Genomic DNA, 72,089 nt, shown 5'->3' with positions numbered 1-72,089 from the left:
CATTTAACGAGGACGTAGAAGAACTAAAGAGGAACCAAGCAACGATGAAAAACACAACAAATGAAATTAAAAATATTCTAGATGGGATCAATAGCAGAATAACTGAGGCAAAAGAACGGATAAGTGACCTGGAAGATAAAATAGTGGAAATAACTACTGCAGAGCAGGATAAAGAAAAAAGAATGAAAAGAACTGAGCACAGTCTCAGAGACCTCTGGGACAACATTAAACACACCAACATTCGAATTATAGGGGTCCCAGAAGAAGAAGAGAAAAAGAAAGGGACTGAGAAAATATTTGAAGAGATTATAGTTGAAAACTTCCCTAATATGGGAAAGGAAATAGTTAATCAAGTCCTGGAAGCACAGAGAGTCCCATACAGGATAAATCCAAGGAGAAACACGGCAAGACACATATTAATCAAACTATCAAAAATTAAATATAAAGAAAACATATTAAAAGCAGCAAGGGAAAAACAACAAATAACACACAAGGGAATCCCCATAAGGTTAACAGCTGATCTTTCAGCAGAAACTCTGCAAGCCAGAAGGGAGTGGCAGGATATACTTAAAGTCATGAAGGAGAAAAACCTACAATCAAGATTAATCTACCCAGCAAGGATCTCATTCAGATTTGATGGAGAAATTAAAACCTTTACAGACAAGCAAAAGCTGAGAGAGTTCAGCACCACCAAACCAGCTTTACAACAAATGCTAAAGGAACTTCTCTAGGCAAGAAACACAAGAGAAGGAAAACACCTACAATAACAAACCCAAAACATTTAAGAAAATGGGAATAGGGACATACATATCGATAATTACCTTGAATGTAAATGGATTAAATACTCTCACCAAAAGACACAGACTGGCTGAATGGATAGAAAAACAAGACCCATATATATGCTGTCTATAAGAGACCCACTTCAGACCTAGGGACACATACAGACTGAAAGTGAGGGGATGGAAAAAGATATTCCATGCAAATGGAAATCAAAAGAAAGCTGGAGTAGCAATTCTCATATCAGACAAAATAGACTTTAAAACAAAGACTATTACAAGAGACAAAGAAGGACACTATATAATGATCAAGGGATCGATCCAAGAGAAAGGTATAACAATTATAAATATTTATACACCCAACACAGGAGCACCTCAATACATAAGGCAAATACTAACAGCCATAAAAGGGGAAATCGACAGCAACACAATCATAGTAGGGGATTTTAACATCCCACTTTCACCAATGGACAGATCATCCAAAATAAAAATAAATAAGGAAACACAAGCTTTAAATGATACATTAAACAAGATGGACTTAATTGATATTTATAGGACATTCCACCCCAAAACAACAGAATACACATTTTTCTCAAGTGCTCATGGAACATTTTCCAGGATAGATCATATCTTGGGTCACAAATCAAGCCTTGGTAAATTTAAGAAAATTGAAATCGTATCAAGTATCTTTTCCGACCACAACACTATGAGACTAGATATCAATTACAGGAAAAGATCTGTAAAAAATACAAACACATGGAAGCTACACAATACACTACTTAATAACGAAGTGATCACTGAAGAAATCAAAGGGGAAATCAAAACATACCTAGAAACAAATGACAATGGAGACACGACGACCCAAAACCTAAGGGACGCAGCAAAAGCAGTGATAAGAGGGAAGTTTATAGAAATACAAGCCTACCTCAAGAAACAGGAAACATCTCGAATAAACAACCTAACCTTGCACCTAAAGCAATTAGAGAAAGAAGAACAACAAAAAAAAATCCCCAAAGCTAGCAGAAGGAAAGAAATCATAAAGATCAGATCAGAAAAAAATGAAAAAGAAATGAAGGAAACAATAGCAAAAATCAATGAAACTAAGAGCTGGTTCTTTGAGAAGATAAACAAAATTGATAAACCATTAGCCAGACTCATCAAGAGAAAAAGGGAGAAGACTCAAATCAATAGAATTAGAAATGAAAAAGGAGAAGTAACCACTGACACTGCAGAAATACAAACGATCATGAGAGATTACTACAAGCAACTCTATGCCAAAAAAATGGACAACCTGGAAGAAATGGACAGATTCTTAGAAATGCACAACCTGCTGAGACTGAACCAGGAAGAAATAGAAAATATGAACAGACCAATCACAAGCACTGAAATTGAAACTGTGATTAAAAATCTTCCAACAAACAAAAGCCCAGGACCAGATGGCTTCCCAGGCGAATTCTATCAAACATTTAGAGAAGAGCTAACACCTATCCTTCTCAAACTCTTCCAAAATATTGCAGAGGGAGGAACACTCCCCAACTCATTCTACGAGGCCACCATCACCCTGATACCAAAACCAGACAAAGATGTCACAAAGAAAGAAAACTACAGGCCAATATCTCTGATGAACATGGATGCAAAAACCCTGAACAAAATACTAGCAAACAGAATCCAACAGCACATTAAAAGGATCATACACCATGATCAAGTGGGGTTTATCCCAGGAATGCAAGGATTCTTCAATATACGCAAATCAATCAATGTGATACACCATATTAACAAATTGAAGGAGAAAAACCATATGATCATCTCAATAGATGCAGAGAAAGCTTTCGACAAAATTCAACACCCATTTATGATAAAAGCCCTGCAGAAAGTAGGCATAGAGGGAGCTTTCCTCAACATAATAAAGGCCATATATGACAAACCCACAGCCAACATCGTCCTCAATGGTGAAAAACTGAAACCATTTCCACTAAGATCAGGAACAAGACAAGGCTGCCCACTCTCACCACTATTATTCAACATTGTTCTGGAAGTTTTAGCCATAGCAATCAAAGAAGAAAAAGAAATAAAAGGAATCCAAATCGGAAAAGAAGAAGTAAAGCTGTCACTGCTTGCAGATCACATGATACTATACATAGAGAATCCTAAATATGCTACCAGAAAACTAGTAGAGCTAATTAATGAATATGGTAAAGTTGCAGGATACAAAATTAATGCACAGAAATCTCTTGCATTCCTATACACTAATGATGAAAAATCTGAAAGAGAAATTATGGAAACACTCCCATTTACCATTGCAACAAAAAGAATAAAATACCTAGGAATAAATCTACCTAGGGAGACAGAAGACCTGTATGCAGAAAACTATAAGACACTGATGAAAGAAAATAAAGATGATACAAATAGATGGAGAGATATACTGTGTTCTTGGATAGGAAGAATCAACATTGTGAAAATGACTCTACTACCCAAAGCAATCTACAGATTCAATGCAATCCCTATCAAACTACCACTGGCATTTTTCACAAAACTAGAACAAAAAATTTCACAATTTGTATGGAAACACAAAAGACCCCGAATAGCCAAAGCAATCTTGAGAACGAAAAATGGAGCTGGAGGAATCAGGCTCCCTGACTTCAGACTATATTACAAAGCTACAGTAATCAAGACAGTTTGGTACTGGCACAAAAACAGAAATATAGATCAATGGAACAGGATAGAAAGCCCAGAGATAAACCCACGCACATATGGTCACCTTATCTTTGATAAAGGAGGCAAGAATATACAGTGGAGAAAAGACAGCCTCTTCAATCAGTGGTGCTGGGAAAATTGGACAGCTGCATGTAAAAGTATGAAATTAGAACACTCCCTGACACCATACACAAAAATAAACTCAAAATGGATTAAAGACCGAAGTGTAATGCCAGACACTATAAAACTCTTAGAGGAAAACATAGGCAGAACACTCTATGACATAAATCACAGCAAGATTCTTTTTGACCCAGCTCCTAGAGAAGTGGAAATAAAAACACAAATTAACAAATGGGACCTAATGAAACTTAAAAGCTTTTGCACAGCAAAGGAAACCATATACAAGATGAAAAGACAACTCTTAGAATGCGAAAAAATACTTGCAAACAAAGCAACTGACAAAGGATTAATCTCCAAAATATACAAGCAGCTTATGCAGCTCCATATCTAAAAAACAAACAACCCAATCCAAAAATGGGCAGAAGACCTAAACATACCTTTCTCCAAAGAAGATATATAGATTGCCAACAGACACATGAAAGAAAGCTCAACATCATTAATCATTAGAGAAATGCAAATCAAAACTACAATGAGATATCATCTCACACCGGTCAGAATGGCCATCATCAAAAAATCTAGAAACAATAAATGCTGGAGAGGGTGTGGAGGAAAGGGAACACTCTTGCACTGTTGGTGGGAATGTAAATTGATAAAGCCACTATGGAGAACAGTATGGAGGTTCCTTAAAACTACAAATAGAACTACCATACGACCCAGCCATCCCACTACTGGGCATATACCCTGAGAAAACCATAGTTCAAAAAGAGTCATGTACCAAAATGTTCATTGCAGCTCTATTTACAATAGCCAGGACATGGAAGCAACCTAAGTGTCCATCATCGGATGAATGGATAAAGAAGATGTGGCACATATATACAATGGAATATTACTCAGCTATAAAAAGAAATGAAATGGAGGTATTTGTAATGAGGTGGATGGAGTTAGAGTCTGTCATACAGAGTGAAGTAAGTCAGAAAAAGAAAAACAAATACAGTATGCTAACACATATATATGGAATCTAAGGAAAAAAAAAAAAAGGCCATGAAGAACCTAGTGGCAAGATGGGAATAAAGACAGAGAACTACTAGAGAATGGACTTGAGGATATGGGAAGGGGGAGGGGTAAGATGTGATAGGGTGAGAGAGTGCCATGGACATATATACACTACCAAATGTAAAATAGATAGCTAGTGGGAAGCAGCCGCATAGCACAGGGAGATCAGCTCGGTGCTTTTGACTGCCTGGAGGGGTGGGATATGGAGGGTGGGAGGGAGGGAGGGAGATGCAAGAGGGAAGAGATATGGGAACATATGTATATGTATAACTGATTCACTTTTTTATAAAGCAGAAACTAACACACCATTGTAAAGCAATTATACTTCAATAAAGATGTTTAAAAATAAATAAATAAATAAAATTTTAAAAAGTACAGCACACACAAAATTAGGCACAGCAAGTTATACCATATTTGAGATGCATTTTATTCATGCAAAGGTTAGGGCTAATATAAAATGTTTATTACTCATGTAATTTTGGAGGCAGACATGTAAATTTGGAGAAAAAAATGCCTGTTGTCACTTATAAATTTCTTTTGCATATAACCAGCATCAATAATATGGAAATCTAATTTGGTGCTGATAATGTTTCGCACATTTATTCTTTCCTAAATTTACTATAATGGCTTTCTTGCTCTTATAAGTTTTCCATGTAATTGCTTAGATTCTACTTAAAAAGAAAGAGCTCTGAAGGAGAATGTCCTCATTGTCAATATCTGGCCTGTACTTATCCTTGAGTCTGCCTTTATCTAATTCTGCTACCAAAGCCCTCATTTGCTGCCCTCTTTCTGTTGGTATCCCCCTCAGGGCTCTGAATAACTGTTTCTTTTAAAACCATGTCTCATCCGAGGTCTCCCATGCAGAATGAGAGTAAAAAAGTTTACTTAATTTTAAAGGTAACTTGGAAACGTAAGTGTGTGGTAATACCATGTGAGATTTTCTATACTTCCATGAGCTTCCCCATAGCTCAGCCCATGGGAACCTCTGACTGAAGGGAGTCCTAAATACCTGCCTCACCAAATTATCATGGAAGGATGGCAACATTTTCCAAACATATGCATCACCAGACTTTGTTAGGCAGTAACCAGAGAGAGAAGGCAAGAAGATTATACATCATACTGTATATTATCTTAGCATAATTATTTTACCAAGGTTAAAAATCAATATTTGGGAGGATTTTCTTGGTCAATGAATGGAGTAAGAGTAGGCTTTTCCTACGAAATATTCCCTTTTGCCATATGAATGATGCTATATCTAATTTAAAAATTTTAAGTATGCATGTATTATTTTGAATAAGCAACATATAATAACAAAATTCGAAAGGTACAAGAGTACAAGTGAAAAGTAATTTCCCTTCTTCTCTTGTCTCCCAATACCATCCCCTGAGGCAACCACTGTTTATAGAATTTTGTTGATTAGCTGAATTTGAAAACACTGATTTTTTTTTAAAAGACAATTTTTTTAAGAGAAGTTTTTAATTCACAGCAAAATTAAGAGGAAGATACAGAGACTTCCCATATAACACCTACCCCCGCACATGCATAGCCTCCTCCATTATCAACGTCCCCCACCAGAGTGGCGCATTTGTTACAAATGATGTACCTACATGGACACATCATAATCACCCGAAGTCCATAGTTTAAATAAGTTCACTCTTGGTGTTGTACCTTCTATGGGCTTGGACATATGTATAATAATATGTACCAATTATTATGGTATCATATAGAGTATTTTCACTGCCCTAAAAATTTTCCATGCTCTACCTATTCATCCCTCCCTTCCCCCAAGCCCTGACAACCACTGATCTTTGTGTTGTCTCCATAGTTTTACCTTTCCCAGAATATCATGTAGTTGGAATCATACAGTATGGAGCCTTTTGAGATGGGCTTCTTTCACTGAGTAATATGCACTTAAGCTCCTTCCATGTCTTTTCATAGCTTGATATTTCATTTCCTTTTAGTGCTAATATTCCATTCTTTGGACATTTATCCATTCGCCTACTGAATGACATCCTGGTTACTACTAAGTTTGGCAATTATGAATAAAGCTGGTATAAAGTTGTATGAACATGTTTTCAATTCCTTTGTGCAAATATCAAGGAGCACAGTTACTGTACCATATGGTGAATGTGTGTTTAATTTTTTAAGAAACTGCCAAACTGTCCTCCAAAACGGCTGTACCATTTTGCATTCCCACCAGCAGTAAATGAGCATTCATAATGCTCCACCTCCTTGTCAGTATTTGGTGTCATCAGTGTTCCAGATTTTGGCCGATCTAATAGGTATGTAGTGGTATCTCACTGTTGTTTTAATTTGCATTTCCCTGATAACATATGATGTGGAGCATCTTCTCAGGTGGTTATTTGCCATTTGTATATCTTCTCCTTGGGTATATGTTAAAGTCTTTGGCCCGTTTCTTAATTGGATTGTTTCTTTTCTTATTGTTGAGTTTTAAGAGTTCTTTGTGTATTCTGGATAACAGTCTTTTATCAGATGTGTCGTCTGCAAATATATTCTCCTTGTATGGGTTTGTCTTCACATTCTTTTGATACTGTCTATTGCAGAACAGAAGTCAGTAATTTTAATGAAGTCCAGCATACCAATTCTTTCTTTCATGGATTATGCCCTTGGTGTTTTATTTAAAAAGTCATCACCATACCCAAGGTCATCTAGGTTTTGTCCTATTGTAAATGAGCAGGACCTTATGGGGCATTCCTGGAACAGACCCTTCCCCCATATCCTCTTTTTTAGCTCTTTGAAGTACCTAGATAACAGTATTTGATGCACATTTCCTGAGTTGTTTTAGAGATGTGAAAACCCCCACCAAATGGAAGACATTAACTACTTGATGACCATGAGCACATAGCCTCCAGGTCTACTGGAGGATTAGAGGCCTAAATTTAAGACCAGACACTATAAATCTCTTAGAGGAAAACACAGGAAGAACACTCTTTGACATAAAACACAGCAAGATCTTTTTTGATCCACCTCCTAGAGTAATGGAAATAAAAACAAAAATAAACAAATGGGACCTAAGGAAACTTCAAAGCTTTTGCACAGCAAAGGAAACCATAAACAAGATGAAAAGACAACCCTCAGAATGGGAGAAAATATTTGCAAATGTATCAATGGACAAAGGATTAATCTCCAAGATTTACAAGCAGCTCATGCAGCTCAATATTAAAAAAAACAAACAGCCCAATCCAAAAATGGGCAGAAGACCTAAATAGACTTTTCTCCAAAGAAGACATATAGATGGCCAAGAAGTACATGAAAAGCTGCTCAGCTAATTATTAGAGAAATGCAAATCAAAACTTCAATGAGGTATCACCTCACACCAGTTAGAATGGGCATCATCAGAAAATCTACAAACAACAAATGCTGGAGAGGGTGTGGAGAAAAGGGAACCCTCTTGCACTGCTGGTGGGAATGTAAATTGATACAGCCACTATGGATAACAGTATGGAGGTTCCTTAAAAAACTAAAAATAGAATTACCATATGACCCAGCAATTCCACTACTGGGCATATACCCAGAGAAAACCATAATTCAAAAGACACATGCACCCCAATGTTCACTGCAGCACTATTTACAATAGCCAGGTCATGGAAGCAACCTACATGCCCATCTACAGATGAATGGATAAAGAAGATGTGGTACATATATGCAGTGGAGTATTACTCAGCCATAAAAGGAACGAAATTGGGTCATTTGCAGAGACGTGGATGGATCTAGAGACTGTCATACAGAGTGAAGTAAGTCAGAAAAAGAAGAACAAATATCGTATATTAACGCATATATGTGGGACCCAGAAAAATGGTACAGATGAACCGGTTTGCAGGGCAGAAATTGAGACACAGATGTAGAGAACAAACGTATGGACACCAAGGGGAGAAAGCGGGGGTGTGTGTGTGTGTGTGTGATGAATTGGGAGATTGGGATTGACATGTATACACTGATGTTTATAAAATGGATGACTAATAAGAACTTGCTGTATAAAAAAAAATGCCTATATTAAGTAAAAATAAATCTCAAATAAACAGCCTAACTTTACACCTTAAGAAATTAGGAAAAGAAGAAGAAACTAACTGTAGAGTTAGCAGAAGAAACGAAATAACGAATATTAGAGTGGAAGTAAATGAAACAGAGACCAGAAAGACAAATAGAAATGATAAATAAAACTAAGAGCTAGTTTTCTGAAAAGATAAACAAGTTGATGCATCTTTAACTAAACTAAGAAAAAAGAAGACAGAGAAGACTCAAATAAAATGAAATGAAAGAAATGAAAGAGGAGACATTACTACTGACAACCCAAAATACTAAGGATGGTAAGAAACTTCTAAAACAATTACATGCAAAAGAAATAGATAACCTAGAACAAATGAAAATTTCTTAGAAGCATACAACCTATCAATACTGAATCATGAACAAATACAAATTCTGAACCAAGTAAGGAGATTGAATCAGTAATCAAAAAATCTCCCAACAAAGAAAATCCATGTCCAGATTTCTTCACTGGTGAATTCCATCAAACATTGAAAGAATTAATACCAATCCTTCTCAAAGTCTTCCAAGAAACTGAAGAGGAAAAAACACTTCCAATACTAGGCCAGCATTACCCTGATACCAAAGCCAGGTAAGAACACTGCAAGAAAAGAAAATTACAGGCCAATATCCCTGATGTATATAGATGCAAAAATTCTCTACAATATAATAGTAAACCAAATTCAGCACCACAATAAAAGGATCATACACCATGATCAAGTAGGATTCATACATGGGATGCAAGGATGGTTCAACATATGCATAACAATAAATGTGATACATCACATTAACAGAATGAAAGATAAAAATCATATGATCATTTCAATAGATACAAAAAAGTATTTGACAATATTCAACAACGTTTCATAATAAAAACTCAACAAATTAGCTATAGATGGAATGTACCTCAACATAATAAAGGTGATATATGACAAGCCTTGAGCTAACATCATATTCAACAGTGGAAAAGCTGACAGATTTTCCTCTAAGATCAGGAATTAGAGAAGAATATCCATTCATGCCATTTCTATTCAAACAGTACTAGAAGGCCTAGCCAAAGTAATTAGAACAGAAAAAGAAATAAAAGGCATCCAAGTTGAAAAGGAAGAAGTGAAATTGTCTCTGCAGGGGACAGGTTACATATAGAAAACCCAAATGACTCCACCAAAAAACTGTTAGAACTAAGTATGTAATAACTGATGCAGGATTGAAATATTTTTCTCTATTATAACAAAGTTTCTTTACATAGCATATTTGTTCTGCTCCTTCTTGGGATACAAATGAATAAACTTTTTTTGCTAATCAACATGAGAACTTTACGAAATGTTGCCCATGTGGGAAGCCTCTCTTTTGTAAATAAACCTCTGTGATGCTAATAATGTCCCTTGTTCTCACTGTTCAAAGTTAATCAGATTCTGACTGGGGAGTATAGGTAGTTGAAATTACAGGTTGTTCAAAGGAACTAGTAATAACTGAAGAAAAGTAAGGGATGTGTGTGTTTGTGTGTTTACCATCTTTTTCAAATTTGGATATCAGAGAAATACTTGCTGGAAATTCATGAAAACTCAATTCCATCTCTGTGCTCTATAGTAGTTGAAATATTATAGAACATTTCTGTTTCTTAATATTTAAAGAAAATCCTTGGTGAATATCTCTGGACCCAGCATTTATTTTTATGATAATTTGATAACACTTTTTTCTTTATTTTTTCGGGTTATTGTTTGTTAAGGATTTCTAATTTTTAACTTTAATTGTATTTTTGTAAAAAGCAGTCCAGTTTATTTAGAATTTCAAATGAATTAGGGAGAAGAATATATAATATTCTATTATGATTAGGATAATATTCTACTTTGGCTAAAATACTTTACTTCAATTTTTTCTCTTAACTAAGATATGTAGTGTTTTGTCTGTTTCTAGAAAGAATCCCTCTTGACTCTTTCAGTTGAAATTTTTTCCTGTTTTTTTTTTTAGTTTTTAATTTTTTTGTCATTAGGAAAATGTTTTTTCCTATTCCTGCTGTTATATTTTACAAACTCCTTTGTCTTGCTTTTTAGAGATATATAATATTTCCCTGCCTCTTTTTTTGGTTTAACATAGAATTTATTTTAATTTCTCTCAACTAGAAAATACTTACGTTTAAAAATGTTTTACCCTTTAAGTCCACATTATTGTGGGAGCCTATTTCTGAGTACACTCTGATAAAGAGATAAAGGAGAGAATTTTCCAGAAAATAGAACCAAACAATGTGGGCTGGTGCTCTTGAACGCAGTATAGTTCTTTGTTTTAATTTGATAGATGAGTATCACCCATTAAGAGACTGACATAAAACCAAATATGTTTACATTCTGTGATAGAATGCAAAATGCCCTTAAAGTTTAAAGATAAACCTGAGGATCTCAGGGACTACTTGGGAGTGTAGAAGGATGGTTGTATGATGCATACAGAACCCCCAGGGATACTCAATCTAACTTTTCTGCTTTTAGGAGTAATTTCCTGGGAAATCTAAAGACTGGTTTGTCAAAATACACCTCAATTTCAGCAGGATGCTTCAGAGTCTCTACTGACTTTTTAAAAAATTGGTTAATTAGTGGTGAGATTCCCATTAAAGAAGTTATTTATATAGGGAGACTGGACCTCCAACTGGCAGAGATATCACAGCAAGAAATCTAGTAGATTTGCAGTTGAACTCAATGAGATTTAAATTTCTTTCTAATATTCGTGACAATAGGTGGTCATGTTGTTTCTTTGTTTACTTAGAGACTTTGAACTTTTATGTGCATTTTTCATGACTTTTATTGTTTTTTCATTGTTCTCTAATTGGAAGAGTGTTTTTATTTTTCAGCTCAGAATTCCATACTCTTCTTTGAAAATATAGCATGGGTAAACAATCTTTATTGATGTCCCCTTTCTTTTTAAAGGTAAGTTTCATTTGACTTTGACATTTCATGTATATAATTTCTCTTAAGTGTTACCATTTAAAAAACAAAAATTTCTAGATTTCAAAAACAGCAGATTTCTACATTTCCCAGAAACTATAAATTGTTCTATTATTTGTAACATAAGATGCATCATACTAAGAAATTTTTTCCCAGTGTATTTTGTAGGCATAGAGATGGCAGTTATTCTTCTTTTTCTACACATAAATCCTTTCAAACATATTAGAGGGCAGATCAAAGAAAGCTATGTATTTGTAATTATAAAATAAACTGCTAGGCATAACAAGAAATAAAATTGCTAATTCTCAAAGCCACTCGTCACAGTGTATATTAATGTGAATGTGTATCATTTGTACTCTCACCTAAGGCAAATGGCTGAGCATGGTGTGGAGAAAGGCTTGGCTTAAAGGCAAAGTTGTGTACTTTCTGATTGGTTGAAAATCAGTCATCAAAGGCTCAACTGTCATTTAACAAATGTTTAAAAATACGAGAATAAACTGAAAACCTGGGGTAGAAGCAGTAATTGTAATGCTTGCAGAACATAGCCTTCTTAAATGCTAGGTCATTTTTGCTTATTAAATCCTTCCTTGGCTAGCTTTCCTGCTGTGTAAAACTCACTATGAAAAGCAGGTACTTGTAAGGCACAGCTGGAGACCAAGTGTAACAGGATTTCAAAACCCAAAACATTCTAAAATTTCTTATGATCTCCCCACATGCTTACTTAAGAATGCTAAAGCTTCCATTGTTAACCATTTTATATATGTGTGGATTCTGATTAATTATACTACTTGAAATGCTTGAAAAACATAAGTCATAATAATGATATAAAATTTTTTTTTTTCTACAGAGTTTAAAGTGTGGTGGTTGGCTCTTGTTGTAAAGGGAAAATTGGGGGAAATATATCTGTTCATTGTCTACAGGTATGTTACTTGTCACCAGAATTAATTTAATAAATTATTTTCCAGGATAATGTGGATTATACTAAAACATCATTAGGTTCAAGTTTACATATTTGTAAAAGAGGGCAGTTGATTAGGTTATCTTTGAGTCACTTTTCAATCATAAAATTTTATGATTCTAAAAAGAAATATTTAACATTATTCTCAACCATAAATAGCAAACATTGAAATCTCATATCAATGCTTTTTTTAAATCGCTATTTCTCTCTCTTTCTTCGTTCTCTTATTTGTTCTCTCTCTGGTTATAGAAAGTTGCTGGAGGCAAGCACAAAGGCTCTTGTAGGAAATGCGTATTGGTAAAACTTACTGTAAGTCTTTGAACTGATACAGGTACCTTGTACAATACTAAAACTATTGGGAAGCTCATATAAAAGTTTAGTTCTAGTTTCACATCTAACATGTAAAGAGCTTGGAATTCATCATTCCTATCATTACAATTTGAAAAAGCTGGAAAAACTGAAAATCAATGACTTTTCTTGAAACCTAAAGAGAACTGATGTCTAAGAGCAAACCATCACCTGAAAATCTGGAGAAAAAGGCACATACGCAGAGACACAGAAACCAAGATCTGCTTATCTAGAGTAGAAGCTGCTGTAGATACAAATTGGCAAAAACATTTAATGGTAATTTTGATGAATTGCTGGAAGCTGAGAGTGGATTCACATGAGGATGAGAAAATCCTGGAAATCACAGTCTTAAGGGCGTCCCAACTGTTTCCTTCTAGATATCCCACCGAGTTCCACTGTGAGGATGCAAGAATCCAAGGATTCCTTGTGGCTCACAAGGAGGATGAGAAGAAACAGACAAATACACTATTATACTTGAACACTTCACTACTCCTTTATCAGTAATGGGTAGAGCAAGCAGGCAGAAAATCAATAAAGATATACAAGTCCTGAACAGCACTATCATCAACCTAATGTAATTGATATTTATACACTGAATCCAACAGCAGAAGACTCCACATTCTTGTTAAGCTCACAGGGAACATTTACCAAGATAGGCTATATTCTGTACCATGAAACACAGCTTGACAAAATTATAAGACTAAAAATCACAAAAAGTATATTCTCAGATTAAAATGGAATTAAACTAGAAATGAACAATAGAAAGCTGAAAAATCCCCAAATAGTTAGACATCAAACAACATATTTCCATATGACCACGGTTCAAAGAAGTCTTGAAAGAAATTTTAAATATTATGAATTAAATGAATATGAAAATGAACTTATCATTTTTTTTGGCTACAACTAAAGCAAGGTATAGAGGGATATTCATAGCATTAAATTATAGGTTATAAAACAAGGAAGACCTAAAATTACTAACCTAAGCATCCACCTTAGGAAAATATAGAAAGAATAGAAATATAAGCAGTGTAAAAAGAAGAATGAAAAATAACAAAACTAGAGTAGATATCAACAAAGTTGAAAACAAGAAAACAGCTAAGAAAGAGAAAATAAAGTAAACCAAAAGTTGGTTCTCTGAAAAGATAAACAAAATTGATAAAATTTTATCCAGGCTAGTCAAGTAAAAAAAAGAGAATATAGATTAATAATACCAGAAATGAAAGAGGGGTCATCATTACTGATTCCACAGACATTAAAAGGAATAATACAAACAACTCTAAAATTTTGTCTAAATTTTTGATAATTTAGATGAAACAGACAAATTCTTTAAAAGATACAAACTACCAAAACTAATGCAAGAAAAATAGGTAATCTGAACAATCTTATATCTATTAATAAAATTTAATCAATAATTAATAATCTTCTAAACAAGAAAGCTTAGGCCCAGATGGTTCACTGGTAAATTCAACCAAAATTTTAAGAATGAAATAATTATTTTCTACAATGTTTTCCAGATAATAGAAGTAGAGGAAACAATTGTATGAGGCCAACATTAATATGAAAACCACATAAAGACTTTATATGAAAAAAAATTATAGATCAATATCTCTCATGACCATAACTGCAAAAAATACTTAATAAATATTAGCAAATCAATTCAGAATATATACAAGCAAAAATACATGATGATTAATTGGGCTTCATAAAGGAATTCAAGGCCGGTTCAACATTCAAAATCAGTCAATGCATTTCATCATACTAACAGACTGAATAAGAAAAAATGTATTATCATATCACTAGATGCAGGAAAAATATCTAACAAAATTCAAGATACATTCATGATAAAAACACAAAATATGAAGACTAGCAAGAAATTTCCTTAATCTAATAAATAGTATATATGAAAATCCTCCAGCTAATATCATACCTTATAGTATGATAAATACTTACTCTCTAAAGACTGTGAACAAAGTATGTTCTTTCTAACAAGAAAAATAAATAAAAAGCATACAGATTGGAAAGAAAGAAAACTATTTTTATTCAGAGATGACATAATTTTCTATGTAGAAAATCCTAAGCATTCTATGTAAAAAATCCTAAACAATCTACTAAAAAAAACAGCTTGACACTAACAAGCAAGTGGAACAACATCACAAGATACAAGGTTGATAGACAAGTTAATTGCTTTTATATATATGAGCAATAACAATTTTTGAATTTGATGTTATTTTGGAACTGCTATTTAAATAGCACCAAAAATGTGGATACTTGAGTATAAATCTTATATGTACAGATCTGTATGAAGATAACTATAAAAGAGATGAAAAAAATCAAACAAGATCTCAATAAATGGGAGATATTTTGTGTTCATTGATTAGAAGACTCAATATTGTTAAGATCTGAATTATACCTAACATGATCTATAGATCTGATATAATCCCAATCAGAAGCCCAGCAAGCTTTTTTATAGATGTCAACCTACCTATTCTAAAGTTTATATGGAAAGTCAAAGCACATATAATATCCAAGAAAATGTTGATAGCGAAGAAGAAGGAGGAGGAAGAGGAGGATGAAGAGGAGGAGAATGACAACAACAAGTTGAAAGAACCACACTACCTTATTCAAGACTTACCGTAAAGTTAAGATAATCAAGACAGGGTGGTATTGATGAAACAACAGGCACATAGATCAATGAAACATAATAGGAAGCCAAGAATAACATAAATATACTCAACTGATTTTTAACAAAGGCACAAAGACATTTCAATGGAGAATGGATAGTTCTTTTTCCAACAATGTGGAAACAATTGATCATCCATATTTAAAAAAATGAACCTAGATGAAGACTTTATGCCTTACATATTGATATTATAGGCATGTACGTTAGATATGATGAGACTAAAACTTTACCTCTATGTTCTTCCTCTTAAAAACATATAGCCCCAGTGTAATCATGAGGAAGACAACAAATTTCAATTGAGGGACATTCTACAAATGTATAAATACATGTACAAAATACAAATGTATAAATCTATTTATTTATATAAAATGTATCAATTTATTTATACAAACTAATTATTTATTTATATAATATTAATACATTATACCAATAAATGTATGAAATAATGAATGTGTAGATAAATATATAAAATATCTGACCAGTTCTCCTCAAAACTGTCAGGAACATCCAAACAAGGAAAGTTGGAGAAACTGTCATAGTTCAGAGGAACCTCAGGAAATATTACAACCAAATGTAATGTGGTATCCCAGATGAAATCCTGGAGCAGTAGAAGAACATTATATAAAAACTAAAGAAATCTGAATAAACGACAGTCTTTAGTTAATAGTAATGTATCAATATTGGTTCTTTAATTGTCACAAATGTACCATACTAATTAACGTAAAATTTTAATAATAGAGGATACTGGGTATGTTATATATGGTGATTCTCTGTACTATATTATTAATTCTTCTGTAAATCTAAAGTTGCTGTACATTTTAAAAATGTTAAAATATCTATTCAGATTTCTCCCTTTTAAAAGTATATTGAGCCTAGTACTTATTGTTTACATCATTTTGGATATTACCATGCTAAAATAATATAATTAATAATTGAAAAATTGTATTACATCTATACCATGGAATTCTACTCAGCAGTGAAAAGGAACAAACTATTATACATACACAACTTGTATGAATCACTAGGTAGTTATGCTGAGTGAAACGGAGAATAGAGTCATGGTTGCCATGCATCAGGGGAAGGTGTTTACAGGAATCCTTGTGATCAAAGAAACTTAACTGTATTAATATCCATACTCTGGCTTTGAAATTGTACTATAGATTTGCAAGATGTTAAACCAGGTAATAGGTACACAGGATGTCTCTGTATTATTTCTTACAACTGCATGTGGATCCATAACTGTCTCAAACTAAAAAGCTTATTAAAAAAAAGAGAGCCTCTAAATACTGAAAACAAACTAAAGCTAATGAACTTAAACGAATTATGGGTCAGCAGTATAATCACTAAAGGAAAAGAATCATTCCAAGAAGACTCAGAGTAGTATTTTGCACTAAATCTGTGGGATAGGTAGATGTGAAAGTGTGAAAATAATCCTCTGATTGCCTCCATTTCCTCTGTGAAATAGAAAGCAAGGAGATCAGCCGGGGATGAGGGCCAGAGTAAATGTATTGGAGCTGAATTGGGAGAGTGTCATGGAAATGAGATGAGATTACTGGGCATCCGTAGGGTCACATTTGGGCTATAGGGACTGAATTTAATGTGAGATGAAGTTAGCAGCTGTGTGTTTTTCTCAAGCAAGGATTAGTAGTAGATTTGTGTAACAGGCAGAGAAATGGCTTCAAAACAGGGTGGGGCTTGCCAAACAAGTATCACAAATCAAGAAAGAGGTAAGGCAGTTGAGGTTTTATGCAGAATAATAATGATAATGAAGGACCATGAAACTTAAGCTGGGTAATGAGGGTAATGTGATATGAAAGTGTTGATTAGCAGTGAAAAAGTCATTGGATCAATGGATTATATCTGTTGACTGTAGAAGAACATGGGCAATCACCTGCTTTGCTATAATCCTTCTCTATGTATAGTACACATGCTTCCTAAAATCTCCTGAGGTCTAATACTTAGCCTTTGGTATGCCTCACGTTCTACAAGCAGTAGCTTACATTTATAGGCTGCTGAGATTACATTTTTCATTCATTCACAGGACAAAGCTTCTTAATTTTTCTTTAAAAAATGTGGCTGTATATCAATGTATACCAATTGGGCAAGTTACATAGCTTCCTTCTAAGAGAAGACAACATTATATGTATCATCAGATATTTCCCAGAGATTCTACCTGCAAAATGTAAGTAGCATATATTTATTTTAGATTCAGTAATAATAAGTACTCTAGAGGTAAACAGATGAAAATGACTTCTGCATGGGTTAGCTAGCAATCGTACAAGAATATCTGTGTATAGCTAAGATAAATAATAGAATAAAAAGTTATCTTTTTGCAGCTATACCAGCTGCTTTTTTCCAAAGCTATACCATTTGCTTTGGAAGGTTTAGGAAGATGGAAAGACCTAATTGCCCCTTATTGGAGAGTGAAAAGGAAAAGAGAGCAATTTACAATGAAATATATCTGTAAACAGTGCTCTGAATAGACCACTTCTTTGTGTATATTTTTAAAATATTTGATGTTTTTAAAATGCATGTAACTGTGATTTTTGAAAAAAAAATTCTCCTTTCAATTATTTTCATTATTCAGCAACTACTCTGTGTAAAGAATTGATCTAGGTAATATGATACCGCAACAAAAAGATATAGTATTTGGTCACTGCCACCTAGGAGTTTTAATCTACTCTGAGAAACATCTTTTTAATGCATGCATGTATGTTTATTTTAACAAACATTCATGGTGTGTCTAATAAGCATTGTGTTGAGTGTTGGCAATTTAAAAAAGAAGTATACATTTATTCAACAAAAAATTATTTTAAATTCCTATGATATATCTCACGTTGCTCTGGGTGCTACTGAATCTACAGTTAACAAGACTGACACATTTCCTTTTTGTAAAGGGATTATGTTCTATAGCATAAAAAAGAACACATTAATTAGATTCTGTTAAGCCATATTAAGGCAAAATAGGAAAGAAAACAAGGGAATGTTAACAAAAAAATTCAAGGAAATATTTCTCTTGTTTGAGGAAGATGGAATGGAGATGAGGTGAAGATCATATCATTCTCCATGCATTGTTGTGTATATCCCAGGTACGTATGTATGTATGTATGCATTTATAAGTGGTAGCTTTGCAGAAGTGTATTAATACTCTTAAAATGACTAAGTGATTCATTAAAAGTGAGATATTCATGGGCCTATGATGAGAATAATGTGCCATAAACCAAGAAGAATAACTGGTCCAATTTTGTGCATCTGCAGTCCAAAGAGAAAGAGGGAGAATAAGAGAATATGAGAGATCTACGTTTTCTTTGTTCTTTTTCTTGTTTCTTTTAAATTTATTGATTCCTTTTAATTGGGGTCCATTTTAGTTGAGATGCTTGGAAATTTAAACATAGGCATTTTAAAAAATAAAGGCTGATCAGTAGTTTTACTCTCTTCCTTCCACAGAAAAGGGAGGTTAGAACACGTAAATTCCTATTACCCAAACTGATAGAACTATTATTCTCACGTATTTTGATTGTCACTCACTTTTTTAAACTCCGAAACATTTATTTATTTTCTACAGTCACTTGTTTAAATCTACCTGCATAGGTATCACTTTTTCTCTTCATTTCTTCTTATATCTCAAACCTTCCGAGATCATTTTCCTTCTCCTAGAATATTTAGGAATTGCTTTATTGATGGTCTGTTCTGTTGATTTTAGACTCTTACTTTTCCTCTCTCTCTCTATTTCCCCATCTATCGCCCTATCTATCTATCTACCTTCCTACCAATTTGTCTTTATCAATTATAAGACTAGTTTAATATATAAGAAATTTTGATTATATTATATACAGGTTGTACAGTAAAAGATTCACTCAGCAGATCTGTATTGTCCAAATTTTGCATATTCCAAAGAAAGATTTGGTTCTTGCTTATATCCTAGGAATAACCTCTAAACCCTTGGACTATACTGCCTGGACAGAATGTGTTTGTTTACCTGAATCCTTGGACAACATCATATAGTTTATGCTAACTATGTGATTTATGGTTGAAGCTTTGGGTCCATTGTTACCAGCTTGACCCCTGGAGAGGATGGAAACTGAAGGTTAGCTATGCAGGTGGTCAGCCATGCCTACGTGATAACCCTCAATAATATCCCTAGACACCAAGGCTTGGGTGAACTTTCTTCCCTGGTTGGTAATACTCCCTGCATACTGTCATTCATCATTGCTGGGAGAATTAAGCACTTTCCACATGACTCCACTGGGAGAGGACAACTGAAAGCTTGTACCTGGCTCTCCTGGACCATGCCCTATGTGCCTTTTTCTATAGCTGATTTTAGTCTCTATTTCACTGTACTAAATCACAACTGTGAGTATAACATTTCTGAGTACTGAGAGCCCTTCTAGCAAATCACTGAAACTGAGGATGGTCTTGGGAACCCCCAAACACACAAAACATATGGTAATTTGTTCTTCTAGGCTGAACCAACATGAAGGTTTGCATTCTTAGATCAGATTCATACAAAACAGATCTTATCCAGTATCAAGTTTTACTGATAATTTCAAAGATACAGGTAATCAAGATGCTGAGACAAAGCAGGTATAAGAAATCTTGCACAGCTGTCTAGATCTATTCTTCCCTTACTGAACATGAACAATCTGACCCAGAAAATAGGTGACATCTCTATGTGAGAACTACAAGTAACTTTACAGAGGGAGGAAGCCTTTGGGTTGTGAAATATCTTCATTTTATACTCCACATAATGTGACATTTTCCTGGCATCTAAGCCTCACAAACCATAGATTTTCAGTTTATTTACTCCACATAATCCTTGGCCAAGTACATCCTCCTAAGACCATTCCAGAAATAAGGGCTATTGTTCTTAGAAAATATCACTCATTTATTTATGTGAAGGAGGATAGATTGGGTAACCTGCTTTCTTTTTTCCTTCTGGTTAGAGAGCTTGAATAGACACAGGACAGCTAATTTATATCCTTATTCCCCAAAATATGAGTGAACTGTGATGACATTTAGCTCAGGACTATAATTATATCTAAAAATGACATAAGGTCAGAAATTATAAGTTCCATGGAATCTCTAACAAATTTTTTAAAAGGTTTATTCTTAATATCCGGGTCATGATGTTACTAATTATTATCAGTTTTCCACCTTTGTTAAAGCCCCTTTTCCCAACCTTCCACACTGCTTTGTTGGATAAACTAACACAATGTTTTTTAACTAGCTTCTTTCATAAAGAATCATTTACTTTATTAATTAGTTATTGCGTATAACAAATTACCACAAAATTTAGTGGCTTAAAACTATTATAAACATTTGTTATTTCTCACAGTGTCTGTGGAGAATAATTTGCTGGGAGGTTGTGTCTCAGACTTTCTAATGAGGTTGCAATTAAGATGTTTATCGAGATCTCAGGTTTAACCGGGGATAGGGGATCCACTTCCAGTGAACTCCTTCACTTGCCTAGCAAGTCACTGCTAGCAAGTTGGCCAAAAGCCTCAGTTTCACTCTCTATAGGGCTCTCCACAGGATTGTTTGGATGCCTTCACAACATAGCGTTCCGCCTTCCCCAGAGCAAGCAAAAGTTATTCTCTATTTATGATCTAGTCTCAGAGGTCACATAGCATGACCTTGGCTATATTTTATTTGTTAGTTCCTAAATCTGAGTAACAGAAATTAGTGGGTGGGAAATTTGGCTTTCCATTTTGAAGGTAACAGTGTCAAAGAACTTGTGGACATATTTTAAAACTATCACAGTTAGTGTTAGAACTGATAATCCTTCAACATATCACAAATTTATTACACCAATTGGAAACTGTCCAGGGATGACTCATCAAAAGGTCATTACTATGATGTCAAAGGTGATATTTAAAATATTAGCAATGAAATCATGGAGACACTAAACAGTCAAAACAGAAAGCAACCCACCAGGATGGTGTACTGCACTTTTACTGTGTCCGGCTAGGAGTCACTTTGTTGTTTGTGGGCTTTATAAAGTGTGAATGATGCTCTGAATTAGTTTTGAGGAAATCTCAGTTATTATCTCTTACAACTTTGCCTCCTCTTCTGAAACTCCAATTAGATTTTCTCACTTTATCCTCCATATCTATATCCTCTCATTGTATGCATGTGCCTTTTATCTTTGGGATAATTTCTGGATAATTTTTTTCAGTCTGTCTTCTTCTTTTTAGTTTTCTCTACTGGAGTAAATAATATTTTTTTTAAAAAAAGCATCCAGTAGGTTTAAATTACCACTGTTGTATTTCTATTAGTAGTTTTGCTTGGCCCTTTTTTCAAATAGTTTTCTCTTTTATATTTAAGGTTCTCTTTCATTTTTTGAAATATTTCATATTCTATATCTGATTATTACAGTGTTTAAATGGTTAGATTCTGCTTTTTTTATTCTCTGCTGGCTCCTGCTCATGGTGCTATAATTTCTTGAGCATTTACTAATTTATGTAAACTGTTTGCTAGCTAAAAAAACTAGTATTAAACTATTTTGTTTTATTTTCTAATAAGAATATAGATTTAAGTGTGAGAACTGATGGTAGATTTGACATTATTCAAAAGTGAAAAATACATAGGATTATTTTCTGCTTCTAGTTTTTCTTAGAATTACCAGAATGAGTATTCGTGGGAGGTTTAACACAGGTGCTTAGAGATGACATGTTATTAGGCAGAACTGGGTTTAAGTCCCAGCTCTGATACTTACTACACATATAATCTCAATTTATTTCAGTTTACTCAGAGGTAGAATGAGGATATTAGTTACCTCATGGAGTTACTATGGGATTAAAGAGATTATGTATGTGATACACCTAGCACACGTTTTGCATATAATAGATACAGTGAAGAACTGTTATGTTGTCATCATTGATATGAATTACTAAGGAAGATAATCTTTAAGTCAAAATATCAGTCCTTATATGCACCACAGAAGGATGTTTTAGAATGTCATAAATCATTTTTTTGTGGACTTTGTTTTCAGATTTTCTAAATTTAAAGCAACTGCACATGGTAAGGCACTGATATATTAATATTAGTCTCTGTATTACCAACATGAATTTTTAATAAATTTAGTGAAATGGTTTAGGCCACAGATAGTGAAGCCTGATAATCTGGAAAGAATCCCATTTCCACTTCTCACTACTTGAACCACTTGGGCAGTTACTCATTTTCGCTCTACATCATTTTTTTCACTTATAAAGTGAGGATAATAATGGTGCTGAGCTCATAGCCTTGGTATGAGGATCAAGTTTTATTAAGGTGCTTGGAGGATTGATAGGCTCATACCAACTTCTATGTGAGTGCTTATGAAATAAAGTTTTTAAAACAAATATTTTATTACATACGCTCATTTAAAATGGGTTTTAGGAAAAATAATTCTAAATAAAAGAGAAATACCTACCTTGAAGAAACACGGACTTGGTTTTTTAACCATTTCCATAACCAATTGGTTTCTCAGTGAATCCCTTCTTTGGTTTATAGTATCTCTTCCTGTCTGAGTTAAATTAACCAGGGGAGTACCTACCATTAAGCATATCAGATCTGGAAGGTGTGTGTGTATGTGATTTAGGGTACTAGGGAAATTAAGGCACAGTGGAAAGCATGGGTTCAAACTTGTGTTCTACCTGCTGAAAATGTCTGAGGAGGATGACTACCTAACCTTTTTCCTCCTCAAGGCAATAAAATCTATAGACAGCCTGATATCAATAAAACTCACAGAAGAATCTAGCTCTGCTAATCTGTCCTTATAACCATCAACAGAAAGAATGTTATATAAATGAAATCATACAGTGTGTAACCCTTTGGCATTGGCTTATTTCACTCACCCTAATTCTCTGGGGATTCAACCACATTGTTGTATATATCTGAAATTCATTCCTTTTTATTGCTGAGCAGTGTACTATGTCATGAATGTATCACAGTGTAATCATTCACCATTGAAGGGCATCTGCTTATTCCCCTCCCCCTCCCACCCCTCTGGTTTTTGGTTATTGTAAATAAAGCTGCTATAAATATTGTTATTAAGGTTTTGTGTGTGTGTGTTTGTGTGTGTATACATTTTATTTCTTTGAGATAAATGCACAAGATTGCAACTTCTGTATCATATGGTTTTGCATGTTTAGTATTTTAAGAAAGTGTCAACTTATTTTACAGATTGGCCATACCATTTTATCTTTCCACCACAAATGTATGAATGAGTAATTCACAGTCTCACGGTAGCTTTAATTTTCATTTCCCTAATAGCTAATGATGTTGAATATTTTTAAATGTTATTATTCTCCGTTTTTATATCTTCTTCACTGAAATGTCTGCTCATGTCTTTTGGTCAATTTCCAATTAGTTTTTTTTTATTTGTTTTGTTTTTTACTGTTGAGTTTTGAGAGTTCTTTATGTGATACAGATACTAGTCCACTGTCAGATATGTGGTTTGCAAATATTTTCTCCCAGTCTCTAGCTTCTTTTTCATCAGCTTAACAAGGTCTTTCAGAGATCAAAACTTTTTATTTTTGATGAAGTCCAATTTATCATTTTTCCATTTACATATCATGCTTTTCATGTCAAGATCTTTTTGCTTAACCCTAGATCCTAAAGATTTTCTCCTATGTGTTATTTTTTAAAGATTTATTTCACTTTTTACATTTAAGTTTGTGATCCATTCTGAGTTAATTTTCATAAGGTGTGAGACTTAAATCAAAGTTCATTTTCCATTTTTTATTTATTATAGATGTCCAATTGTTCTAGCACCATTGTTAAAAGGCTCTTTCTTCCATTGCATAGCCTTGAGAACTTAGGCAAGTACTGGGTGAGCATTATTTGTATGGGACTATTTCCAGGTTATCTATTTCTTCTACTGATCTATATTTATCTCTCTGCCAGTACTACATAGACTTGATTAATGTAGCCACAGATCTTCCTCGGCTTATGATGGGGTTACATCCTGACAAACCCATCGTAAGTTGAAAATATTGTAAGTCAAAAACGCATTTAATACACCTAACCTACCTAACACACAGTTTAGTCTAGTGTAGCTTAAACATGCTTAGAACACTTATACGAGCCTACAGTTGAGCAAGATCATCTAACACAAAGCCTATTTTATAATAAAGTTGAATGTAATTTATTGAATACTGTACTACAAGTGAAAAACAGAATGGTTGCATGGGTACAAGGTGGTTGTTAAGTGTATCGGTTGTTCACCCTGTGATCCTGTGGCTGACTGGGAGGTGCAGCTCACTGCTGCTGCCCTGCGTCATTGGAGAGTATTATACTGCACATCACTAGACTGGGGAAAAAAATAAAGATTCACAATTCAAAGTATGGTTGCTACTGAATGCATACTGCTTTCACAACATCGTAAAGTCAAAAACTCTTTAAGTCAAACTATCATAAGTAGGGGACCATCTTTACATAGTAAATCTTGGAATTAGGTAGAATGATTCATCTGACATTCTTCTTTTTTAACATTGTTTTAGTTATTCTACTTCCATTGCCTTTCCATACATATTTTAGAATAGCATTTTCTATATGTGCAAACGTTTTTCATTGGTATGGGAATTTTGTTAAATCTATATATCAATTCAGGAAGAATTGACCTCTTTACTATATTGATTTTTTTCAGTAGTGGTGTATAGCTTTCAGCATGCAACCCCTGACTCTTATTTTTTTAAATTTAGATTTAAACCTAAGTATTTCATTCCTATGCAATTATAAAGATTTGTATTCTAAATTTCATTCTCCTATTGTTCATTGCTAGTATGCAGAAATATAATTGATTTCTATGTGCTACCTTGTATCTTGCAGTCTTCCTGAAATACCCTGATTCCTTGGATTTCCTACGGAGATGAATGGAATAAAGAGCTACCAAGTAGATCATCTATATCATCTTTCTAGATTTCACATATATACGATATTTGTTATTCTCTTCCTGACTTACTTCACTCTGTATGGCACTCTCTAGTGAACCCAATTTCATTCCCTTTTATGGCTGAGTAATATTCCATTGTATATATGTACATCTTCTTTATCCATTCCTCTATTGATGCAGACGTAGAGAACAAATGTATGGATACCAAGGGGGAAGGGGCAGGGTGGGAGGAATTGGGAGATTGGGATTGACATATATACACTATTGATACTACATATAAAATAATTAATGAGAACATACTGTAGAGCACAAGGGACTCTACTTAATGCACTGTGGTGACCTAAATGGGAAGGAAATCCAAAAAAGAGGGGATATATGTATATGTATATGTATAAACTGATTCATTCTGCTGTACAGTAGAAACTAATACAACATTATAAAGCAACTATACTCCAATAAAAATTAATTAAAAAAAAAAAAGAGCCAGCAAGTAGAAAAGCACAGAATTTGAATTTGTGCTTTCAGATGACAAAGGTCATCTGCTTTTAACTTCACATGAGTAACTTACATGGAGTGTTACCTATGTATGTCGGATGTTACCTCACACTGAAAAGTAAATATTTGTGTAAATTATACATAGCAAGGAAAACCTAAAAGAAAATCATAAATTAATGCTTTATATACAAAACGGTTTAATCGGGACATATACTGACAAAAATAAACTCACCTGTATGAAATCACAATATTTGATCCAATGTAGAACATTACTTTCAAAGCTCTTAACCAGGGAAAGCAATACTGGCCCTTTTCCCATGACAATGCATAAATAATATATCACCAGTGGCTCAAGCTTCTTGGGAGATACTTTATACATTCACAGTTTTACTTAATCATTGAGTCAGGTTCTCTTAAATTATAAATTATTCCTCTGATATGTTAGACATTTTTTGGAATTATAGAAATTCATTCTAAGACAAGGTGTGACTGTAAATTCTTTGTGTTTATTTTTGTAGGGGTAGCTTACAGACCAAGGAAATAATTCATTAAATGCTGTTGACATATTCCAAACAATAGTGACATCTCTGGATTATAAGGAGGGTATAACAGAAAGCTCAATGTCCTGACATTATTATCTTCCTTCTCACATCAAATCATACTATAATGTTTCAATTTCCTTGAGAAAAATCCATTTTCCTTTCATTTTAAAATGTAATAAAGCATAATCTATGGAATTATCAGATACCAACCTTGCAAATTCTGAAACATAAGATTATATATATGTATATATCTATGTATGTGTGTGTGTATATATATATATATATATATATATATATATATATATATATATATATATATACATGTAGGGTTTTTTTTTTTGTCAAAAAATAAATAAATGAATCCATTGTGGAAAACTCAAACCCTACCAGGATAGATTTTGGCTTCCAATTACAATGACTCTGATTGTGGGGCAAAGGATAGAACATTATACAATAGTAGGTCAGGGCATGTTGCAATTTGTTACCTGCACCCCAAAACACACAAACCATATGATGAGTATATTTATGTCACACTCCATTTATTTCACTAATTTAATTGACAGATACAATAAAAGCTTGAAATGGTTAACCTAAAAAATAATGTTGGAAAGCATATCCATCCATACATATTTAACTTAAAATGCATACTGTTTATTTTCTAATGCCAATATATGCCTCAAACTGATTCAGTTTCAGCTCTTTCTTATCTAACCTGTATTCACAGGGCATCTATGTTTTCAGTTTTGGTCTCTTTAAATCAGGATATGAACTTAAATATATTTTAAAAGGACTCTGGGTGACAAATGTAAATCTTCTCATTTTCCCCAATCTTTTGCAGTCATCTCACATTTAACATCAAATTTTTTATGCCATGTTGAAAGCATTTAACTTAAATTTAATTAATTAGATTAATTAATTATTCTAAATTAATTAGAATAATAACAAAAATGGCATAAACAAGTTTTGGAAAAAAGACTACTGTTGTTGGAAGCATTCAACTCCACTGTCAGGCAGAGAATTGTGTGGGCATCCTGGAGACTCAATATGCCAGGGGCTCAGTCTAGCAGTGGGCAAATCCCCAAGTCAGTTAAGTGGAAGGAAGTAGGCTAAAACCATTTAATGATTCTGTTTTACATTCATTTCTTTTGGCTTATGAAGGACAGTCCAGAAATTGTCTGCAACTCCTTACAAAGGGTCTGGGATATCTCTTTCCTATTGCCACTTGTGCCACCTCAAGCAAATGCAAATACCATGAACAACACTTTGGCAACACATGATGCCAGCTCTGACTAATGCCTGTGGGTTGGCATATTTTCTGCATCAACTCTTCTTCCAGATGATTGGATCTAAAATAGTGACAGGTGTTGTGGGCTTTATTGCTCCTCTTCAGGAAGAAATTTGAGGGCACTTAAATTTTTTAAACAGTTGTATGCTATCCTATCCAGCTGGCTTACCCTCCTCATCTTTTATTATTGATACTTACATCATAAATATACTTCTAAATACTAAGCATACCAATATATAGTAACCTATTTCCCTCCTTGCATCAAGTATGTAAAATATTCAGAAAAGCAGGGGACAACTTTTAAGAACTCAATCTACTTACGTTTCTACATGGCTAAGAACGACTGTAACATGACTTAACTTTTGATGAGCAATTTTAAGGACCTCCAGCAAATGACCGTTCACTTCCATTACTGCTGTTGGATCCAACTGCACTTCTCACACTGTGTTTTTATTTTAAACAGCCAGATCCTGATTTCTATGTGAAGGGGATCAGAAAATGCCACCCCAAAATATGCCACTCGGGCATAAGGATTCTTTTGAGCTGAAAGCAAATGAGAAAAAACAGACACAGGATACTCTTCCCCTTATGTGCCTAAAAACAGGACATACCTTTCCCATCTCACCAGAGACAGAGGCAGTGCCAAGATGAGTCTGCATAAAATCTTACCAAATAACCCTTATCTTCCATTAGTTTCTCTCATATATTTACCTTCCACAATTTACTGCCCAAACCCCTTTTCCTTTGTCTCTTAACTTCTTCACAATTTGTTGTCCATTGTTAAAATGGTATATAAACCCCCAAAGTTAACTGCTTCTTTGGATCTTGCACTTCTTTGCTCTGAAAACCTCCATGCACATAAAAAATTAAAATATTACCATCAAATGAAATGTGTATGCCTTTTTCCTGTTAATCTGTCTTTTGTCCATTTAACCTACAGGTCCCAGTGATAGAACATAAGACAGTAGAGGCAAAATTTTCCCCACCTACACGTTAGAAATACATATTTTAATACCCAGTAACGTTTTATTTCACTTTAAAACTCTGTTTAGTACTCAGTGATGGAAAGAGATAGCATTGTGTGTGTGTGTGTGTGTGTGTGTGTGTGTGTGTGTGTGCGCGTGTGTGTATAATTTTAGAGGCATTATCATGTAGTATTTAAGAGATTTCTGTTGTCAGACTGCCAATTTTTAAACCTGCTCCATCACTTAACTGTGTAACCTTGAGAATTTAATTAAGATCTCTTGCTTTAGAAGTTTTTTTTTTTATGAAAACAAATTTGCTTCCCCATAGAATTGTGGTGAAAATTAAAGGACCCTATAAATATAAATCACATAGAACAATACCTGACCCATAGTTCTCAACCAATGTTAGCTTTAAATAGTAGTACAGATGTAGACTCCAGTACTACAGTCACACTGAAGCAAAAGAGCAGTACTCACATTACACTAAAGCTCTTAGCTTGAATTTAATTCATTGCGAAGCTTTAAAAAATTAATTTGTAATTTGGCTTTGGTTTTATTTCTTTAAATGGACCCTCAGTTAACTCACATATGAGAAACACTGTCTTAAATCTTCTTCCACCATCCCAAGTCACAATAACTTAATTCGACCTACCAATACATACATTCATGTGGCATGTTGGACAATACAAAGATTAGCACAATATGGCTTCTGGCCAGGATAAATGTAATTTTTTGGTAGAGGTCTAGGAACCTGCTATCTCTTCTGGGAAATCAGAGAATTTTGAATACAAATGGATTGCCAATTTACATTTGCAGTTAAGTAGTTGAAATAAAGCTTTTAGTTCATAAGATACTGGATGATACAATCATCTGTTTATGTACAATGTATATTACATCTGCATTTTTTGTAGAAGCTAAATTTTCATCTAATATGTTCAATATGATCAGATAAAAATCTCATCTCATTCCTTATGTGTGATCACTGTCATTAGTAATTTGACATATACCTTTGACTAATATAAAACTAGTCAAGACTCACTTTTCATGGGAATTTCTGAGATATTCTAGAGCAACTTCTAATTATCTGGTTCTTTACCCTTTTTTGTATTTTGACATAGACATGAAAAATGGAATGATCTGACTGGAATATAAAGTAACATTTCCACAAAGTGCTTCTACAAATTGTGCTATGCTTCCCTACCCCTGTTTAGATGACTAATGTGACTGATTTATTTAGTAGCGTTTTATACTCTGTGGTAGCAGGAGCAAAAGGTTTTCATGACACAGGAGTATAACATGTGTTTAAAACACTAAATACCTTGTCACTTGTGCATTAAATAAAAACATTCTAAGAGTGACTCTATGGTCATTTAAATGATATTTTAAAAGTAATTTTAGAATGCTTATCCAATTCAGAATAGGACCACAGAAAGACTACGTTTTCATTTACAAATGAAATCACATTAAAATAACTAGGACCCGTATCTATCTTTGGCATAGGCTGCTTCCCATGATGACTCTCTTAAGAAGCTGAGGGAAGGTGACCTTTTCAGAAAATGTCTCTGCTCCGAATGGTCTTTATTTAATCACATTGCCTAAACACTGACCAATTTGGGTCAGCAAGCTTCTTTTTAAAAAATCTATCTCAGGATGTATATTAATCTTGCTTATTAGTCATTCATACCTACTATAGAATACTACAAAGAGTTTAGAAGAACTTCATAGAAATTTAAGAACTCATCTAGTACACCCTCATATTTAATAGCTCGATTCAAGGTCATTTTAGCATAATGGCCAGACCACTGCTTCAGGGACTGGACTGCCTGAAGACCACAGGAAACTTGGGAGACCTTGGGGAAATTACTTAAATTTTCTTTACCTCATCTTTCTCAATTGTAAAATGAGATAATATCTGATACCTTAGTAACTACCTCCCAGGTTATTGTGAGGATTATATGCCATAGTGTATACACATTGCTTAGAAGAGTATCTGGTACATGATAAGTGTTCTTTTGCTATCATTACTGTACTTATTATGAGGAGACACAATTAACTTGCCTTAAGTGAATATCAGGGTTGGTATTTGTAGATACTTAACATTTTTTTTTTTGGCTGTGCCACGCGGCATGTGGGATCTTAGTTCCCTGACCAGGGATAGAACCCACGCCCCCCTGCATTGGAAGCACGGAGTCTTAACCACTGGACTGCCAGGGAAGTCCCAACTTTTTTTTTTTCTTAGTAATTCACTACATGACAGTGAGGGTAGTAGGGGGAAAGGGAACTGATGGCATTCATATACATGGGTCACAATGCTGCACCAAGATATAAGACTTAGCCCATCTTCTTTAAGTGGCTTCTGTTCCCTAAGAAAGAGGCATACAAGAGGAGACCAACACTCCTACTTGACTTTAAGTAGGGGATAAATATGACAACAGAAAAAAATTACTGAAGAACAGACCTTTCTGCCTGGCTTCCTCACACCTCCAACAATTAAATGATGCTCTGGTAAATGGAAGAAATTACTGTATTTATTTATTGTATACAAATGAGCCAAGCGCAGTTAACTAAATTCATGGAGTTAGCTATTTCCATTGTCTCCAAATACATTTTTCTAAGATCAAAGTGACTGAGTAAAAATTACAACAGGAATTCAGTTCTAACATAGAGATCTCTTTTAGCAGAATACTTAAGAAACTAAAGATAATCATCAACCTTACGAGATCACTGAATGAGGCCACGAATAGAAACATCTGTGAAAATAGTAAAGAACTTTAAATGCTTTTTCAAATCTAGGTATAAAGAGTCAGTTTAGTGAATACTGCACGGAGTTCTAATTGCATTCTTAACATTAGAACCCAATTGCTTTCTTTTCAAAAGCTCCATTTCCCTAACCTAATCATCCTTTTCCATGATATATATGGGATTACAATGTTTCTAGTATACCCAGAGCACTAGTAGTTGGCCTTATTTTCTCTTCTACATGTATTTAACTCAGTAATTGTTCCGACTGCTGAAATTTCCCCTGTTATTTGATATAAAAACTAACATTATTCTATTGTGTATGTATCCTTTGCCTTTACTTGTAAGACCACTCCTTACCAAATGGCAGCCATTTCATCTCAATAAAACTTGGAAAATTCAGCACAGGAAAGTTAAAGCCTTTTTCTTGAAGTGAGTCTCCTTGGGAAAGAGTGAGCAGGGATGCTAGAATCAGAAACACCCCAGGTCTTATATGGGATGAGTTTTCTCCCTATTTATACTGTCACTAATATTTGGCTAATGGAAAGGGATGTGCTGGTGTAAAGATGAGGTTGAGACTGTTTCTAAAAGGCAATTGGAAGGAATTACACTAGCAGCCTTCTGTCCTTGCCTCCCTAAGGCTGAAATACCAGGGGCAAATGAAAGAGGCTATGGTTGCCATCAATCCCAAACTATCTAGGCAAAGCACTCATGCTCTATATCTGTATATAGCCCTAGATACAGGCCAGTTTGGGGTGTAAATTTTATCAGAAGATGGAAGAAGACAGGCTGAAGAGGTACGGTTGATAAGGCAGATAAAGGTGATTTGGGATCCATTGGGGATAGAACTCAAGGCAGGTAAGACAGGGAAGAAAGTGAAAGCCTAAGGTCATAGGATCCTACCAGGGAGGTTACTGGATCCACGATGGGAAGGAGATATTGTAAGATGGAGTATTGGGAACATACAAAGAGCCATTGTAAAATCAACATTAAAATGTTTACTTTGGTGTTTTTAAGTATTTCATTTGTCTGTTTATTTTCCTGACTATTTTTAGCCTTGTTCTTTTTCTGACAGCATTTGTGTAGACTTCTATTTAGATTTCACAACCAAACAACAACATTTCTGTGGAAGGAGCACAGATGTGGAATTAGGGTCAGAGTCTGAGTCACTGCCCGGGCACTCACTCTCTGTGGTCGTGTGCAAGATTCATGTTTCTTCCTATTTGCAAAATAGGTTTCTTCATAATATGTAGTTTATACTGTTGCTATAAAGATTATATAATGTAGGTGGGAAATGCTTTGTAAAATATTAACTGTTAATACAAAATATTAACTTTGTAAAATATTAACTGTTACACTGCTTTAAAAGCAGGGTAAAATGTGAGATTCCTGTGGCAGCATTATCTATTCTAATTTCTCAGTCTTTTAAAAAATATCTTGTTATTTAGAACCTCTGGGTTTGGTTCTACTTGAGCCCTTTCATGCTTCTGCTAAACTGAAGGTTGCTGGTCAGTGTCGCAGTGCTGGAAATTTAAGACAAGTCAGTATCTGCACCTGGGCAAAGGGCCAGCATAAAAGAGATGAGTCCTAAGATTTGAGATGGTATCTGGGAGAGTTGACAGCAGATATTGTATCCAAAGGCTAACGCTGTGGGGAGGACCTTGGGGCTTGGGCAACAGTATTTTGGAGCCATCTATACTAAAAGTAGTTCTGGCATCTGCCAGGAGGTTCTAATGCCTTCATGAGGCAAAACAGCCAGGTTCTAATGCCTTCATGAGGCAAGAAAGCCAGGCTTTCTTTTTCAATCTTACTCTACCTAGCCATTCCAGTTCAATTTGAAACACTCATGGTAGTTTAATATCCATGGGGCCATGGCTAAACCACCTCCTTCCTCATTTCTGCTCTCCCTAGCCAGGTTTTTTGTGGAAGCTTTGTATACAGGAATTCTAAACATGCCTTTCCCTCTACAAGTGACAGATTTTTTGTTCTGCTCTCAATTAGCCATGATTAACACCTATAATTGTAATTGTAACCAAGGCGAAACTCAGAATTCCAAAATCTGGTTCCAGGGCCTGGGAAGCTCTCTACTGCTAAGAAGGGCCATATGAGCTTGGTCTGCCACCTCCACAGAGATGCCATGCCAGTGTAGGTGTCACACTAGAATTCACCTTGGTCTGTTCTCAGAACGTGTCAAAACACACTTGCTGTTTAGTCAAAGGTGGAGACATGATTCTACATCCAGTTAGTGTAGATTAAAAACAACAATAGGGACTTCCCTGTTGGCACAGTGGTTAAGAATCCACCTGCCAGTGCAAGGGACATGGGTTCAAGCCTTGGTCCAGGAATATCCCACATGCCACGGAGCAACTAAGCCCATGAGCCACAACTACTGAGCCTGTGCTCTAGAGCTTGCGAGCTACAACTACTGAGCCCGCGTGCCACAGCTACTGAAGCCCATGCGCCTAGAGCCCGTGGTCCGCAACAAGAGAAGCTGCTGCAATGAGAAGCCCGTGCACCGCAACGAAGAGTAGCACACGCTCACGGCAACTAGAGAAAGCCTGCGCTCAGCAACGAAAACCCAATGTAGCCAAAAAAAAAAAAAAAAAAATGAAACAAAAGACAAAACCAAAAGCTTCTGACCACTCTTTTCCCCTCTAAATTGATAGACTCCCTGTTTTTGTGCTTCAGCTTCTCATTGCTATCAAAGTAATGCAGTCTTTTTCTAAATACAGTTGATTTATTTTTTCATTATTGACATGGGATTATCTTTTGCTCTGACTTTATATTAAATTATTAATCTTTTCTTAAAGTGAGAGTTTTCCTATGACTAGTGCTCACAATCATCCTTTGTGTTTTATTGTTTTTGAGCCACTGAAAAGCAAAGGTTTCAACAAGCAATTCTATTTTATATGTCTACATTATCTCAGTGTCATTTATCTATTTACTTTGCTATATTTATGCATAAGAGTAGATAAAGAAAAATGACTTTTCTAAGTCATTGAGCATTATTTTCCTTCTCTTTTTCCCAGATTTATTGAGGTATAATTTACAAAATTTATTTTTCTTCTTAATCCCAGGAAATAAGTTGTCAACTGTGTTTCCATGTTCACATCTTCATTTTACCTTCAAATGCTCTTTCACCTGGTCTCAGCAGAGATGCTCAGAGGGAGGTTAGAGGGAAAATCAAGGAGTGGATAGAAGCTATTACTCTGTCTTTTGAACTATTTGTGGATTTTCTAGTCCTTACACACAAGTTTATAAAACTCTCTTCTTCTCACCAGCACCACAAGCAATATATAAGAAGCTGGGGCCATTAGGAGTCCAATATTACTGATTGGATTTTCAGTTACTTTAAAATATATCTTTGCCCCTAGTACAGATTTATTTACAGGTTTCTGGTTGGGTCTTATTCTAATCTGATGGGCTATGGTTTCCAAACCCATTATTGAATTGGAAGTTACAACTACAAAGATTAGTTAAAAAGTTTTTCAATTCCACCTAGCATCTGTGGTCACAAAGTCAGCTCCCTTGTTATTATGTAACTTTCCATAGAGAAGTGTTAGTTCCCTTGGAGAATTAATTTTCACTGCATTTTCAACATGATTGAATCCTAATAGGATTTACCTAAATATTTCCCAAACTGCAAAACATGTTCTCCAGAGTTTCAAAAGAAGATAAGAGATGAAAATAGTGCACGTGGGAAAATGAAGTTTACCCGTAAATCCTTACTGACTTTTTCAGCATATGTGTTTATTAGCAGTTCCTCAAATTACAGTAGCAACAATACTGATACAATGCAAAGTACATATTTGGCAATTATCAAATTCTTTTGAACTTGTAGGTTCAGCCAGGCCAAATAATACATGGCTTTCTGAATGTTAGTTGGTTTGTGGTTTTCCTAGACAGGTAGTCCAAAACAATTAAATTAGCAAATAAAGGGCCCAAAGATAAAATTTTAATTATTTAAAGCTTAAAAAATTTATCACAAAGGCTGTGTGTGTGTGTGTGTGTGTGTGTGTGTGTGTGTGTATTTCAGCCAAGAGTATCAAATCTAAAATTCAATCTTACTTTGCTATCATATTTGAATCAACTCTCTAAAAAATGATTAATCAAAAGTGGTAGGGTTCATTATATATCTTACAGAGGCTCATCTAATGTAGCAGATTTTATTTCCCTAATAACCAACGGTATTACTTTTCCTAAGTGCATATTTGGTAAATTATGGAGAGTATGACACACAAGCATTATGTCATGTAACCCTCATAAAAGCACAACAGGCACAGGCAGCAGACTGCCTGAGCTCACAGTCTGTTTCTTTTTTTTTTTTTTAAATTAATTAATTAATTTTATTTTTGGCTGCATTGGGTCTCCTTTGCTGCGCGTGGGCTTTCTCTAGTTGCGGCGAGTGGGGGCTACTCTTCACTGTGGTGTGCGGACTTCTCATTGCAGTGGCTTCTCTTGTTGTGGAGCACAGGCTCTAGCCGCAGGGGCTTTAGTAATTGTGTTACACGGGCTCAGTAGTTGTGGCTCACGGGCTCTAGAGCGCAGGCTCAGTAGTTGTGGCGCACGGGCTTAGGTGCTCCGCGGCATGTGGGATCTTCCTGGACCAGGGCTCGAACCCATGTACCCTGCATTGGCAGGTGGATTCTTAACTACTGTGCCACCAAGGAAGTCCCACATAGTCTGTTTCTTATACTTACAAGCTGTGTGACTCTTGGGTCTATCACTTCACCTCTCTGTGACTCTGCATCTTCATCCATAAAACTGGAATGATGATAACAGCACATAACTCATAAGGCTGCTGTAAGAATAAAATGTGGTAATTCATATGAAATACTTAAAAAGCCAAATACCTAGTAAGCCTTTTATAAATGTCCCTATTTCAATGATATGACTGCTATTATTATCATATTTTATGCATGAATAAAATAAGCCCTGGTTTAAAGAATATTTTCATGAGCAGACGGGTGATGGATTGTGGAGCTGGAATTTGAACACAGGTGTGTCTGATTTTAAAGCCACTGTTCTTATTTATTGTTCAAGTCTCCCTCACTGCTAGTTAACTGTTTGTTATTGAAAATCCAGAGACTTCCAGAAAGCATCTCCCTTAGGAATATCATTCGTTCCAATGTAAAATCAACAAATGTTTATTGAAAATAAATAGCTTTTTGTTGTTCTAGTTAATCAATATTTCTTATTTTACACTCAAAATTAAAGTTTTATGCTAATTTGGGATATATCACTTTACTAGTTCACTTATTTATTTAATAAATAATTGAAGCATAAACTACCTATTTTAAAATCATTGTCTGAAGAAAGCTCATGTGTTAAAATCCACACATATCTGGAACTCAGGAGTTCTTAACTGCTATTTATTCATACTTTAGGTGAGTGTGATTTTCAGTATTATTCACCTAGGTTTTTTTTCCCTTCAGATGTACAGAAATTTTACAAATGTCTTTTTTTAAAATAAAGATTTGGTTCCCTAGAACCACTGAGTTTTGCCTTATTTCATTCTATTACTTAAATCCTGCATATGTGCTTTACTTCTCTGCATGTAAATGGAGACCTTGAAAGCTGAGAAATTCTTTGAAATACTCTCTGAATACCAGATTCTCCCCAACTCCCTTCCCAAACTCATCCCCAACTGCCTAATACAGATATCCTGGGACTACTGCTTTTATCAAACTTTAACTTCTATTGCTTCAAATCTTTTTCTCAAAAACCCAGTTTTCTTCTGCACTGCCTATTTTTATTTTATTTAAATTTACACAACATGCATTTTTGTAAAGTTCCATAAAAATAGGCATTAACATCCTTAAATATCTTTCGGCATCCCATAGGAATGAAATGAAAAGCATATAGAATTTTAAAAGCATAGTGTGTTAAACCAAGAAAAAAAGAAAAAAGAAAAAAAGGGCCAACTGATGTGTTCAGAGCCACTGTTGGAAATTCAAATGCCATTCTGAGGTTAGAAGTTAAAAGAGTCCAGAGTTGGAGAGAGGAGAAGATGGCGGAAGAGTAAGACGCGGAGATCACCTTCCTCCCCACAGATAACATCAGAAATACATCTACACGTGGAACTGCTCCTATAGAACACCTACTGAACGCTGACAGAAGAAGTCAGACCTCCCAAAAGGCAAGAAACTCCCCACGTACCTGGGTAGGGTAAAAGAAAAAAGAAATAACAGAGACAAAAGAATAGGGACGGGACCTGCACCAGTGGGAAGGAGCTGTGACAGAGGAAAGGTTTGCACACACTAGGAAGCCCCTTCATAGGCGGAGACTGCGGGTGGCAGAGGGGGAAGCTTCGGAGCCACGGAGGAGAGCGCAGCCACAGGGGTGCAGAGGGCAAAGCGGAGAGATTCCTGCATGGAGGATCGGTGCCGACCAGCACTCACCAGCCCGAGAAGCTTGTCTGCTCACCCGCCGGGGCGGGCAGGGGCTGGGAGCCGAGGCTCGGGCTTCAGTCGGATCTCAGGGAGACGACTGGTGTTGGCGGCGTGAACACAGCCTGAAGGGGTTAGCGCACCACAGCTAGCTGGGAGGGAGTCCGGGAAAAGGTCTCGTTCTGCCCAACCGGCAAGAGACTTTTTCTTGCCTCTTTGTTTCCTGGTGCGCGAGGAGAGGGGATTAAGAGCGCCGCCTAAACGAGCCCCAGAGACGGGCGCGAGCCGCAGCTATCAGCGCGGACCCCAGAGACGGGCATGAGACGCTAAGGCTGCTGCTGCCGCCACCAAGAAGCCTGTGTGCAAGCACAGGTCACTATCCACACCGCCCCTCCCGGGAGCCTGTGCAGCCCGCCACTGCCAGGCTCCCGTGATCCAGGGACAACTTCCCCGGGAGAACGCATGGCGCGCCTCAGGCTGCTGCAACGTCACGCTGGCCTCTGCCGCCGCAGGCACGAGCTGCCTCTTCCGTACCGCTCCCTCCCCCCGGCCTGGGTGAGCCAGAGCCCCCGAAGCAGCTGCTCCTTTAACCCCGTCCTGTCTGGGCGGGGAACAGACGCCCTCAGGCGACCTACACGCAGAGACGGGTCCAAATCCAAAGCTGAACCCCAGGAGCTGTGCGAACAAAGAAGAGAAAGGGAAATCTCTCCCAGCAGCCTCAGAAGCAGCGGATTAAAGCTCCACAAACAACTTGATGTACCCTGCATCTGTGGAATACCTGAATAGACAACGAATCATCCCAAATTGAGGAGGTGGACTTTGGGAGCAAGATATATTATTTTTTCCCCTTTTCCTCTTTTTGTGAGTGTGTATGTGTATGCTTCTGTGTGTGATTTTGTCTGTATAGCTTTGCTTTCACCATTTGTCCTAAGGTTCTGTCCGTTTTTTTTTTTTTTACTTAAAAATTTTTTTTCTTAATAATTATTTTTTATTTTAATAACGTTATTTTATTTTATCTTACTTTATTTTATTTTATTTTATCCTCTTTCTTTCTATTTTCTCTCCCTTTTATTCTGAGCTGTGTGGATGAAAGGCTCTTGGTGCTCCAGCCAGGCATCACGGCTGTGCCTCTGAGGTGGGAGAGCCGAGTTCAAGACACTGGTCCACAAGAGACCTCCCAGCTCCACGTAATATCAAATGGTGAAAATCTCCCAGAGATCTCCATCTCAACGCCAAGACCCAGCTTCACTCAACGACCAGCAAGCTACAGTGCTGGACACCCTATGCCAAATAACTACGAAGACAGGAACACAGCCCCATCCATTAGCAGAGAGGCTGCCTAAAATCATAATAAGGCCACAGACACCCCAAAACACACCACCAGACGTGGACATGCCCACCAGACAGACAAGATCCAGTCTCATCCACCAGAACACAGGCACTAGTCCCCTCCACCAGGAAGCCTACACAACCCACTGAACCAACCTTAGCCACTGGGGACAGACACCAAAAACAACAGGAACTACGAACCTGCAGCCTGCGAAAAGGAGACCCCAAACACAGTAAGATAAGCAAAATGAGAAGACAGAAAAACACACAGCAGATGAAGGAGCAAGGTAAAAACCCACCAGACCTAACAAATGAAGAGGAAATAGGCAGTCTACCTGAAAAAGAATTCAGAATAATGATAGTAAAGATGATCCAAAATCTTGGAAATGGAATAGACAAAATGAAAGAAACACTTAACAAGGACCTAGAAGAACTAAAGAGGAACCAAGCAATGATGAACAACAAAATAAATCAAATTAAAAATACTCTAGAAGGGATCAATAGCAGAATAACTGAGGCAAAAGAACGGATAAGTGACCTGGAAGATAAAATAGTGGAAATAACTACTGCAGAGCAGGATAAAGAAAAAAGAATGAAAACAACTGAGGACAGTCTCAGAGACCTCTTGGACAACATTAAACGCACCAACATTCGAATTATAGGGGTCCCAGAAGAAGAAGAGAAAAGGAAAGGGACTGAGAAAATATTTGAAGAGATTATAGTTGAAAACTTCCCTAATATGAGAAAGGAAATAGTTAATCAAGTCCTGGAAGCACAGAGAGTCCCATACAGGATATATCCAAGGAGAAACACAACAAGACACATATTAATCAAACTATCAAAAATTAAATATAAAGAAAACATATTAAAAGCAGCAAGGGAAAAACAACAAATAACACACAAGGGAATCCCCGTAAGGTTAACAGCTGATCTTTCAGCAGAAACTTTGCAAGCCAGAAGGGAGTGGCAGGACATATTTAAAGTGATGAAGGAGTAAAACCTACAACCAAGATTACTCCACCCAGCAAGGATCTCATTCAGATTTGATGGAGAAATTAAAAACTTTATGGACAAGCAAAAGCTGAGAGAGTTCAGCACCACCAAACCAGCTTTACAACAAATGCTAAAGGAACTTCTCTAGGCAAGAAACACAAGAGAAGGAAAACACCTACAATAACAAACCCAAAACATTTAAGAAAATGGGAATAGGAACATACATATCGATAATTACCTTGAATGTAAATGGATTAAATGCTCCCACCAAAAGACACAGGCTGGCTGAATGGATACAAAAACAAGACCCGTATATATGCTGTCTACAAGAGACCCACTTCAGACCTAGAGACACATACAGACTGAAAGTGAGGGGATGGAAAAAGATATTCCATGCAAATGGAAATCAAAAGAAAGCTGGAGTAGCAATTCTCATATCAGACAAAATAGACTTTAAAATAAAGACTATTACAGTAGACAAAGAAGGACACTACATAATGATCAAGGGATCGATCCAAGAGGAAGGTATAACAATTGTAAACATTTATGCACCCAACATAGGAGCACCTCAGTACATAAGGCAAATGCTAACAGCCATAAAAGGGGAAATTGACAGTAACACAATCATAGTAGGGGACTTTAACACCCCACTTTCACCAATGGACAGATCATTCAAAATGAAAATAAATAAGGAAACACAAGCTTTAAATGATACATTAAACAAGATGGACTTAATTGATACTTATAGGACATTCCACCCAAAAAGAACAGAATACACATTTTTCTCAAGTGCTCATGGAACATTCTCCAGGATAGATCATATCTTGGGTCACAAATCAAGCCTTGGTAAATTTAAGAAAACTGAAATCGTATCAAGTATCTTTTCCGACCACAACACTATGAGACTAGATATCAATTACAGGAAAAGAGCTGTAAAAAATACAAACACATGGAGGTTACACAATACACTACTTAATAACGAAGTGATCACTGAAGAAATCAAAGGGGAAATCAAAAAATACCTAGAAACAAATGACAATGGAGTCACGACGATCCAAAACATATGGGATGCAGCAAAAGCAGTTCTAAGAGGGAACTTTATAGCAATACAATCCTACCTCAAGAAACAGGAAACATCTCGAATAAACAACCTAACCTTGCACCTAAAGCAATTAGAGAAAGAAGAACAGAAAAAAACCCCGAAGTTAGTAGAAGGAAAGAAATCATAAAGATCAGAGCAGAAATAAATGAAAAAGAAATGAAGGAAACAATAGCAAAGATGAATAAAACTAAAAGCTGGTTGTTTGAGAAGATAAACAAAATTGATAAACCATTAGCCAGACTCATCAAGAAAAAAAGGGAGAAGATTCAAATCAATAGAATTAGAAATGAAAAAGAAGTAACAACTGACACTGCAGAAATGCAAACGATCATGAGAGATTACTACAAGCAACTCTATGTCAATAAAATGGACAACCTGGAAGAAATGGACAAATTCTTAGAAAGGCACAACCTGCCGAGACTGAACCAGGAAGAAATAGAAAATATGAACAGACCAATCACAAGCACTGAAATCGAAACTGTGATTAAAAATCTTCCAACAAACAAAAGCCAGGACCAGATGGCTTCACAGGTGAATTCTATCAAACATTTAGAGAAGAGCTAACACCTATCCATCTCAAACTCTTGCAAAATATTGCAGAGGGAGGAACACTCCCCAACTCATTCTACGAGGCTACCATCATCCTGATACCAAAACCAGACAAAGACGTCACAAAGAAAGAAAACTACAGGCCAATATCACTGACGAACATAGATGCAAAAATCCTCAAGAAAATACTAGCAAACAGAATCCAACAGCACATTAAAAGGATCATACACCATGATCAAGTGGGGTTTATTCCAGGAATGCAAAGATTGTTCAATATACGCAAACCAATCAACGGGATACACCATATTAACAAATTGAAGGACAAAAACCATATGATCATCTCAATAGATGCAGAGAAAGCTTGCAACAAAATCCAACACCCATTTATGATAAAAGCACTGCAGAAAGTAGGCATAGAGGGAACTTTCCTCAATATAATAAAGTCCATATATTACAAACCCACAGCCAACATCGTCCTCAATGGTGAAAAACTGAAACCATTTCCACTAAGATCAGGAATAAGACAAGGTTGCCCACTCTCACCACTATTATTCAACATAATTTTGGAAGTTTTAGCCACAGCAATCAGAGAAGACAAAGAAATAAAAGGAATCCAAATTGGAAAAGAAGAAGTAAAGCTGTCACTGTTTGCAGATGACATGATACTATACATAGAGAATCCTAAAGGTGCTACCAGAAAACTACTAGAGCTAATCAATGAATAGTAAAGTAGCAGGATACAAACTTAATGCACAGAAATCTCTTGCATTCCTATACACTAATGATGAAAAATCTGAAAGTGAAATGAAGAAAACACTCCCATTTACCATTGCAACAAAAAGGATAAAATATCTAGAAATAAACCTACCTAAGGAGCAAAAGACCTGTATGCAGAAAATTATAAGACACTGAGGAAAGAAATTAAAGATAATACCAACAGTTAGAGAGATATACCATGTTCTTGGATTGGAAGAATCAACATTGTGAAAATGACTCTACTACCCAAAGCAATCTACAGATTCAATGCAATCCCTATGAAACTACCACTGGCATTTTTCACAGAACTAGAACAAAAAATTTCACAATTTGTATGGAAACACAAAAGACCCCGAATAGCCAAAGCAATCTTGAGAACGAAAAATGGAGCTGGAGGAATGAGGCTCCCTGACGTCAGACTAAACTACAAAGCTACAGTAATCAAGACAGTATGGTACTGGCACAAAAACAGAAATATAGATCAATGGAACAGGATAGAAAGCCCAGAGATAAACCGATGCACATATGGTCACCTTATCTTTGATAAAGGAGGCAAGCATATACAGTGGAGAAAAGACAGCCTCTTCAATAAGTGGTGCTGGGAAAACTGGACAGGTACATGTAAAGATATGAAATTAGAACACTCCCTAACACCATACACAAAAATAAACTCCAAGTGGATTAAAGACCTAAATGTAAGGCCAGACACTCTCAAACTCTTAGAGGAAAACATAGGCAGAACACTCTATGACATAAATCACAGCAAGATCCTTCTTGACCCACCTCCTAGAGAAATGGAAATAAAAACAAAAATAAACAAATGGGACCTAATGAAACTTAAAAGCTTTTGCACAGCAAAGGAAACCATAAAGAAGACGAAAAGACAACCCTCAGCATGGGAGAAAATATTTGCAAATGAAGCAACTGACAAAGGATTAATCTCCAAGATTTACAAGCAGCTCATGAAGCTCAATAACAAAAAAACGAACAACCCAATCCAAAAATGGGCAGAAGACCTAAATAGACATTTCTCCAAAGAAGATATACAGATTGCCAACAAACACATGAAAGAATGCTGAACATCATTAATCATTAGAGAAATGCAAATCAAAACTACAATAAGATATCATCTCACACCGGTCAGAATGGCCATCATCAAAAAATCTAGAAACAATAAATGCTGGAGAGGGTGTGGAGAAAAGGGATCCCTCTTGCACTGTTGGTGGGAATGTAAATTGATACAGCCACTATGGAGAACAGTATGGAGGTTCCTTAAAAAACTACAAATAGAACTACCATACGACCCTGCAATCCCATTACTGGGCATATACCCTGAGAAAACCATAATTCAAAAAGAGTCATGTACCAAAATGTTCATTGCAGCTCTATTTACAATAGCCAGGACATGGAAGCAACTTAAGTGTCCATCATTGGACGAATGGATAAAGAAGATGTGGCACATATATACAATGGAATATTACTCAGCCATAAAAAGAAACGAAATTGAGTTATTTGTAGTGAGGTGGATGGAGTTAGAGTCTGTCGTACAGAGTGAAGTAAGTCAGAAAGAGAAAAACAAATACCATATGCTAACACATGTATATGGAATCTAAAAAAAAAAAAAAGGTTCTGAAGAATCTAGGTGCAGGATAGGAATCAAGATGCAGATGTAGAAAATGGACTTGAGGACACGGGGAGCAGGAAGGGTAAGCTGGGACAAAGTGAGAGAGTAGCATGGACATATATATACTGCCAAATGTAAAACATATAGCTAGTGGGAAGCATCCACATAACACAGGGAGATCAGCTTGGTGCTTCGTGACCACCTAGAGGGGTGGGATAGGGAAGGTGGGAGGGAGACGCAAGAGGGAGGAGATATGGGGATATATACATATATATATATAGCTGATTCACTTTGTTATAAAGCAGAAACTAACACACCATTGTAAAGCAATTATACTCCAATAAAGATGTTAAAAAAAAAACTCAACAGAAAAAATAAAACAAAACAATCTAATTAGAAATTTAACAAAGGACATGAAAGATATTTCAGCAAAGGGGATGTACAAATGGCAAAAAAAAAGAAAACAGATGAAGATTAATCTCATTAGACATTATAAGGAAGCACAAATTAAAACTATAATGAGACATCACTACACACCTAACAGAATGGCTAACAAAAAATAACTATAACACCAAACACCGATGAGGATACATATTGCTGGTGGGGATGTGAAATGTTACAGTCTGGTAAAGACTTCAAGAATTCTTACAAAACTAAACATGGAATTACCTTACGGTATAGCAACTGTACACTTGGGCATTTGTCTCAGAGAAACAAAAAATTGTGTTTACATAAAACATGTACACTAATATTCATTATTGCTTTATTTGTAATAACTACAACCTGAAAAAGCTCAGATGTCTTTCAATGCATGAATGGTTAACATACCATAAATTTTTATATTAATTTATTAATCAACTATAATTCTAGTTTTGAGTGTTTCTTAAAAATGTTAAACTATTTTTCTAGTTTTTTCTTTTCATCATCTTTATTGAGATATGAGACATACAGAAAAGTAGAAAAGTGCTCATATTTAAAACATTTAATTTGATGTTTTGGTATAAATACATATGTGTATATATTCTCCATGAAACCATCAACATAAACAAGACTTTGAACAAATCCACCACTGCCAGAAGTTGCATCATACCCCCTTGTAACCTCTCCCTCCTGCCCCTCCCTGCCCTCTTCTTGTCCTGGAAACCACTGAACTTCTTTCTGACACTATAGATTAATTTGCATCATATAGAGTTTGATGCAAATGTTATAATATGTATTTCTCTTTCCATGATTTACTTCACTCATTTGTCATTCATGTATTTTTTGAAGATGTTCCATTTGAAATATTTTGCCCTTTATTTATGAGTGTTCACTTTTTTGTCATTAAGTTTAAAGTGTTTTTTAAAACATTATGTTTAAAAGTCCTTTACCAGATATACAATTTTCATATATTTTATCCCAGTGTGTAATTTATCCTTTCATTATCTTAACAGTGCCTTTCAAAGAGCAAAGCTTTTCAACTTTTATGAAGTTTGAATTATCTTTTTTTTTTTAATGGCTTGTGCTTTGTATCCTATTTAAGACATCTTTGCCTAAGTGAGGTCACAAACATTTTTTCTGATGTTTTCTTTTAGAAGTTTTCTAATACTAGCTGTTACATGTATATTCACGATATATCTGAGTTAATTAGGCAATTCTGTATTTTGGTACAAAATATGGATCAAAATTATTATTTTTTGTATATGGAAATCCAACGGGTTCAACCCATTTCTTAAAAAGATTGTATTTCCCCACTGAATTGCCTTTGCATCTTTGAAAAAAGTTAACTTCCATATATTTATAGTTCTATTTCATCACTCTTCTGTTCCCTTGATCTATTGGTCGATCTAGACAATAACATAACTTTCTCGATTAGTTGATGATCACAGTCCTATGGAGTGATAAAGTTAATTTTGGTGTTTAAGTAGCTAAATGCATATATCATTTCACTGTTACATAATTTGTCTACTGAGCTTTACTGAGACTTGTGTATATTTGGAAAACTTCTCCATGAGGAAGAGAGCTACATATATTTGGTATGTATGATTCACCTCACTGTTATCTAACGAAGTTTTATACTTGAGAATCTTTAGCCCAATTAAACATTTACACATGCCAGGGGAACGCAATTACCATGTCAGAAGGACTGCTTCTAAAGAACTCAGGAATCTAGGAGAGAAGAGGTGAGAACTTTAAATATATTTTTTTCCTAGCAAGTTATATTTTTCACCTAAAACTGTGAACAGCAAGGTATGAGCACAAACAGATTTGATAACACATTCTTCCTATTATCAGTTAAGGCTGGCTGAAAAGTCTGACTTTCCTGTAAGTCAAACAATTAAAATGAACTTCAATGCAAGTCATTTTCCTGAAATTTTCTGCCTTTTCCACTTTTTGATTGGGATGCATTTTCTAAGTTTATTATTGGAAAAACTTAAATATTCCGTTCTCTTCTTAATAGAAGATGATGCTAGATAATCATGAAAGTCTTTCACTGTTGCCAAGATGACAAATGGACCAAGAAAAAAAAAGACCATATGCATTTTGACAAAAATCAATTGACTATATATTTCTGGACTCTCCATTCTTTTTCATTGAGCTATGTATTTCTTTTTCTGAAAAAAGAAATCCTGATTACTATAGCTTTATTGTAAATCTTGAAATAAGGTAACTTATCCAACATGATTCTTTTTAAATATTGTTTGAATCGTATAGGTCTCTTGCATTCTTTTATTAATTTAAAAATAATTCTGTCAATTTCCAGAAATAAAACCTGCTGGGATTTTCATTGGAAATGTAATTTAATCTAGAAATCAGTATGGGGAGAACTGTTATTATTGCACTGTTGATATTCTAATCTACAAACATGGCATATCTTTCCATTTATATAACTTTCAGCAATATTTTTACTTCTCAATGTAGAACACTTGTGCACAAGTTTTTAGATATAGTCTTATGTACTTTTTCTACCAAAAATGGAATTATTTTTAATTTAAAGAATTAATTGAAATTAAACTAATATTAATTCATTTTTTAAATTTCAAATTTTTAATCTTTGCTGTTACATATACAAATACAGTCAATTTTTATATTAAACGTGTGTCTTGCTAACGTGATACATTCAATAATTTGGTTTCTTAGCTGTGTTATAGATTTCCCGAGATTTTTCTATGTAAACAATCATAACATCTGCAAATAGACAGTTTTTACGTCTTCATTTTTAATCTTTAACTATATTTTTCTTACCTTATTGGAATGGCTAAGTCATCTAGTACAATGTCAAATAAAACTGATGAAAAGAGGTGTCCTAGTTTTGTTTCCACACTTAAGGAAAAACTATTCAGCGTTTCACCATTAGTATGATTTTGGCTGTAGATTTTTGGTAGCTATCCTTTATCAGTTTGAGGATGTTCCCTACTATTTTAAGTTTGCTGATCATTTTTTATCCTGAATGGACATTGAGTTTTGTCAAACTGAGCAGCTATTTATCCTCCTTTATTTTACGGAAAAAACTCTGTAAATTTGGCAATTTTTCCTTCTGAAATGTCTAAGAGAATTCATTAGTAACACCGTATTTGGTGGGAGAGTTAATATAAACACAAATTTTAATATAAACACAAATTTTTGTAAATATATAGCACTATTCATTTTGTATTTCTCTGATCAGTTTGCTTATAATTTTATCCATGTGTGCTTCATTTCAGATGTATTTTCCTTTCTTAAAGTTTTTCTGTGACGTTTTTATGTCATATATTTCTCTCATCATGTTCATGCTTTTCCTCATGTTCACAAGAATATGGAGCATATCAATTGTAGCAGTTTTAATATCCTTTTCTTTGTCCTTTGTTGATCTCTGTCTATTGAATTTTTGGTAAATGACAACACTAACAAAACAAACAGTTGATAAACCCACTAACAGTTTAACAGCCCACCAATATCTCATCTATATATTGACCTTAGCATCTTTTGAGTTAGGAACTGAGCATTTTCATTTTTAAAATAACACTCTAGTTGTTTTTTTTACTAAAGTTGTGTACCACTAACGTAGAGGTTAACGGTTGGGCTTTGGATCAAAAAGACAGTGGTTTCTTTGCAATCTCCAAATATTTCACTTACTAGCTATGGTAAGTACGTTGTATTTCTGTTCAACAATATAAAATTATTTTGCCAGAGTGAACATAATACTTCCCTACCATCTTGATATCAGAATCAGCCATATGACTTGATTATGCAGATGAATTGTTAGCAGCAGTTTTGAGGATATAAGGACCAGTGTGCATTTCTACCTCTGCTGCAATGGTCCACACTGTCTCAAACTGGCTGAACCATCATCCTTAGTTAATGATGATGAAATAAAAAATAAAAAGCATAGCCACCCACCAACCATAGTGGATATGTAGCCAGAGAGAGAACTACACCTTTGTGTTTCTCAACCATTAAGACTAGTTTTTGTTTAGTAATTCATTCATTTATTCATGATCATCTATTAGAAATTAATTGTTGCATAACATTATAACTGATATTCAAATGACAGTTAATGGTGTTTCATACTAGCTTCAAAACACTATTGTTTTGAAATAAATATTAGCCTGGGTTTCAAAATACATATATTATTTTTCAAGAAACACAAAGTTATCTATAGAGATACTATTATACAAAAATACCTAAACCAGAACTGGCAATTGGGATGGGAAAATTACTATAGCCCAAATTTCTGGAACTGAAAAGTAATTGTTTAAAGCATATTCATCAGAAGAAAAATTGACTTCATTTGAATTTTTAGAAGAGATGATTTTATGTTGATTGAACATGGCTAATGTAACAAAGAGTAACAGTTTATTCAAATATCTTTGAAGAATATAGGAGCTTTGTTTCCTTTGCCATTAAATGAACTATTTAATGTTTGTCCTAAAATAATTTCAATCAAGGGAGTTTACATTTATCAAATTGATATTCTTTTTCATTAAAAGAACATTTCTCAACCTAATTTCACCAAGACATGCATGACAGCTTGTGCTTATAGTTTAATACATTTGATTTTATGACTATCCTTGCCTTTCATGAAGTTAACCTGTCTACCCAAGACAGTTTTAATCCATTTTGATGCATCTAATAAATGTCACTTCTTTGATCCACCCTGTTAGTTCGTAGCATGTTAAAATTTTATCATCTAAGAAACTACTGTATTTTATGCCCAGTGTCTTTATGTTTGTGATTATAGAGACCCTACATCTGCCAGTTTTCTGTATTTCCAATTAACATGTCTGCAAATGTGTTTTCAATGTGTAAAAAGGTAAAGGATCCTTTTAAACATTTAATAATATTTACATGTATATTGTCATTTTCCAAAATACGTTAATTTTTTTTTTATTTCAGTGGTAACTGACAAATTAACTAAGACCTCACCTGCATTTCAGTAAACTATTATGCCTAGTGAGAGTGCACCGAATATTTACACTGGGGTCTTTGTAGTTGATTTTCTTTTTTTTTTTTTTTTTTTTGCTATTACCACAAAAGATGTACACTCCAGTTTTGATAGGTAGTTTTTCTCGCAAAGGGTTTAAACTTTACATTAAAAAGACTGTTTGCTTTTTTCAAAGTAAAATGTGGAGAAGTTTTTGGTTTAAGTACAATAATTTAAAAAAAGGTAAATCAAAATTCTAAACTTAAAACTTTTAAACAGTTTGGACTTTTTTCCTGAATCAAATAAACACCTGCAACATATAATTGTCATTTGAGAGACCCTTTCAACCCATTAGCTTTAGAAATAAAATATTTAAAACTGTTTTGAAATTTTAACCTATTGTCATTCTATATACAATAGATAAGAATCACTCAAGTTGCCTATGTTGCTGGCACCAGAAGCCAGATATTCTTTCTAAAATACTATGCGATCATTTTCTTCCTTTGTGCTGATATCACTTAGCATTTCATTGCAGGCCCTTGGACATTTAGTTTCTGAGTAACCTCATCCTTCTCTGGTTCCCACAACTACCCTTTGAAGCAGTTATGTATCACACCAACACATGTCTCCAAGGTCCCTCTATCAGTAGCAAGCAACTCACATTTTTTGGTCTAATTCATACATATTCATTATTCTAATTTAGAATAACCTCATGTCACAAACCCTCTTTCTCCTCTCTACTCCCATAAACTTTTAGACAAATTTTAACATTTAAATAAACCAATTAATAAAAATTAAAATGTTTTAATATATATTATGACTGATTTACTCATCTATCTCCTCAACTATTTAAGCTTCTTGTGAGAAAGGACCATGTCTTGTGTCACTGCATCTCCTCACCAAATAGCATATTATCTGGAACCACAGTGTCTAGTAAGTGACACTTACTAGACACTGTGGTGACTGGATAAATTAATAAACAGCAGTGCTTGTCAGATATTTAGTAAATATTCATGGAATAAAGTACATAATGATATATTGAGGAGAGTCCCCCTCCTATGTTACTTATACCCTTTGTTACTAAGAAAGTCAAAATAATATCCATCTGTTACACAAAGATCTTGAATTTCATATGTAATATCCATTTAAAATATTCCATTGTGTTAGTTTCCTTTACTGATGTTCTTCATCCAAAATGCAAAAGTGCCACAAATACAACATTTAGGAAATGATCAACAAATACACCATCCCTAGCCATAAGACACATCCTGAATCTCACTATAACTTACATATTGTTTGTGATCACAGGCCCCACTGATATTATTTCAAGTCTCCTTGAATCTTTCAGAGCTCAGAATGCCCCCAATTTCAAATATCATCAAAAAAGGACAAAGATCAAAATACACAGACTTTCCACTATCTTTGATAGCTCTTATTTCTGCTTGAATAAATGGCATCTTTAAATGAGTAACTCGCATTTCTATTACCAAGCAGTAAATGCGTAATATCCCTGAATTACCTCTGTCACATGCAATTGGAATCAAAGTTTTCTGCTATACTTCCTATTCCAAATTAACTAAAAATCAATTCGTAATCGAATGGAATGGATTCTACTTGATTGTAAATTCTGGTTTCCTCCTTTTTAAGGTGTTTATCTACGTCACCAATTAGAATTATTACATTTTTATAGTAAAGTGCCACAGAACTAATTGAATTGAAAGAAATAATTGAAGATATATCTTATCCCAAGATGATCTAAAATATTTTTAACAAGCCTACTGTTTTAAGAGTTAAGGTTCTAAATATAGGAACTGACTTCTGAAAATCATAAAAGTACTCATATTCTTGGGCAGAAACCTTAAAACTGGCTATTCGGGCACTATTAATTTGTTTTACACAATATATTTAACAAATTTGAATTCTTACAGATATTAACTTTTAGTTCAATGATAATCATAGTATAGGATTAAAAATATTTTTAATTTGATCACTACATTGTTACATAACCATTAAACATTCTTATGTAAGAAAAGATCATAGCAAAATTGATACATGCATTGAAGAACTAAGTTCACATGATTCATGAAATGAAAGAATGGATCTATTTCATTTTCTAGGAACTATCATAACATTTTAGTAGAACTAAAAATTGAAATCAGAAGTTCTATGTAAACAAGTTTCAGAAAAACATAATTCCTTATATACTTTGCTCCAAATGTATTGAGAGATTGTAATACTGCAAGGCTTTGAAAACTGCAATGTGTCTTTCCTGGGGGATATATGGAAACAAGGTTTTGAGAAAACCAGCATAAGCATATGAGAACGAACATGGGCTCTACATTCTTAATATGGGAACAAAGAGATTTTCTTTTATGAAATGTTTCACTATCTGTGTCTGACTCATTGTGTAGGCAGTTTTCACCTACACAATAAGCTGTTACTGAAAAATGTCATGCAAGATTTATTCCCATGCCTTCATTCACTCATTAAATCATCCATTTATTTGATCAACATACATTTACCAAATGCCTTCTATGTGACAGATACTAGCCTAGGCACTTTGTATTCATCAGTGAAAAGAACAGAAAAGGTTCTAGAGTCTCTTGGGCTTACCTTTTAGAAGCAGGATACAAACAATACATAATAAACATTAAAAAAACTATACATGTGGTTGCTAGTTTTGATCAGTACTAGAAAAAATAGGTTAGAGTAAGGAGAATCACTAATGTCTATAAGTTGTTTTGCCTCTCAATCTCACAAATATTAAATTTATGGAAAATTGGGAGAAATGTTGTCACCCCAGAAATCTTATTTTCCTTAGAAACATTCATTCATGCAGGTATTGCTTAATTTTCTATTTAGAAGATGTAGTTTCCACAACTCCCATTATTTTCTAAATAATTGTCTATAATAATGTTGTATGTGTTTTTTCTCCTGAAATTTTTTTCTCTGAAAACCTAGTGCAATGCATGTAAAGTATTTTAATATATGAGGGAATTTATTGTTTAAAGGAGACCATCCACTCCCTGAAGGTGTTCTCTTGTTTAATCTGATATTAAAATATTGCTCTTTGGATAGCTTGCCTTATCAAGATAGTTGTAAAAAACCTTAGTACTTTTCTTTGGAAAATAGATTTAATGATATTATGCAAAAAAAAATATTACTTGAAATACAAGACCAGATAACAACATACTTTTTGACAACATTTGGGTCAAAATCACCTACCTGCTATAACAAATAGTCACATTTGTAAAGTATTTTGTATTTTGATTAGTTTTGTTTGTCTCATTATAATTTGTTTAGTTCTATTTGGCTAGCGTCTTTTCTATATTCTATATTGTCTTTAGTGTCTGTTGTTATGAACAGTCCAAGATGGTTAAATCTGTCAGTTCTAAAAATATTCTTTATTGATGACTGATTACTGTATCTTCAGTGCTCATCTGGCAGCTTACGGTATTTTTATTAAGGATTGTTTGGAGAATTAAGATGTGCAAATCAAATCACTGTTATTATGATTTCAAAAAAAAGTTAACCTATTTTCTCTCAACTCCTTTAAGTAAGAATTGAAATAACAATGATCACCTGAGATTACTGATCACCAATTTTTGTTGCCAAAAGCAAATGATTTAAACCATTATTTTCTTCTATGAGGTGAAGATCTGTCAGTATCAAATATACTACGTCTCACTCTAGGTTAATACAATATACAGTATCATGATATCAGAAAACTATTTAGGCTGGAGAGAAAAGGTTAATGCATTGTTCTGTGTGATTACTATGGGACTTTGTTGACCCAGAGCTGTAACATTTATATATTTTGGTCAATGGAACTGCTTAATGAAGCAATCACAAAACCCTTACAGTCAAACTGAACAGACAGAATAAGAAAGGGGGTGGGGTGGGAGAGGAGCTTGGGGGCAGTTGTTTGAGCATGGTATAGATTTGAGGTTTCACTGAGAAAGACTGGGAAAATGTGATTTGTGAGATTCTCTAAGCTATTTAGGTTTACTATCCACTTTCCTTACACCTAAAATAGCTCTTTGGCTAGGCAAAGAGATTTTAAGTCAACATTTAAAATTGAATGGAACAGTTTTCATCAGGCTTCTGGAAGAGAAGTTAGAATTGCACTTCTACAGTTTCATCAATTTCCCTCTTTATATTTCTTCTGAAAATCAACTAGGGAGAAAAAAAGAAGAGAGATTTACTATCAACCCAAAAGATTATAGTAGCGATGGGGCAGATGTGATATAGTTTTTTAATCAAACCTCCACAGAAATTTAGATAGTAGCTTATCAGTATCTAAATATTTAGATAGTAGCTTATCAGTATCTAAATTATTAGATTCCACGTTTCACTCTTAAAGCCTGGCCTTGGTAGAATAACTGGAACTGGACTAGTCTGTCTGCTGGAAACAAGTTTGGAACTGGACGAAGCATATGAGGCATTGGGCTTCACAAAGAGGACAACAGTCAATGCAAAGCTGCAATTCTTGACAGAACTTTGGAAATGACTCCACGATGTGAGGAGTCTCTGACTGGGTGGAACTTGGGCTGCAGAGACATTCGGAATTCTGCAGAGCATGGCAGTGCCACTGTACTGAGGAGGCAGAGATCGGAGTGCTGGTCAGCTGAAGTGGCAGGACTCCGCAGGCCAGGGTACTGATAAGGAAGAGGCTGTGTAGAGACTGGAATTCAGAAGTCAGCATGGGGATTCCTTGTGAGCCCATGGCTGAGGGCTGGGCTGTGCATCTGCAGGTTAAGACCACTCATGTCTACCAGAAAGTGGCTGATCAAAGACTGAGAGGGGGATACTAGAAAATGAAAAACTCCAGTAGAAGAAGAGTTCCTTGGGACACAGGAATTCTGACTCTGTCAGAATTGTTCAACCTACTGAATATCTCCCTGGAATCCCACTGAAAAACCAAAAAGACCAAACCTGCAATATAAGGATCATGTCCTAAATTAAGACTTGTATTTGTTTCCTAGGGCTGCGATAACAAAGTCCCATAATTTGGGTAACTTAAACAACACAAATTTATTGTTTCACTGTTCAGGAGGCTAGAAGTCTGAGATCAAGATGTTGGCAGGATTGCTTTCTTTTGAGACAGTGAGGGAGAATCTGTTCCATGCCTTTCTCCCAGCTTCTAGTGGTTTACTGGCAATCTTTGCCATCCCTTGTCTTAGAAATAAATTACCCCATCTTTGCCTTCATGTTCACATGATGTTCTTCCTGTGTGCATATCTATGTCCAAATCTTCCCCTTTTATAAGGACACCAGTCACACTGGATTGGAGCTCACCCTACTTCAGGCATGACCACATCTTAATTTAACTAATTACATCCTAAATGACCCTATTTACAAATAAGTGTGCATTCTGAGGTACTTGGGGGTTAGGACTACAATATATGAATTTATGGGGGGACACAGTCCAACCCATAGTACTTATTGTAAAGTCATCCTAAGAGAAAAATTTAAAGCAAGACCTGAAAAGATTCCCCAGGGGCCAAAGGGTTTGGAAGTTGAGTCCCTCATTTTAGAAGGATTGTGGATACCATGGGCCTTCCACAGTCCACACTAACAAAGTTTAAAAACAAGCCTACAGAAGTTCATATACACATGAGAACCTCACACAAATTGTGGCTTCTGGATTACGTCACGTTGCAGTTGTTCTGATACGTCACTATTCTCAATCCTTTCTTTAGAAAAGGCCCATATATTTGACACTCAGCTCCTTGTAACAATTCCAGTGAACACTGAAATAAAGATACCTTTAAACTGAACTGCTTGCTAAGGTTAGAAGCAACATTCAGCAGAACTGAGTTTATGGTGAAAATTTAAGGAGTTCCCAAAAATAAGAAATCAAGATAAATAATATTTAAATGCAACTTTTAAAAATAAAAGAATGTGAAAAATCCATGAGAAATTAAAAAAACACAAGATTTTCAATAGAGATAGTATCAACATCGCTGATCTTTCTCTTTTGCCTCCGGCTCCAATACAACAATTTGAATTAACTTACACATAAAGTGTAACTTCATATGCTGAATAATACTATGACTACACATACTGTATTTTAAATGTTTAAAATATCTTTTCTCTGGGAATGTAAACTGGTGCAGCCACTATGGAGAATAGCATGGAGGTTCCTTAAAAAACTAAAAATAGAGCTGCCATATGATCCAGCAATCCCACTCTTGGGCATATATCCAGAAAAGACAAAAACTCTAACTTGAAAGGATACATGCACCCTGATGTTCATAGCAGTGCTATTTACAATCGCCAGGACATGGAAGCAACCTAAGTGTCCATCAATATGGGAATGGATAAAGAAAATATGAAATATATATATATATATATATATATATATATATATATATATGATAGAATATTACTCAGCTATAGAAAAAGAATGAAATAATGCCATCTGCAGCGATCCCCAGTCTCATTTATCTGAGGGCACAATAGGGTACATGTTCCTGGGGAATCATCTGTGACTCTGAACATAGGAGATACAATAAGAAAGAAAGATGTTAAGAGGCCATGCCAAGAGATTCTCATACATATCTTTGACAAGGCTGGGACAATGAAAGAAAAAACTGTGAATTCCTGTCCTCCTTGTAAAATTTGATCAGATGTAAAGTCATTCAAAATGTGCAAAAATTATATCAATGGGAGGTGCTCTAAACATTTTCTCTGCTAATTCAACCACTTTATAGCCTTGTCTCTTGGCTAGGTAACCTAAATCCTCTAAGCTTAGTTTTCCTATCTGTGAGAAATACATGAAGTTCTTAGTACGTGTTTGACACTCTTACTGCTTAAAGTTATTTTCATTAATGGTTATCCATCCTAACACTCTGACCTTAAACATAGTCTATTTACCAGTAAAATTCAGGGAAAAGTTATCCTCCAAACATATACTAGTACTTCTTGAGGTTGTCCATTAGCTCTTCCATTTATAATTTTAATTCATCCTCTTTTGTAGTATTCATATAATCAGTTAGCATCATCTTACAGATGAAATAAAATTTTGATGTGGTCCTTTCTTTTATTTCTTCCAAACTTAACTCCCTAAAGCTTCAATGTGGTAGATCCTGAAAATACAACTTTAAAAGATCATCTCTGTGCTTTGTGACCACCTAGAGGTGTGGGATAGGGAGGGCGGGAGGGAGGGAGATGCAAAAGGGAAGAGATATGGGAACATATGTATATGTATAACTGATTCACTTTGTTATAAAGCAGAAACTAACACACCATTGTAAAGCAATTATACTCCAATAAAGATGTTAAAAAAAAAAAAAAATAGCTGTTGTAATAGCTTCAAAAAATATCTCCTTAAAAGAACAAGCCACCCACTTTCAAATCAAGCACCTAGAAAGCATTCTGAGGCCTCATTAAAACCAAAGGGCTGTATAGAAATAAACAACTTCCAGTTAAACTAGTTAACTGCCATTTTAGCTAATGTCTTCATATATTAACACTGAAGAGGATTAAATCAACATAGTATTAACTTTCAATATCTAACACACTGTAAAAATTAAATCTTGAAAAGTGATGGTGGAAGCCATATTAGGAATCACCTTTTAGTTTCTTGAAATTTAGATTCAAATATTGACTAGTCAGTTAAGACCTTTCAGCCTAACTGAACTGTGCTCTTTCCCTCTGAAAATGAAAAAATCTGATTTTTTATTTTATTACAAATATATTAGTTTCCTTTCAACTGTTTTTGGTGCTTTATTCAAATGTGTGATTACATCATCTTGGGGCTAGCTTTTCTTTTCAGAAAAAACATCTGTTATTTCATAGTCATAGTCAATATAAAAATACTATTTGGGGTATATTCTTTTCTTGCCAAGTCTTCCTTCTTCCTCATAATATGTTTATTCTAATTATTAAAGCTTTCCTCAAAGTACACATTCTTCTCCACATAAAAGTTAAGTGCTAACATCTTGTTTGTATCTAGATACCATCTGGGTGTTTTCACTTTACTCAAAGTACATGTTTTTATCAACACTGGTAGTAAGATTGGAAATAAAAATGTCTTGCATTGACATAAAACTGGATATCAATCAATTTTCACTACTCACAGTGACTATACAGGACTAAAATCAAGTTTTTAAATATCTCTCGTTTTGAAAGAATATTAATGCCAACACAATCAGAAGCTGATAATGCAAACACAATCCTCAAAATTGATGTGGAAAAATGGCAAACTATTCCTGAGGAAAAGACCTAAGATCTAAGAAAATTATCTATTACTTTGAAACTAAATTGTCAACATTAGAAGCAATTTGAAACAAACAAAACAAGTCAGCTCATTTAATAACAGAAAAAGTTTCATTTACATACAAGATATTGAATAGTTTGCTTTTCAATATATTTATGCATTTGAGAAAGCTTAATAACTATCTATTTGCAAAATATTCAATTTCAAACTATTGCAAAAATCCAACATATTATTATTATCACTCTCTGTGAATTTGTGAGTTTTATCAATATTCATATTAATCTGGTCAAAGAGAAATAATCAACATTATAGTAATATAAACATTTACTAGTAAAATAAAAATGTCAGTTCTCCTCATCTAATTTATTATAGGGTTTTTTTTATGATTTAATTTGGTTGGACTTTTATATATCACAGAGCCATAGGTTCTTGTCTAAATCTAGGTAGGCCATTGCTCTTACTGAAGTGATCTTACACACACACACACCTGTTTGTGTGTGTGTGTTTTAGCACCTGGTTTTCACCCTTAACAGCAATCAAACTATTTCATCTATTTACTTACATACTGCCAGTGATCTCCATTAGTACAAACAAAGGAAAGTTCTGATTATTCACACCACCATTCCTGCTAAATAAATACCAGAGTATGGTTCTTTTCTGATTCCTTAATATCTAGTCTATGATGAGATTTTTTAGTGTTTTGAGAATGCACTTGCCAATAGTCAACAGCAAACCATTTTAGGAATTATTCCAGCCTCACTTGATTTCATTGCTTTCAAATTCCTTGCTATCTTGCATAGCCTGTTTTCTCAAATGTTTTTCAGAATATTTATCCTTTTATAATTAAAGAAGACATTTTGGACCACTCATCATGGTCACTCTTATCACTTCCTTAAGGTAGTAGTACTTCCGGTCATTTCCACCCAATGACATGGTACAGCTATGAGCAAGAGCTGCTTCAACTCTGTACCTTGTCCAGTCCTTCAGGAATCCTGCCTGACTACACTTATGATGCCACTTTCAAAATCTGCTTTAAAATTAGGCTTAAGTCTGATCACTACATTCAGATCCAAACTATGTTTTGCCACTCATCTACACAAATTATTAAATCAATGGCAGGAAATAACTGATTTGTGAGTTATTTTCAATATTTCAGATAGCCTACAGAAAATTTTAAAAAATGCTACTCACTGTTTTATGTTGGTTACATAGTTATTTAAATATTTGAGCAATATAAACAACAAACTTAATAACATTCTTCAACAGAAACTAAACAGCATATTCTATTACATTTGATAATAAAAGCTCTAATGATAGAAAGGAGATAAGCTGCTAGCTCAACAAAATGAATAATGCATTAAATAAAATTTATAGCAGAACAGGATAAGAACTCTAAGTTTAAAATTAAACTAGAGAAATAAATATAACCTCATGAAATTAAAAAAAAAAAAAAAAAAACCCTTCTCAGACACAAAGGAGTTTCTGAAACTTCTGGTGTCACCCTGCTTGCCACACATGGTTAGATAGGGCTATTTTCAGTGAAATTTAGCACTCAAATTTAGACCTCTAATGTTGGACTAAGAGTCAGTTAAATCAAAGTTTAGGGCAAGAAAAGTCAAGATAACCCAGGGATATCTTGTTACCATCAAAAAGTAAAGATAATTTCAAAGATGTCTAAAATAGTACCAATAAGAATGAAGAAGCCAGAGTATCAGAGTCCCCTCCTGCCAAATAGTGACAATTTGTGCTTCCTGAAAAGAAAACAGTAATTGCAGTCAATTCTATCAAGTTGATTCTATAAAGGGTCCAAGTTCATAATGACACTCAAAAGTGACAAATACTTAAAATGTCCTAAAGGTAAATCACACAGAATCTTCCCAAGTATGTTTACAAAAAAACTGCTATATGCTGATTGAAACAGATCAATGAGTAGTATATATTTAAATTTTGGTAATTGCCAGTTGAAAATCATATGGGATATACAGCAATTTTAAAGTAACTTTTGAAAGTATTTATATTGCTTTTCAATGTTAATGAAAAATGTTAGCTTCCCTGGAGTCATATAAAAGGTAATAGTAAATATATACCATGACATTAGTATTATAAATGCCATGAAATAACATAAAATCAATAAAATATATGATATAATAAAAGAGAAGCTATCAGGAGTTTACACCTCCATTATACCCTAGATATGAAAACAGCCAGAGAACTAAACAATAAGTTGGTAACCACTTTTTAAGACAGGATTAAGCAACGTCAATAAAATAGCTTACCAGCGTTTTCATAGTACCTCACAACTAGTCAGGGCTTCCATGTCTTTGATCTTTCTTCTTGTAAAAAATAGAGACACATTTATACACCATGTTTTACTCCACAGAAGCTTTTGTGACTTTTATCAGATACTCTGCCAGGCATAATGCTGGTTTGAACTTTGGTTCGTTAATATTTGCCTGACTTTAGTTTTTCCAAAAACAAATTCTATGGGACCCTAATTCTACTGGGTAGTACTGCAGGTCAGGCAGAAAGGGAAGTTTCCAGTCTAAATTAAAGAGGAAAACTGCAAGTTAAACTAACTTAAATCTATCTATCTATCTGTCTATCTATCTATCTATCTATCTATCTATCTATCTATCTATCTGTCTGTCTGTCTTTGTTTCAGGGCTTATTGAGATGTTAATAATTTAACTTATGTTGAATCTCCAAAGAAGTCTTATGGTGTATGGTCTCCAAACATAATGAACCAGAGAATTGTGTTCTTTTTTTGGGCATCTTGAGAAACTACATTTCTGCAGAATGCACTTTAGGAAATTATGTTTTCATTTATTCTACAAAAATCCACAGTATCCTAAGAATCAGATTAATAATACATTTTGCAATGTGTATTTCTGGTATTTGTAAGATTGAAACAAAGTTTTGTGGTATGTAAGGTGCTCATGACGCTTCTAGGACTGCAGTGGCGTCACATTGGCTATGAAAGTGTATTTAAAAAGACTATTAAAGTTTTAAATAAGGAGAGAAACTGCATATGATGTGCTTACCTATTTTTTCTAATATAATATTTAGTATTCAAATTCACACCATGCTCCAATTTGCCTTTCCTAGAGCTTAACATACATAGACTAATAAACAGTAGGTAATTTCTCTTCTGATTCCTGATTTATTTGAGAACCATAACAGTAAAAACAGCTTGCTCCAAAAGCATATTTTATAATATATCATTCTAAGATTTTTAAAATGTAACAGAGGCAAGAATTTTTTTTTCTAGGAATACATTATAATAGCACTGGGAATAATCTAAGAGGAATATAATAGGAAGTCACATTAAAGAGAAGTAGCATTCTCTCTTTAAAATAAAAAATCGTACTCATTATTGTATGTTTGCAATTCCATAATGCTTTTCATTTGAATACTTCAAATGTCCAGAGTGTGATTATAATAGTGGCAGGCTTACCTAACAGACTCAGGAGAAGAAGTATGCTGTGTGAGTGAAAACAATGTATGTTTTTAAAGAAAATTTGTTTTCACAGCACTGAGAGCTGGTTTTATTATTGTAGTTACAGTAGAGGTAGTTTTTCTGCCTAAAAACTTTCAGGAAATTAATAGGTCAGCAAAAAATCAGATATTTGGATATGTATTCAAGATTATAGCAAGCGTTTCTTCATTTTAGTAAAATACTAAATCCAAAAAGATAGGTCAAAAGATACAACACAGAGTAAAGTAGTGAAAACTCTCCTGTGACTTCTTTAACCTCTTGAGGACATCTGGTTTTACAGGCTCTGTTCAATGTGGGCATAGTGCCATGTCAAAGGAACTCTGAGTCAACTTGCCCTCAGTACTTTTATCCATTAGTCAGATGATATATGGCTGCTTCCATGACAATGAAACTGCTCTGGAACTGCATGTTCCAGAGACCTCGTTTCTGTATTCCTGGTATTAGATTTATAAGCACGCCACATGGCCTGGAACTGTTCAACCTAACAGGTCTTAACACATTACATAGGAATCACCACACATGTACATTTCCAGGCTTGGGGCTTTGCAAGCAACAGTGGCTGTGTTCTACCACACTGAGTAAATGCTCACATTGTATCTGATATTTCATAAAGCACTTTTGTGAGGTTCCTTTATATTCTGAATATAATGGTTGTCCTTATAAAGTCACTCTCAATTAACCTATCTACAGTGTTGACACGTAAATTAACAAAAGGTTCTTTCGAATAGACAAAACTTGCTTTTCCAGGATGAAAAGACAAAAGCAAAAGAGGCAAGAGTATGGGTGGGGCAAAGTATGGTTCCAGAGTCTGTCCTATTTTTCTATAATTAGTAGAATATATATATATCTTTAAAATTATAATAGTCTGGGTGGAGTTACTTAATCCAAATGAATTCAAGGAAGAAGTAACATCAAAAACAGTGAGGGAGTTTCAGAGGGTGGGCTATTGCACTCACCTGTCAGTACCGGCAGCTTCTTTTCTAGTGTGCGACTGGCCTTGCCCCCTCAAATATATGTAAGAAACCTAATTAAAACCTAAATACAGAACACAATGATCCTTTCCACGGATATTTGCTTGCATAGTGCTTCCTGATCTAACTGTTCTACATTTCAAGACACAGTTTTTATATATTTCTTCTTATTGTGAAACATCCACTATATACGAGGCATGTAAAAGACCCTTTCACACATCGCTATAATCTTTGAACCCTCAATATACTCCAGAACAATATTATCATCATTTTACAGATGAAGACAAATAAGGCTCAGATTAAGCAATCTGACCAAAATCATTAAAATTATTAAGGAAAGAGGAAAAGCTGTTATATTAAAAAATGACAATTAATGTATTTATAATCTAGTCCATTCATTTACTCATACATTGACTATACTGAAGACTCACTTAGCATTCAGGACTGAGATAAGTGAAAGGGGTATGTCACAGTCACTGTAAGTACCTTTCCAGAAGCCATTCTCCACTTTCCCTCTAACGGAAGGCCAAGCTCAGATGAGGCAGCCCCAAGGAATGTATCATGGTTGACCCTGACCAATCATAATCCCACTCCCCCTTGGTGGATTCATACTTTTCTTACTTTTCCTGCAGCTATGGGTGGCCATATGATCCAGTTATGGGCAAGAAGAATTTTGTGAGGCATTATTTCTTTGATTGAAAAATCACAGCCTCTCAAGCAGAAGACCTGGCTCACGCCCTTTCTTCCTGCTAGATTGCTGGAGTAAGAAAGTATTGTTTGTAACTATGGCAGCCACCTCATGATCACGAAGGACAAAGACGACAGGCCAAGAGGTTGAGGAAAGTGGAGAAGATGAAGTAGGTTTGTGGTAACATTGAGGCACTGAGTAAACTCTGCTATACCTCTAAATTTTCATGTTAATTGGGTTATGAAAGCCATTTCCAAGGTGGTGACATAGACCTGAAGGATCAGCAAGAATTAATTAAGCAGAGAGAGCAGGGTCCTCTCAAGCAGCTATGTATCACAGTGTGTTTTAAGAATTTAAATATATGATGTTGTGGAGAAAAGGATTAAACTTGCCAAAAGAAATGTTTGGCTTTTGTTCTCAGCTCCTGGGAGATAATCTCTAACCCCTTAGAAGGTTTGGCCTGATAAGAGTGTCATTGGACCACATCGCACAGTCTATGCTAACAATATGACTGATGATGGTAGGGGCTTGAAGGAGTTGGAACCTCACCATTGGAGGGTTTTTTTCTTTTATTTCTGATCATTTCCTTGTCAAAAGTCCATTATTAACTATTTTAAACATTTTCTATTTTGTCCTATTCCTTCATTTTTTCTTCTGCTTCCTCTAATCACATGAAATACAAACTTGGTTGTCTAAAACAGTACATATTTATTATCTTACAATTCTGGAGATCAGAAGTCCCAAAGGTGTCATCTCCTCACAGAGCTGCACAAGCAGACATGAGTTAAGGGCATGTACTTTAATGTGGCTGATAATTTTAATCACATCCTGCAAAACGTTGTTAAGTTCAGGTGACATTTTTTGGCTAGGCAGCATTTCTCTATGGATGACACAGTGCGTAGACTCACGTTCAGAAGCAACCTTTGACCTGAGTAGAGAAACCAGAAAGCCGTCTAGTCATGGCAGCCACTCTGTCTGTGCATATACCAACACAAAATGACCAATTCAGTTTTCCTAATATGTAATCATCAAAGACTTGAATAGTTCTGCAGCTGTGGTGTTGGCTGGCAACAAAAGTGCACATAACATATCCTCATGCACATCCTCCTGAAAAATATATCGCACAAAAACAAGCATTGTTGCCTTGCTGTCAACATCAGTAGACTCGTCAACCTGGATTGCGTACCATGGTGACTCATTAATCCTCTCTAACAACTGTGCCTCAGTATCCTCTATTTCATCAATTCGTCTAGTTATGGTGCTAGCTGAAAGAGGAACATGTGCCACCTTTTGAACTGCAGTCTCTCCTAAAAGTTCATGACAAATGTGCTTAGCAGCAGGCAGGATCAACTCTTCACCAATGGTAAAGGGCTTCTTAGCTTTAGCAATGCGGTTAGCCACTAAGGATGATGCTCTCAGTGCAGACACATTTGATGAACTGGTGGCCTTCAGTAATTGCTTCTGTTCTTTTTGTTCACATTTTTCTCTTTTGAAAAACTCCAAAGGCTTGTCTTTTAATGCAGGGTGCTTTGTCTCCATGTGGCGAAGCAGTTTTGAAGTTTTCATGACTTCACTGGATAGCCGGTCACCACATATTATACAAAGCGGGCTTGGAGAATGTGAATCACCTGTTGCAATGAACCCGTAATTTAAGTAGGACTCTTGGTATTTTCTTTTAAATGCAGCTTTCTTTTTGTTGGCAGTCTTAGAGTCTTCTGTTCTCTCATCATCGGTCTTTTCCCCTTTTCAAAGAAGCTCTCCAGCAACGTTTGTTTTTTACTCATTTTGGCTACAGTTAGCTTGTGGGCTTACCAAAACTGTGACTGAGACAAGTGCACAGTGTGGGAAAGAGGCATGGACAGAAGTGGTAAATAAAATAATGGGCGGGCCACACATGGACTAAAATGAGTGTCAGATTCTGACTTAAAGCCTGCCACCAGATGCAGCTGTACAATTGAAGTACATCAACTCACTTGCCACTATAAAGCCTGCCACCAGATGCAGCTTAATTGTCACTTGCCACTCACTGATAGGGTTTTGATATGAGTCTGCAAGCAATTTATTTATTACGGTTTCTGTGCGGTCAAACCTCTCTGCTAATGATAATCTGTATTTGCGGCCACTCCCCAGTGCTAGCATCACTGTCTCAGCTCCACCTCAGGTCATCAGGCATTAGATTCTCATAAGGAGCGCGCAACCTAGATCCCTTGCGTGCACAGTTCACAGTAGGGTTCGCACTCCTATGAGAATCTAATGCCGCTGCTGATCTGACAGGAAGCGGAGCTCAGGCGGTAATGCGAGCAATGGGGAGCGGCTGTACATACAGAGGAAGCTTCGCTCGCTCACCCGCCGCTCACCTCCTGCTGTGTGGCTCAGTTCCTAACAGGCCACGGACCGGCACCTGTCCATGGCCCGGGAGTTGGGGACCCCTGCTCTAACGTAATTCCTGAAATCAGAAGAAGTTCCATTTGAATATGGAAATGACAATATGAGAAAAGTCTATCACTGAAACATTTTGAGAATGTGATTTTATATAAACAAAACAGTCTTAGAGAATTACATTGAACTAAAACCCCAAATCATGAAAAGTTAGTGTGACCTGAGTTTTCCAGGAAGAAGGCTTTAAAATTTATATTTTCCTAATTTGAAAAAAAAATAGAATGTAAGACATTTTTTTCCCTAAGGTGATTGTAATCAACTGTGGTGGAGGAACGTTTCTGCCATTGGTTAAATGGCAAAGTGTATTGAAAAGTGTGTACGTCATCCTTATCAAAATTCAGAAATCATCAATAAAAACTCAGTACTAGTATCATGTGGCTTTTAATAAAACTCATAAATGTAATATGTCACATTTTAAAGCTTCCTCTACTTTAATTTTTATTTTATGTTCTCTCTGAGAGAATCTCACCCTGAGCACAATGGAGCATTTTCCCAATAACCTGTGGAGTAATACATGCTTTTCACAATGGGAAAATCAGGGGCAATTCTGTTTTTTTTGAACAGTCCTCCCAACATCTTGACATCATAGGCCTAGGCCTACTCTTATAGACAGGAGGCCATTTCGACTCTATTGTGCTTACTTTTCTTTCTTTACAATGTTTTCTGAAACTAATGCTGACAAAAATAACTTGGGGGAGTAGAAAGAAAACTTAATTAGTTGAAAGGAAAAACAACACATCAAAGTCTACACCCATGAGCTTAAATGCAAAACAATGTCATTGTTCTTACCAGAAATCCTTTCTTGGCTTTCAATATGTGAAAGTGTGGAGGAGATTAATGACCCTTTAGTTGAAAGACTCCAGCAGAAAGTATCTGTAAATCATTTGTTGGTTTCTAGAAAATACCCCAAGAAACTTTCATTAGATGTTCTATTTCAGTGACAGTCTTCCACTTCTTCTTCAAGTCTTTTCTTCTTTCCAGTGTTGCTAGGCTTATAATCAATGAGGACATGCTAATTACATTTCTCTCCAAGGTAGCCTCTCCAGCATAAGCCCTGTCTACAAAATCGCTTCAAATGGGATTGCCTGACTAACCAATTCATTCCCACAACTAATTTGATGCACTTAAAGAATTCTGTCTTTAGTTCTTTCATCTTGGTTGCAGACATAAAAATGTACAAAAATGGTTTCAAATGTTAAAAACTAGGAATCATCTGTCTTCTAAATGCAAAGAAATTCCATTAGGTGATTTATCTTTCACTTTAAAATCACTGCTTTTTTTTCCCCTCTATATATCTGTTTTCTCCTCTTTTTGTTTTAGCTGATTTTCTTGGGAGTATGTAGATTATTAAATTTCTTTGGTGACATTTTTGGCCATTCAACACAGATGTCAAATATTATTGGCATTCAGTGATTAATTATTAAGTAAAGTCTATATTTTCAGACAAAAATCAAAAGCTCATTAGCTTATAGAGAAACCAGGTATAATGAATGTCAGATGAAAATAGATGAAAACTTCACCATTTCCATACAGGGAGTGAAAACAGTTGGGATTTATTTTTTAATTAAAAAACAGGGGAGCAGATATCTCTGTTGAAAAATAAGCATGTGCCTAAGAAATAGATAAGAGAATTGCAAAGAAGGAGATGGAAATTAGTAACTTCTGCTTAGAGAAAACTTTTCATTGAGAAGGTAGTCTAATGATAATTCTGTGCATTTGTTTACCAGAGAACTTTGCCTGTTCAGGAATTCAAAAGAATCAGTTATGTGTTCCTAAATTATTCATGTCACTGTGTTATATACTTCGGTTACTAAAAACAAACAACAACAACAAAAAACCAAACCAAAAAAAAAAAAAAGAAACAAAACAAAACAAGGAAGACATAGGCCATGATGAAAGAGTAAAATGTTCTTGTCAAAATAATTTCCTTTCCCTGTTAGACTAAACCATGAAATTCCAGTTAACAGAAATACATTTCTCTAAAGTTGGTTTACCAAACAAAAACAAGAAGAATATAGATTTTTTTCTTTAAGAAAAAGAACTAGTTAAATATATATTTAAATGTATTTGATGTAAAAATACAACACAATATTTGCTTCACAAACTTTTAAACAATCAAATAGACTCTGAATTTAGTAATGCATCATGATATAAAGTATTTAATATAAAAATCTCTATTTTATATTTTGTTTGAGCAATACTTTTTTCTATTACATACAAAAACTTTGAAATATGTTATTTTATTTTTACTTGTAACTTATACTGCTCAGTATATATGAACTGCGTAGTGTAACACTCGGCACAAAATAACATTTCACCTACTAACAATTGAACTTATCAATTACTCTTTAATTATTATATTATGCATACAAAATATTTTGCTTGTGTAATTTTAAAATGGATGCAGCAAGTTCCTTGAGGGCAGAGGCTCTCTCCATCTTTCTCACTGCTGTATTCCCTGTCTAGCAAAATACCTTGAATCTATTAGCCACTCAGTATGTGAAGAATGAGTGATAAGAAAATAATGCATAAGTGAAAGATTATATTGCTGATAAAATCTCAGCAAAGACAGAAAAATGATTTATTATTTGATTCTCATTCAGCATGTTATAAACATCCAAGGCAGAAATACCCTTGTTATATAAATAGAATAACACCTTAAGTCCTTTTTTCAGCTTAAGGTGGGATCAGGAACAGAGAGTTGTATAACATCTCTATAGTTAATTCACTTTTTAAATTCTATGACCTCATAGTTGTTATAGTATGTAAATAATATGTTTAGCAAAAAACTTCATAAAATATTATATTCATAATTAAAATAGGGCAGCAAGAGTTTCATAGTAATAAATTCAACTTTCAAACCTTTAAATTTAATTTAATTTAATTTCTTTATGGGGAATGCTGGCAGGCCAAGGCTGGGGCCTGGTCTGGGTGGATGGAAGGGGGAGTTTTCCAGGCAGGCAAACGGGATGCAGGCTGGAGCCCACAGGGTGCGCTGTGTGGCTCTGGGTGTGTGTGGAGGGGAGGAGTAAGTGTGGTCCTAAAGGAGGGGCAGGGAGAAAATGGGCTAATGCACTGAGCAAGAGGGGTGGCTCAGAGAATGGAAGAATCAGGGCAAAGTTGTTTCTGCCACAACTACTCTTCCCTGAAGAAGCCCAGTCTCCCGGGATCTTGGTAATTGCACTGGGTCAGCAGGGGCATCCTGGGATGAGACACACCTGGGTGCTCTGGTGCCCTTGTCCCAGACTCATGTGTCAGAAGTCTGGCTCACACCACCTACCAAGCAAACCCCAATCCTTGTCAGGCCTAGGCCCCCACCCCTCAGAGTCACAGGGCAGCAGAGCCTTGCTCCAGGGCCTAAGTGTGGGGAGAAACTGTTACTTACTGTGGCTTTTGTGTGTGCCATGTGAGCTCTACCATGGAACACTACCATTTCCCTTTCCATCTTAAAATGTTCAACATATCCAAATGAATGGTTGAAATACCACCTATTCTTCTGTAATAAATACATCAATAAAGTTCCTGATTATTTTTAAAGAACATTTTTATTATTTACTACTATGTTTCCTGGGGATAAACGGGGGCTAGAAAGTGGTTGAAATTGATTTGCTCAAGAATTTGACGGCCTATAAGCCTTTTCTATACACATCATATTGTTCATCATCATAAAACCTCCTGAGTATTTAAAGCAAATATCTATCTACTGGCCATGCTTGTTTCATGGTATACATACTTTGGTTTTAGTGCCCTGTTTTTGCAATCAGATGCTATAATGTGTAATGCAGTTGAATCATATCTTTGTTTCTTGTCTCTTCTGGATCTGGTCTAACAAAAAATGGAACATTAAGTCAAAAGGGAAATTTAGTGCAAATCTAGATCTACTATAGCTGGACTTTGCTATGGTGTGGATTTCAGAAAAATAAGTGCAGGCAACTCAAGCATGCCGAAATGTCCAAAGCTATCTGTTATCTAGAACAGAAGTAGACAGATAAAGAAGGTCATTATAAAGATGGACTTTGATCTTCAATACCTATTTCTTAAGGAATACATTTTTCCCTGGGTAGTTCAGGGCTTGATGCACAAAGGCACCTGCTATATACTGTCTGAGTGAAACTGTTGCTGCTTCTCTCCCTGAGAACAGATTCACTTCTTGATCAACACCAGGGAATTAAGTATAAAAGGCTAAATTTAAAAGGCATCTAATTAATTGCCATTATTTCCAAAAAAAAAAATGTGTGAAATGAATTGTAAAGTGCCAAATTTTGAAAGCCAATCATGAGCAAGGGATTAAGAATTCAGAGATGAATAAGGCACAGCTCTTTCCTTCCTGAAGGTGCATTCTATTGGAGAAACAAACACTTCCATAACAATTTAGGACAAAGTGTGACAAACTCTATCGACATGGTACAAACACTGGGCTGGGGAAGTACATGGAAGACAGAGGTTAATTTTGACTGGAGGAATGCAAAACTTCCAGGAGATGGAGACAGAGATAGACATTAAAGGGTGAATTCAAGAGGACTTTCCTTGGTGTGAGCATAGAGAGGAAATTCAAGGCAAAGAAAAGAGGGGGTAACTTAAAAAAAAAACGGGGAAAGTCTTCTTTATTTTAAACTTAAAAGAGTCAGAATTTTATACCTGGAAAGGACATTAAAGTTCATTTACTTTATGAGTCTTCAAATCACATTTCTTGTTACCCTAAATATAACAGTACTCCTAGAACATGAAGATAAAGGGGAAAATATTTTGTGGCAAAAATTAGTTTTCAGTGTCAGTGGTCATTTCTAATAGATCAATTTTACCAAAAGGGAAATAGTTGCTTAGAAGTGGCATGTGATAGCCATTCAGAAATCATTTTGTGTGGAAGACAGGATTCAGGAGTCTTGACTTGTATTCTAATCAAGTTTACCTTACTCTACTACTACCATATATCTTTTCATCTAGAAGGATTAAGCCAATCTTTGAAAATTAAAAATACAGCATCTAAGTTGTGATAGTATCATACCCTCGTTTTTTAATTCAATAAATCATTTCAACACATGATTAATGAGCCTCAACTATAAGCTAGGCGCTGTTTCTATGCATGAGAAATACAGAAGGAAACAGCAGAATCCTGTTTGCATGAAGTGTAGCTTCCACCAAAAGAATTTTTAGTAACTTACTATTGTTAATGTCTACATTATCATCATTACTATCAATGTAAATAGCTCAAATATGTTTGTAACTGAGAGAAAATAAAGGAAAGCCATTAGTACTAGCCACTGCTACACAGTTCAGTACTAGTTTAGTACTAGTACTGAACTGTCAATGTTTAAATCTAATCTGTACTCATAATTGGCTGAATGACCACATGTAAATTACTTAATATCTCTGTGCCTGAATTTTCTCATTTGTAAAACTGGGTAACTATGATATTGAGTTCATACTGTTGTTTTGAAGGTTAAATAATACGTGTAAACATCTTAGAACATTGTTTCACATATAGCCAGGATTCATTATTATTTTCTTTGTCATTTTTTTCATTTATTTTTGTTTCTATACTGTACTGCAATATGCCTTTTCTAATTTTTTAACTTCTTTATTCATATAAAATTGACATAAAAACTACATATATTTAAAGTGTACAATTTGATAAGTTTTTTTTAAATTTTTAAATTTAATTTTTTTTATACAGCAGGTTCTTATTAGTTATCTATTTTATACATATTAGTGTATATATGTCAATCCCAATCTCCCAATTCATCCCAATTTGGTAAGTTTTGTGGTAAGTATGCATCAATTGAATCTTTCACCACAATGGATAATGAACACCCCTAAATGTTTCCTCATGTCCCTTTACAATTCCTCCTTTCTTTCCTCCCATCCCCTACTTGTTCCTAGGCAACCATTAGAGATTACATTTGTATTTTCTGGGGTTTTCTTTTTTGTCTGACTTCTTTCACTCAGCATAATTATGTTGAGATTCATTTTTGTTGTTGCACATAACAGTTTGTTCCTTTATACTGTTAGAAGTATTCCATTGTACCAAATATGCCATAATTTGTTTATCCATACACTTGTTGATAGACAAATATGTTGTTCCAGTTTTTAGTTAATGCAAATAAAGCTACAATGAACATTCATATATGTTTTTGTAAGTACATAATAATATTGAAAGACTTTTCAGGTGCTTATATGCCATCCATCTTCTTTTACAAAGTGTCTAATCTAAACTTTCGTTCATTTTTTACTGAGTTTTTTCTTATTGTTCAGTTTTGGGAGTTCTTTATATATTCTAGATACAATTTCTTCATGATCTGCAAATTGTTTTCCCAGTCTGTGGCTTCTCTTTTCATTCTCTTGAGAGTGTCTTTCGAAGAGCAGGCATTTTTAGTTTTGGTGTAGTCCAATTTATTAATATATTTCTTTATGAAATATAATTTTTGTGCTAGATCCAAGAAACTCAGAGTCATAAATAATTTCTCAACACTCTGTTTCCTGATAGTATTGAGTTTTGGGTTGTACATTTAGGTCTATGATTCATCGTGAGCTAATTTTTCTTTATGATTTAAGGTATAGGTCAAATTTCATTTTTCTTTGCACACAGACATCCTCTTTTTCAATCACCATTTGTTGAAGACTATTCTTACTCCACTGA

Source organism: Balaenoptera ricei, chromosome 3 (genome assembly GCF_028023285.1).
Source record: "Balaenoptera ricei isolate mBalRic1 chromosome 3, mBalRic1.hap2, whole genome shotgun sequence".
In the NCBI taxonomy this organism is placed as follows: Eukaryota; Metazoa; Chordata; class Mammalia; order Artiodactyla; family Balaenopteridae; genus Balaenoptera; species Balaenoptera ricei.
This window is presented reverse-complemented; position numbering follows the sequence as displayed.